General features: G+C 45.5%; 2 protein-coding genes across 2 annotated transcripts; one reads left to right on the plus strand and one right to left on the minus strand.

The window, feature by feature from the left end:
- Window positions 1-1,871: 1,871 nt before the first annotated feature.
- LOC147001173 (arf-GAP with SH3 domain, ANK repeat and PH domain-containing protein 2-like) lies at window positions 1,872-55,082 on the plus strand. The gene is made up of 4 exons (XM_085830240.1): window positions 1,872-2,097; window positions 19,669-19,795; window positions 19,998-20,058; window positions 54,539-55,082. The coding sequence occupies exons 1-4, from the start codon at window positions 1,972-1,974 to the stop codon at window positions 54,690-54,692; spliced, it is 468 nt and encodes a 155-aa protein (XP_085686366.1). The 5' UTR covers window positions 1,872-1,971; the 3' UTR covers window positions 54,693-55,082.
- Window positions 34,417-40,466, minus strand: LOC147001174 (uncharacterized). The gene is made up of 3 exons (XM_085830385.1): window positions 39,572-40,466; window positions 38,232-38,318; window positions 34,417-34,583 (listed from the first exon to the last, which is right to left on the minus strand). Exons 1-3 carry the CDS (start codon window positions 40,425-40,427, stop codon window positions 34,417-34,419), a joined length of 1,110 nt encoding a protein of 369 aa, XP_085686511.1. The 5' UTR covers window positions 40,428-40,466.
- Window positions 55,083-60,948: the final 5,866 nt, after the last annotated feature.

The following is a 60,948-nucleotide window of genomic DNA, read 5'->3' on the forward strand; positions in this document are numbered from 1 at the left end:
TGTGTTAGACACATTGATTAGTTTGACTGGTACTATATTATGTCAAGGAAAAACACTACTTTCTTTTAACTTCCCAAGGCATCACAGAGACCAGGTCTCCAAAAACAAAACCTTGAAAAGTCACAGGGAATATCCTTCAATTTCAGAGAAAAACAAAAGGACTTATAGGTGGGAAAAGAGGCAGAGGGATCAGAAAATTGCTTCGTGCAGGAGAGCCTGTACTATAACACAATACCCTCGAGTTATACATGCTGAGATAGGTGTGTCCCTGAGACACTAAATGGAAGGATGTTCACAATGGTGGAAAGTGGCAGAGAGTGGCAGAGTTTTGGGATTTCAGTTTATTGCCTTGTGCTGGAATAAAAGCTACCCACTGGCACAGCTATTTTTGAAGGCTGAACTTATTCACAGGCAGTGCTGGTAAAATACCAGAAGCCATACATAATGTCTAACCTCAGCTGCTACCTCATACAGCAGATTTGTACATGGGAGCCTTAAAAAGATTGATTGGTCTACTGTCCTATGGCAGCAGGAGACCACTTTTATTTCCCATGTTGGGTTTACAATGTCCCTCACATTCCCTCCTTTTCAGACACACAAAAGTTTTTTGTAAAGTTTCTCTAGGCTGTGTTGTTGGCAGCAGCAGTAACTGCCTCTTGCCTCGGGGAGTTAGATGGTGTGATTTTTGACTAGTGTCTTCAGAACCTCTGGGTTTTTAAAATACAGCTGAGAATTTCTGAATGAGATATAGACGAAAATGTCCTAATTCAGATGATTTTTATTGGCCCAGTTTTGTCTGTGATCAGTCAGCTGTGGGTTGGAGTACTCTCTGAGAACCATCAGGCATAATATGCGCCCCCCCCCCACCATGCTCTACCTCTGGTTCTCTTGGGTATTCCCCACTTCCCACCCCACATCAGTACATTCTATGATGTTCTCAGGGTGAAGCCTGGCCTAGCACCCTAAAACTGTCATCAAGTAACTGGGAGTGTCCCTAATTGTACAAGCTTAGGGAACAGGATGCTTACTAGGGGTTGGAGTATTCTTCCAAGTCGAAGGTCATGGGTTTGAATTCCCATTCGGCTTGTACCATGGTCAACTCCCTATGCAAAATACCTGCCTTTACCCCTGGCTTCTTAAGGCTGTGAGAAGGCACACAGACAGAACATGGTCCCCATCATTGCATCCCAAACTGTCCCTACATCTTGTCCCGCTAAAGTGCCCTGGAGGATTTCACTGTCCTGTAGGGGGCGAGCTACCCACACTGTCTCACTGGCCCTTCCCTGAGGTTCTGGTGGGGAATTCAGGGGGTCCTGAGCCCAAGGGTGGGATTGGGGAGTAAAAGGGTGGGCTCCCTTCCAGCCCGGAAGCCAGTATCCCCGGTTCCACTCCACGCCCTCTGGGCAATGTTGCTAGAGGTCATGGCAGGTGCGGGGTGGGAGGCGGGCACCGCAGCTCAGGAGAGGGCGCGCCCTCGAACGCCAGCACTACCCGAAGGCAGATGCAACCCAGCAGCCCACAGCCACTGACAGGCCCTGAGCGCACATAGCCCTCCTTGCTGAGGCCTCAGCTTCCTGGCGGCTCGGTAGCGGCGGGCGCCCCGATTGGCGGCCAGGTCTGGGCCCCGCCCCGCCGGGCGGGCCTCCGCGCCCTCCCCAGCCGGGCCCTCCCCTTTCCGCTGGAGGCGTCACGGACAGAGGCTTGGTGGCGCGTGGTTCCCGCTAACGGTGCGCGCCAGCTGCTGGGCTCCTTTGCAGAGGACTCGGTAGCTGCAGCTCCTGGAGCACAGCGGGCAGAGCGGCGGGCTGCGCGCGCCCCTGCTGCCACCGGGCGTCCCGCGGAGGCTCCCGCGCCCCGCGGCGACTTCCGCGCCCGCGCTTCCCTTTGTTCAAGTCCCCAAGCGGCGGCGGGGTCGGAGCCCGCGCCCTGGGCGACTGAGGCTGCCGCAGTCCACGCCCCGGCGCCCTGGCGATGCCGGACCAGATCTCTGTGTCGGAATTCGTGGCCGAGACCCTTGAGGACTACAAGGCGCCCACGGCCTCTAGCTTCACCACGCGCACGGCCCAGTGCAGGAACACCGTGGTGGCCATCGAGGAGGTGAGCGGTAGCGTAGCCCGCGCCGGGCGGGAGGCTAGGGTCGCGGGGATCGCGCTGCGTCCTGGGCACCCGGTAGGCTTCCGCGCCTGGTGACCGATACCCAGTGCCCTCCGCCTGCGCCCACACCCGGGAAAAGTTTCTGGTCCCCCAAAGCCGGACGCAGCCGGGCCAGCAGTGCCCGACACAGAAGCCCTTTGTTCCCTGCTCTAGGGAGAGGCTGCTTGACCACCTTGGGCCTTTTTTTGGGAACGCTCCTGTCTGTTCCCATTTCCAGCGCAGGGTTTCAGGTCCTTTGCTCCCATCCTCGGAAAGGTCAACTTTGGCTGCATACTGCGTGGCGGCTGCGAGCCGGGGACCCCTGCGAGCTCTGCGGCCCCGGAGTGATAGGTCTCTCTGCGCGGACCTCTCCAACTTGTTCCGGAAGTAGCCCGGCGGGAGCAGCTGTGGCTTCTGAGCCAACATGTAGAGCAGTTCCAGGGACCCCAAGCTGCTTAGGCACGGGTGCCCATCCCATCTTGGGAGGCCTGGCAGTGCCCACTACTTGCCACAGAGCAGCGCTGTAGAGGGATGTGGAGAATGGTTTCTTTGAGGTCCAAAAGTTTTTTGGTGGCCGCTTCTGGGCTACCTGTGTGGTGCCTGTTGACAGTATGATCAGCTCCTGTGCCCTTAACCTGGAAAGGGCCTGCATAGTCATTGTATTGAGTGGCTAAGCCGCGAGCTCTCCAGATCCTGGGGAAGAGGGACTGCGAGAAGGAAGCAATTTGGTTTGAAAATTGAAGCAGGATTAGAAGAGGCTGTGTGAGTCCAGAGACCACGGCTGTCCACAGCTTGGGAAAGCCTCACTTACATCATTTTCTTTACCTCCCCAACAGAATTTAGAGTTTCGTGTTTTCGGTTCTGTAGGCTTTGTTCGTCCAGCTAGACTCACAAAAGGTAGCTGGAGAACGAGACACACATGTGTAGCAGTAGTGAACCGATGACTACATTTCTTTTGCTCAGAATTTTAAGATCAAGGTACATATTTTAAAATACTCTTGCCAGAGGTTGGTGTTCGGAGAGCTTTTAAATTAAGCTATGTCATTACATCCTTTCCTGTTGGTTGAACAAAGCATTCACTATTAGGCTTTGGCTGGGCGGGGAGTTGGGTGGGGGACTAGACTATTATTCTTTCGTGTAAAATATTTGTCTTTGTAGACCTACACAGTCAGGACTAGACTCAATGAAAAATACTAGGTTCAGCATCCTGCTCTTGGAAGTGAGCTAGGGTATCCGTTCTTCTCCTTCATCCTCCCCCCCCCCTTTCTTTTCTCTCACCTCTCTTCCAAAGGATCTGCTTGTAAATCTTTTGTAGCAAATTCAGTGAGAGCAGATTGCTTTAGTCCACTTTTGTCAGCCTGGCCTTTAGGTGCCACTGATGCCTTTAATGAGGCAGGTGGGGGATGAGGGGGATGTGAGCCCCTCCCCCACGAGGGCCTTGAAAAGCACTAGGAAGATAGTCACAGTGTTTTGAAAATACATCATTAATGCTTATGAAAATGATTACATCCAAAAAAGGTAGGATTCCCTCTGTGGAAAGGACACTTGTGTGTGATGTCCTTAAAAGACAGCCCATGTTTATAAAGTCAGGACGCTTCTCTCATTGTATTGAATCAGTTAGGTATCAGTAATACTGGCAGATGTTGGAAAGCCTGGCAAATAGGAGTTGCAATTAAAGTTGGCATGGCCTCTCTCTGATTAATTTTAGTTTATTTTGGATGAACCCAAAGCTGCTTTTCCATGCAGTGCAGGAGATTACCCAAGAGCTCAGTTACTGAGTAGATTAAAGAGAGACTGGATTTGGTCTTTCTATCAAATAGCAGGCTGGCTTCACTCAGCCTCCAAAGCAGAAAATGGATTTGAGTTGGAAACAGGGAAAAACTGAACTCCTTGCAGGCTCATCTCATTTTAAGTGAGGCCAGCATCCACTCTAAGATAATAGTGTGTATGAACTGATTCGAAGGGTGAAAGGACTCAGTGTGGATTACTTAAAATAATGCTTTCTTTCTCCTCCTACATTATTTAATGTTTACTTCCAAAACAAAAAGTTGTTCTCTGTCTAGTGTAATAACACACCATGTTTACAATACTTAGACTTTAAGCAAATGTCTTTTTATGGTCGGATGAGACATTAGGGTAGGTTTTGTGACATACAAAAAGCTACGCATTTCATAGAAATACAACTAAAAAAATAAGTCCCTGGCCTTCTACTTAAATGAGTTATGGAATTAGTAAACTTATCTGATTAAGTTTGGCAAACCTGATTGCTCCCAATGGAGAATATGTCTAGCTGTTGTCATTTTCTGATTGAAATAGGCTTTCTTTCTTTTTTATTTTAAAGATTTATTTATTTTTATTATATGTAAGTATACTGTAGTTGTCCTCAGACACTCCAAAAGAGGGAGTCAGATCTCATTAAGGATGGTTGTGAGCCACCATGTGGTTGCTGGGATTTGAACTTCAAACCTTCAGAAGAGCAGTTGGGTGCTCTTACCCACTGAGCCATCTCACCAGCCCCTGAAATAGGCTTTCTTGACTTACACACCTTTAGCTAGAATATCAGTAATTCAGTCAGTGCCTGACCTGTATTACAGGTATCAAACTGTTGTGTTTAATCTCTATCCGTGATGTGCAGATGAGGAATTTGAGGCTAGGAGATCAGTTCAGGTTATAGACACAGCAAGTGGAGTTTAAACTTGACTGGATGCTGCTTTCTCAAACTGCATGGCTTTTTCTAATGCTTAGTGATGGTGCATTCTCAAAACTGCCCATAGCTAGATCAGCCACCTCCAAGTCAGGCTCCATCACTTTCCAGTTGTATGAATTGGGATGAGACCCTCCCCACCCACACACTCTTTTACAGTTTTCAGTCCAGTTCACAGTCTAGATAATCATGTCTATTTCTGAAGGTTCTGGTACAGTACCCAGTAGACTTAGTAAATGGTAGCTGCTTTACCAGATTTCACTGTAGTTACTGTATAGACCCTGGAATGAGAATGGAGCAGGGGAGAAGAAAATGGATGAATGGATGAAGGTGTGCATATAAATGGAAATTGTTGTCCCTCCCCCTAGGTGTGCCTGTGTGTGACTGTGAGAGAGAGTGTGTGTGTGTGTGTGTGTGTGTGTGTGTGTGTGTGTGTGTGTGTTGGCTCCTGTGCTGACCTAGCACAGAGGCTGACCTTGCAATGCTTTGCTGAGTAAGTTCCCCACAGCCTGTCTCTGCTTCCCATGAATCCTGGGGATCCCCATGCAGGTTCACAAGCTTGTGTAGCAAGCACCTGACCCCCTAAGCTCTCGTCCCAGCCCCCATGCATTCTCTCTAAGGAGCTTATTGTCTTGGTAACAAGTGAGAGTGTAACTGGTTTGAAACTTTTTACTTTGTGTTGACTTTCTCTGGGTGACTTACTTTGCACAGTCTGCAAAGTGCAGAGCGCAACTGGTGTCAGCTTTGTGCTTTGGAAATAAGGGAGAAAATAAGTAGTTGTGGCATAAATCTGAAAACTGAGCTGCGCCACCCCCACCCTCTTCCCAGCTTTGATTTTCTTCCCAGCTTTGATTTTTGTTTCTTAGTTTATTTGAGCCTCTGGTTACTACAAAATACTCTGGAAATAGAGAAACATTGTGTGCATTCTTGGGACACTCCTGTTGTTTGTTAGGGCTTCTTCATAGCTCCATTCATTCCTACTCTGCTTATTTGGTGTTGATGTAGTTTTAAAAATAAATTTGATATTGACTCTTAAGTATTAAAATTTAATCTCCTTCCTTCCAGGACTATGACTCTCTTATTCTATTGTCCTTGGTTACCTTGGAAATCGCTTTGCTGTTCTAACTGCAAAAGGAGAATGAACATTTGGACTGTACAGACTCTCAGGGGATGCTGTTCATGGGCCCAGGCTCCGCCCAGTAGTTCCACTGGTACTTGAAGCCTGGGTCTCCTATCATCCCCAAGGTAAAAGTGGCACTGTCCAGCATGCCTTAGTGGTAGAGACCAGGTCTACTGTGAAGATTGGCTGGCTGGAGGACTTGTATTGAAAACAGTCTTTTTTCTTTTTGTTTTTGTTTTTTGTTTGTTTGTTTGTTTTTGGTTTTGGGGTTTTTTTGGGGGGTGGGTTTCGAGACAGGTTTTCTCTGTATAGCCCTGGGTGTCCTGGAACTCACTTAATAGACCAGTCTGGCCCCGAACCCAGGAATCCAGCTGCCTCTGCCTCCTGAGTGCTGGGATTAAAGGCATGCACCACCACACCTGGCTATAACTAGCATTTTTATGAGCTTTAATTCTATGTTAAGAAAATGTGCTTTTGCCAGTTAGTTGCCTAATACCAAATGGTCAGCACCGAAGCCAGACATATAAATAATATTATACAGATTGTGCAGGCTGTGTTTACATGTTTAGGGAATATACATATATGTATAAAATAACAAAGGAAAAGAGAGGTTATGAATTTTAAAGAGGAAGCAGGGATATGCGGGTTGGTTTTGAGAATAGAAACGATGAGATTATATTACAATTTCAAAAAATAAAGAAAAGTAATTGTAAAGTAAGAAAGCATTAAATGGGCTTATTTAAGATTATTCCTTTTTGAGAGAGGTCATATAGGCACCATGGAGTCATGTGACTCTGGGTTTCAGCAGTTGACAAAACAGGAGTTCTGACCACTCTGGTTGGTTCTTCAATTCCTTTCACTGTACTGGGGTGCGTTTCCTTAGTGCAAGCTGGTGTCCATTGAGTCTCTGCAGGCCAGCTTCCATTGTTGTCGACTTAGAGGAGCCAAGACTGACAACTCCAGAGATATCAAGTGCTAACCCCTGGGGAGGCATTAGAGGCCCTTTTTTAGAGGCTTTTCTTTTCTTGTTTTACTTTTTAGTCAGGGCTTCAGGGTTGCCTTGAACTCTATGTACCAAATATAACTTTGGATTTCAGATCCTCCTGCCTCTGCCTCCACCTTCGAAGGCTGCAATTACAGCATGTGTTATCATGTTTGTTTTATGTGGTGCCAGGGATCAAACCCTGGGCCTCTTGAATGCCAGGCAAACATTCTACCAACTGAGCTGCCTCCATAGCCTCTAGAGGCATTTACTGAGGAGAGGCCTTCACTGCCACGGAGTGAGTTGTCTAATAATACACCTGGTCCCTTAGGGCTGTGGGTTCCAGAAAACCATCTGGGTTGTGTACATAAAGGCCACATAGTGAATGGACTGAGGCTGGGTCTTCCAGGCCAGGAGATCTGTGTGTGGTGGCTGCTGCTTCTTAGAGGGGCACAAGCTAAACCATGCCAATTAAGGTAACTGTTAGGGACAGACCTTCCACCTAGGGCTGTCCTAATCATCAGGATCCATTCTTCTCAGATCAAAGAAAAAGTCTCCAAAACTAATGCCCACAGGAACATGGCAGAAGAGGGGGTACAAAGAGCATCAGAGGACACATTTGGTAAAACACTTGCTTTCTGGATATAATGTGACCATTGCACCCTGGGCAGTGCCATTCCATTTATATGCACAAGATCCAGCCTAACAGATATTGAGTAATATTCCATCAGGCAGCACTAAGTGACCTTAGTAACGATGGTGATGGTGATGAAGAAGGAGAAGGAGGAGGAGGATGAAGAAGAGAAGAAGAAGAAGAGGAGGAGGAGGAGGGGATGGAGAGGGAGGAGAAATGGGGGAACTAGGAGGAAAAAGAAGACACAATGGAGACATGAAGGTGCAAGTGTCAGAGAGGATGTAGGTAGAGGTAGGAATGAGAGATAGAAACAATCAAGATATACTGTGTGCACATATGAAATTGTCAAAGAATAAATTACTAACAAATAAATAATAAACCTTCCAGTCCAGCTCACCCCTGCTTCCTGACCATTGCCTTGCCTCTAAAAACCCTAACACTAAGAACCCTAATCCTTACCCTAACCCTCTAATAGGCTAGCCCTAAGTCTAACCCTGCTTACTATGAGGGAAATGTCTTCAGTATACCTTTTGAAGTGAGAAACCATTTCTTAATCTTGATCTTTTGAGATCATCAGATCCACCTTTAATCTAGGCAATAGATTCTTTTGGCATCCTACATACATAAAAGACAATGAACAGGGTTGTTCTTTCATTTTTTATACTTGCCCTATTTTTGTATTTTAGAAAAGGTGATTTGCTAGTTTGATTTTTAAAATTGGCATTGGAAAGTACTTATTTCTTCAGAATTCTGGTACATAGTGAATATCAGCTGTAATAACCTGCAACATGAGATAACCCGCCCTTGATTTTTCTAAGTTCCCTTGGCCAAGAACCTTTCTATATTAGACATTAGAGAGACATTCTATTACATTTCCTTTCTATATCCACAGAGAAATTCATTCTGACTTGAGATATGTTTATCTAGAGAACCTGTCCTAATACAACTGTGGCTTTTCTCTACTTTGCCACTGATGGCGATGTGCTGGCTACCAAGAAGGCTCAACAGTGTTTCCCTTACATTTCTGGCTTTCCTCCCAGGGTTGGTTGGTACCTATCATCTGGGAAAGGGAGCTGCAGTCTCCCTGAGCCCAGAACTGAGCCACAAACAAAACTCTTGTTTCCTAAAATCCCTCTTTAATGTTCATTGCCTGGGTACCTTCCCACTCAGATTGATAACCCCACTGCACCTTGGGTAATGGGCTATGCATGCTCTTCCCCTGGATTTCAGGAAGAAGAAGGCAAGTGATGTGAGGCAAGCTCAGGCAAGGTCTGAAGTCAGGTCCTGGTAATGCAGGATCATTGCTCACAGAGAACAGGAGCAGGCAGCTGACTAGCCTGAGCTGGAATGTGTTGGGAACTAAAAGGGGGCCCTGGGCAAGAAAGGAAAGGGTGGGAAGGCCCACTCCCTGCCAGAGTTCCACCTATGCTCTGGACAGAGATGTGGGAGAGCTGCCATACACTCTCTGCTCAGCCCCGGGTGGGCATCTAAGCCTTTGGCCCCCCTCTTTGGGTCTGAACAAGGGGCAGTCCAACCTGGGAGCCCCGGGACTACTTTCCTAAAGCCCTGGGGTTATGAGAGAGAGGGATGAGGGATGAGAGGTTCCCACACCTGTGAGAGTGAGCACAGTGGATCTTGACTGGAGCACATGAAGGCCTTCCATCTGGAGAGTAGAAACGGCTCATTATGAGAAAGCCTATCCCATCCTCCAAGCGCAGTGGGCCTTGATGAATGGAGACATTCTCTGGTTTTAGAGCTTTATTATAGAAAGGCAGGGAGAAAGAGAGAAGGTAGAAGAGAGAGAGAGAGTCCCCCCTAGAAGGCTAGAAGTGGGAAGGCTAGATAGAAAGAGAGTAAGAGGGAGAGAGGAGAGGAGAGGAGAAGACAAAGAGAAAGGAAAGAGGAGAGAGGAGTGCAAGAAGTGAGAGGTAAGAGATAGAAGGAGTGAGAGCAAGAGAGATAGGAGGGGCTGAACAGCCCTTTTTATGGGTTTTACTGTTGCTAGGTAACTGGGGAGAGTTTAGCCTGAAGGTCAGAAGCTTGGGATATTGCCTACCTGACTTTTAGCCAGGCTTCTCCTGTGGTGGCTGGGGTGGGGGTGGGGGACGGTAACTTAGGCAGGAGCCTGAGTTCCAGAAGCATGAGGGAATTGATGCCTTCCTTGTCAAGTAAGTGAATTATCACCCTCCCGGATTCAGACCTCTGGTCAACTGGAGACCAACCTGTCTGTGCATAGCCCAATGTCCCACATGAATGTTGAGTTCTCCCTCAGGGGCTGGGAGGGGTGAGAGTCCTCTTGGGGACTGGCTCAAATGCTAATGTAGTGCAAACCACACCTGAGATCTGGAAAAGGTGTGGCCCTGGACATGAAGCACACTTTAACCATGAGGAAGGGTGAGGCCCACTGGCCAATCAAGATCTCCACAAGCAGACCTGCCAGTCAGACAAGGAGGCGGGATCTTCCAGGTGCCTTTCCCCAAGTTCACTGTGGCTGTGCAGGCTTGAATGGTTCTCTGTGTCCTGCTCTGAGCTCTGCTGTTGGGTGCTGTGAGAGGACCTCAGGGAAGCTCTGAATTCCAGGCATGGTGAGCACAGGGTTACTGCTCACAGAGGGTAGGGGCAGGGTGGTGCTGAGCAGTGGAAGCTGGGGTGGTGAGTCCTCTCTGAGGCTGGATGGGAAGTATAAGCCATATGTGAGCACCTGTGAGGTCTCTCGTGTTGCTTCTCACTTGCTCCATCAGGGGTGACCTCTAATAACTTCCCTATCATTTCCCAAATCCTTTGGACCTTAGTTAGGCTGGCTTGTGAAAACAAGGGTGGTTTCTTTGAGTCTGTAGCACACATGTCCAAACCCCTTTGTCTTTATTTATACATTACGAAAACAGGTAAAATTCTAATAGGTCTGATTTCATACATTATACTTGTTTTTGTTTTGTTTAGGTTTTGTTAATTTTTGTTCTGTTGCAGTTTTTCATATTTTTTGCATCACATGTTTAGTGAGTTTATTATTATTTGGGAAAGGGACTTTAATAATTTCAGAATTTTTTTGTGGTTTTATTGGAAAATGATAGACCTCTGAGCTGATATTCTTCTATTCCAATCGTTTGTAATTTTCGCCTTCACATACTTTGCAGAAGTCCCAGTTGTTTATTGCCACGAAACTTTTAGAATCCACATTTTTTTAACTGAAATATCAATTTTTTCTCTTCGTTTTGAATCCATGAGATTCTGTCTTCCTTTCCTGTTCTGTGGGTGAACCTTGCCTCTGTAGTTGTCAGGTAATCTCATGTCCTGCTCTTAGGGACTTAGCAACTCCTTATGTCATTTCCTGCCTCCATCCCCTGTGTCAGTTGTCAGGCGTGCTTTATATACATCAGCCACCAGCTATAGCAGCTCTCTATTTTTGTTCCCTGTCTCTGTTCTCTGCACATGCACACTCTCTGTCATCTCTCCCCTCATGGCTCTCTTTCTCCTCCCTGTCTGTGTGTCTGTCTGCAGGTCCTCTTGTGTACTTCTATCCCTTCCCCAGGTTCTCACTCCTCTCCCTTCCCCCAAACAACCTCTTTTGCACTTTATCTGTTGCATGCTTTAATTTCTCAGACCTGCTGTGATGGGATAGCTTGGATTTCTTGGTTGCAATTGTTCCTGGCTGTTACTCTCTATGTTGCTATGCTGGTGTGTAGCCATCTCTGTTTGGGTGATTATTGACCTAGGTACTGGCCTCTGGGTTTGTCTTTTTGGGTGGGAGTTTTGTTCCTGGGTTACTGTTTGATACATGGATTTGAAGAGAGTGTTCACTGACAGTTTCCTATTTTACTGACCTATTTTGTAGGTATGGTCAACAGGGGATGCTTTGTGATATTAAAATCTGGGAGAAGCGACAGGCAGGAACAGAAGATCTTAGTAATCCACAAGGAGCCGTAGTCAGAAGAGAGGTCAAGCAGCCCATGGTGTTTAATACAATGTTGGAACAACTGGGAAAATTGAACCTGTGGTAAATCAATCAATCATGAGGTTGATCTATGGAAGCTTACCTTGTGTCCTTTCAGTCATGGAATGTGGTTGAATAGGGAGTATCTGCCCAAGTGGGGGCTGAGACACAGGGATGAGGCAGGAATGGATAGGCAGGTGGGGATTGTCTATGGTATCTATAGGAGGCTTGCACAGGAGGAGAGGATATTTCCACTGCTACTCTTTACCAGTGTTAAGGGCAGCTGATATTAGGGTCTGCAGTAACAGAGAGTGAGGTAGGTCTTTGGACAAAGTCTAGTCTACAGACAGGCATGGTTGTGGTTAACCAGGAGTTTCTGTCTATAATCAGGGGCTCAGCAACAGAGATGAGTTTGTAAATCCCAAACAGTTTGCTTTTTGAGAATGTACATTTGTACATTCCAGCAAAAATCCCATGACAAAATCCCCTTATCAACAGCCAGTTAAGGTACATCAGCAGGGTTAAGCTACATAGAGATAACTAAGACCTCCTATAGAAACCAAAAACAGAAACAGCTTACCCATCATGGTTGTCAGATTTTTTTGCCCCCCTTGCTTGGTTCCTGCACATTATGCCAGACATACAATTTTCAAAATATTACAATGCTGATTTGTATGCAAACTCCCCACTCTTGTTGTAACTACAATAAATACTCAAAACCTCTAGACTTGATCTCTCAGTTTGTACCTAATGGGAGTTTGACTGCTGAGAGTCCTTGTTACTGAGGTCATAAAAAAGGCCTCTGTGTGTTTGCATTGCAATAGGCTCTGTGCTGTTCATTACAGTTTCTGTAAGTTAGGCATAAAACCTTCATGCTTTGACTGGAACCCCAAGACCCTCAGGACTCCCATCGGAACGCTTGAAAGACCGCTGTTAGGATGTGTCATTGTTGTTCTTTGCATCAGTGACCTGTCTGTCAGAAATGTGTCTGTGTACCTTGGTTTTTTTATTTTTCTTGAGTACTTGTGGAGTGAGATGAACATAGTGAATGTGGAACTCCAGTGAAGTGGAAATGCTGGCGAGTCGTAGCTACAAAGGGCTAGGAAGATGTTCCAGACTCTGGAACAGGGGTTGTGTGCCCCTGGCCTTAATTTCTGGGAAGTTACAGTAGTCTTGGAACCCTGCTCCATGGCTCACAGCTGCCAATCCTGTCTTCATTTTCTCCTCTGTACAAGTGGTGGAATCTGCTGCTTAGCCTTCACCGCCCCCTCGTGGCCCTCTATTATGTGTGTGCCACTTTAGTATTCTCTAACCGAGAGAGGAAATGAGACTGTTTCCATCCCAATTGATATAGTTACTCACCTTCCACCTTGGGTTAAATCCCTCTTATCAAGAGGACCTGTACCCATTAAATTGCCCCTGACAGAGAGCTCTTTATGACCACATTCAGGGTAAAATCAGACCCTGCAAAACAGGGTGGAAAGGACAAAGAACTCATTTTGCCCCCTTCTAAACAACCCTGTTCTCAGTCTATATGTGACTCTGTAGTTTTGAACTTGGAGCTGTTAGTATATAGGAGGTTGTTTTTCATCCCTTCCAGCAAAGTTAGCATATCTTCCTTAGACCAGCAGTCTTATTTCCAGGTCTGTGGGGCAATCTACTCCTCTATTCACCTTCCAGCTGTTTGGCCACCTCTTTGGTCTCCCTGGCCTGGGAATCCAGGGTTAAGGACACCACACCACAGGGCAGTGCAGCTTCCCTTCTCCCCATTCCACCATATCCTTCCATGCTCTGAGCCAGGAGCCCTTCCCATTTTATCCTGGCTCAGACACTACTCCCACTCCCTGATGTGGTGGCAGGGGTCCTGTAATGATATGGTTAGATCATTGGTTTTGGAATTTTACAACTCTCTCATTTATTATTGTCTCTGTGTCATAGTTGTTTTAACTCAACATTTCAGGCTACAGTCATCTGAAGGAGCCTCAGTTGCAGGTGTGCCCTCATCAGAATGGCTGGTTTCTATGTCTCTGAGAGATAGTGTTGATAATTGATATAGGAAGACTCTTCCATGAAGGGTGGCAATATTGGGAAGCAAGTGGACATGGGTTGGATGAGAGAGCTAGGTGAGCATTGTAGCCGCCTCTGGCCATGTGAACTGGGTTCCCCTGAAAGGCAGCCCGGGGCTGAAAGAGATCAGAGGGCAACAAAAGAATGAGGCCAAGACAAACCTTTCTGTTCAAAGCCTCTGAAGTTTACTGAGAGTCCCTGCTTATAAAGAGGGTAGGCCCATCATCTGCCAGCCCATTCTTTGTGCCTGGAGCCAGCCCATAGGCGATCTATAGGGCTTGTCTCCAGATAGTCTCCAGGACCTTTCAGCACGAAGCAGAGTATTGGAAAAGAGCAAATAGGGCCATCAAGGTCAGAAGTCTCTACCCTAGGTGTACTGTCTGGTTTTATGTGTCAACTTGACCAGCTGGAGTTATCACAGAGAAAGGAGCTTCAGTTGAGGAAATGCCTCCATGAGATCCAACTGTAAGGCATTTTCTCCATTAGTGATCAAGGGGGAAAGGCCCCTTTGTGGGTGGGACCATCTCTGGGCTGGTAGTCTTGGTTCTATAAGAGAGCAAGCTGAGCAAGCCAGGGGAGGCAAGCCAGTAATGAACATCCCTCCATGGTCTCTGTATCAGCTCCTGCTTTCTGACCTGCTTGAGTTCCAGTCCTGACTTCCTTGGTGATGAACAGCAGTATTGAAGTGTAAGGCGAATAAACCCTTTCCTCCCCAACTTGCTTCTTGGTCATGATGTTTGTTTAGGAATAGAAACCCTGACTAAGACACTAGGTAATCTCCTTCTTAATGGCAGCAAGGTGAAAGTCTGGCTCAGCCTGCTTCAAGGCTGAGGGAGGCTACAGAGCATGAGAGAGTGACCAAGCAAGAAAGCAAGGCAGGAAGTAGTGTTTGTCAAATATTTTTGCCTTCATTTTCTTTTTTTTTTTTTTTTTTTTTTTTTAACCTTGACATTTAGGATTTATTTAAACTGTCCATATTAGCTCTTTGTGACTAGAAAAACAGAAACATCTGGTAATCTGGTGATATATTGTGGGCATGAGACAGAGCAAAATACATTTTCTGACTTTTAGTTATTAACTTTGCTGAGTAAGTGTGTTTGGGGTTTTGGTTTGAGCTTTATAGTTTTTTTTTTTTTTTTTATATTTTTATTACATATTTTCCTCAATTACATTTCCAATACTATCCCAAAAGTCCCCCATAGCGCCCCCCCACTTCCCTACCCACCCATTCCCATTCTTTTGGCCCTGGCATTCCCCTATATTGGGGCATATAAAGTTTGCAAGTCCAATGGGCCTCTCTTTCCAGTGATGGCCGACTAGGCCATTTTCGATACATATGCAGCTAGAGACAAGAGCTCCAGGGTTCTGGTTAGTACATCATGTTGTTCCAACAATAGGGTTGCAGATCCCTTTAGCTCCTTGGGTACTTTCTCTAGCTTCTCCATTGGGAGCCCTGTGATACATCCAATAGCTGACTGTGAACATCCACTCCTGTGTTTGCTAGGCCCCGGCATCGTCTCACAAGAGACAGCTATATTTGGGTCCTTTCAGCAAAATCTTGCTAGTGTATGCAATGGTGTCAGCGTTTAGAAGCTGATTATGGGACGGATCCCTGGATACAGCAGTCTCTAAATGGTCCATTCTTTCATCACAGCTACGAACTTTGTCTCTGTAACTCCTTCCCTAGGTGTTTTGTTCCCAATTCTAAGAAGGTGCACAGTGTCCACACTTTGGTCTTCATTCTTCTTGAGTTTCATGCGTTTATCAAATTGTATCTTATATCTTGGGTATCCTAAGTTTTGGGCTAATATCCACTTATCAATGAATACATATTGTGTGAGTTCTTTTGTGATTGTGTTACTTCACTCAAGATGATGCCCTCCAGGTCCATCCATTTGGCTAGGAATTTCATAAATTCATTCTTTTTAATAGCTGAGTAGTACTCCATTTTGCCTTCATTTTCTAGCTTCAGTTTCTAGTCTGAGCTCGCAGTAGGATGTGCTGTGATCTGACAGAACCATGTAAAACAAACATTTATTACCTGAGATGCTTCTGCTCAGAGGAAACCATCACAGCAGCAGAGTTGCAAGGCAGAACAATAACAACAAAAGCAACAACAACAGCAACAACAACAATTGTTTCAAAAGCTGATTTTGCTGCTGGACAGAATCTCTGTTCTCTATTGAAGGAATATGGAAAATATCAGAAATTGAGATGGCAAAAGTCATAGAAAGCTGTATATGGAGCTTAATCGGTTGTTCCCATAGGATCTGGAAGATTGGAGCGTTTACAGTAATGCAGCCACAGGAAGTTGAGGTCATACTATTTCAGTGGAAAATAGACTGAAAACTTTAGGAAGAGGTCATTTCTGTGATATTTTGGCCAAAAAAAAAAAAAAAAAAAGAAAAGAAAACTAGAAAACTTTTGTACTTGGCTTATGCCCTGAGATGTTGAGTAGGTCAAACAAACAAAAATATTGCCTGATTTGTATATTTTTATGCAACTGATAATTATTTGTTCAATCTTCCTATTTCTTTTTTTTTTTTTTTTTTCCTCTGAGACAGAGTTTCTCTGTGTCTCCCTGGCTGTTCAGGAACTTACTTTGTAGACCAGGCTGTCCTCGAACTCAGAAATCCCCCTGCCTCTGCCTCCTGAGTGCTGGGATTAAAGTCCTGCTCCACCAAGACCTGACTTCCCCTATTTCTTTATTCAATTTACATTCTAATTGTTACACACATCCCATTCCACCTTCCACAGTCCCTCATTACTGACTCCCTTTTATCTCCCCAGGGATGGTGGGAACCACTTTAGTATCCCTGAACTATGGCATGTCAAGTCTCTGCAGGGTTAGACACATCCTTTCCCACTGAGGTCAGACAAAGCATCCCAGTTAGGGAAACAGTTTGCACAGTCAGGAACAGCTTAAGGGACATGCCCTGCTCTGGATGTTGGGGACCCCATGAAGACTGACCAGCACATCCACTACATATATGGTGGGGGCCTCCATCCCAGTCTGTGTGTGCTCGTTGGTTGGTGGCTCCATCTCTGAGAGTCTCCTAGGTTCTGGGTTATTTGACTCTGAGGGTCTTCTCATGGACTTCCTATTCCTACAGAGGCCGTCAATTCTTTTCCCAACTCTTTTAAAATACTCCCTGAGCCCTGTCCAATGTTAGGTTGTGGGTCTCTGCATATGTTTCAGTCAGATGCTGGATGGAGACGCTCAGAGGGCAATGATGCTAAGCTACTATCTACAAGTATAACAAATTATCCTCAGTAATGCCAGCCTTGGTGCTTGCCCATGTGATGGGTTACCAGTAGGGTAGGGTATAGTTTGGCCATTCCCTCAGTCTCTGTTTCAACTTTGTGCCTGCCTTACTTGCAGACAGAACAAATTTTGGGAGTAAAGGTATTTGGTTTTCTTGGTGTAGTGAACACTTCACTGGTGGTTCTGCCTGACTGCAAGATGTCACCTCTTCATGGCCCATAATTCAATGCTTTATATCTAAGCAAAGATCACCTCCCTAGCCGCATTTGTGCCCTCCCATTCATAGTCTCAGGCACATTATACAGATGCCCCCACCCTAACCCCCCTCTCTCCCAGCATCTGCTGATTTCATTTCATTTTCCTGGCTCTCTGGCCCTTGTCTCTTACCACACTTGTTCCTAACACTCCCCTTCTTATTTCTTAACTACTGTCTCATCCAGTTTCTCCCTTCCATCTACCTCTTCTGTCTCTTTCATACCCCATTCAGTGAGATTCAACCATGCTCTTTTGTGCCATGTCTTGTTTACTGTCTTTCCGTCTATGAAGTGCATTGTGTGTATCCTGTACTTATGGTTATTATTCACTTGGAAGTGAGTATGTACATTCATGTCCTTTTGGGCCTGAGTTACCTCATTCCAGATATTAGTTTCTAATTGTACCCATTTCTCTGCAAAATTCATGATGTCCTTGTTTTTCATACCTGAGAAGCACTCCATTTTGTAAATGAAACATGGTTTTTGTGTCCACATTTTAGTTGAGGAACATCTGCATTCTTTCCTGTTTCTAACTGTTATAAATAAAGTGGCTGTGAACTTATTGGAGCAAATGCCCTTTTGGGTATGTGCCTATGAAGGTACCCTGAGTGTAGTACTTCCTTTGGCTTGCTATGTTTTAAATTAATGGAAGGAGTATTCAACGTGTTTCCTCATCCCAGGATGGAACCTTAAACAAAACCTGCTGCAAATGTGGTCCAAGTGAGGCAGGGTCCGTTAATTTAGAAGCAAAACTTCACAGGATCATCCATATCATGCTGCTTCTGGAAACTGAAAGATGAAAATACCATGGTCATAGATTCTTTCTCTATGGTTTCAGTTTAGCACCACTCCAGCCATCTTTTGACAGAGTCAGGATCCCAGGGAAGACTCTGTGAGAGTTCCTTGCTTGTAAGTGGTGAGGTTGATGCTTGAGTTGCATTTTGTGACCACAGGTTGTGGAGAAAACTAACGCATTGAGAATTCTGCCATGGAGAGGTGCTTACAGGGAGATGAAGTACCCAAACTGAGAGATGTATGAGAAGTTACAGGAAGAGCACCATCTATGCCTTTAGGAATTGAAGTCCAATGTGTTTGAGACAAAGCTATAGGATTTGGTGTTTGCCCTTCTGTTTCTCTTGCCTTTGTCCAATCTTCTCTCCCTGTGTGCACATTCCTATTGATTGGAATGGGAAGGGGTATTCAGTGCCATTTTAAGTTGGAAAGATATAGCTTGCTGTTTGATTTTGCAATTTTGCTTTCTGATGTGGCTGTCAAGATATTGTTTTGAGTGTCAGCAGAGACTTTAGACGTTTAAACAGTGCAGGAGTCTTTCTAGATTCATCTTGGGGAGATGAAAGTGTATATACACTCAAAATTTTCCTTTTTCTTTCTTTCCTTTTTTTTAAATCCTATAATTTAGATATTCATTATCACCCTGATCACTGTCCTTACTCTAGGTCCCTGCCCTCACAGACTCCCTCCTCCCAATCTCCTCTGTTTCTCCTTTGAGTGGGGTTGGGGCCCCCTATGTACGCCGTGGGCACATAGATTATAGTCTATTTCTTAGGATGGCATATGCTCATGACATCAATACTGCCTGAGGTTTCAGAGTCATTATATTCTGGGTGTTGATGTTTTCCCAAACTCTTGTGTTTGTTTTGAAATTTTTAAATAAATAGGAGTGTTTTGCCTGTGTGCGTGAATATGAATATCATGTGTGCCTCATCCTTAGTGTTGTTGGAAGGTGGACTCAGAACTCCTGTTCATAAAGCCATGGGTCACGTGAATGCTAGTAATTGAACACTGTTATCTGGAAGACCAGCAAGAGCTTTCCTCGGCTGAGTTATCGCTCTCTCCTGCCTTATGCTGCTTTTTATGTTCAACACTTATATTAATAATATTTTCATCTGTCCATTGGTCCATTAAATGTGCCTTGATTGCTAGTAAAGTTTTACTAATGTTGCAGTTTAAAGCGGTACACTTCCTGTTTCTGCTTGATGAGTACATAAGTGCAGGGAATGTATACTTCTTTGTAGGAACTGTAGTAAACAACTGAGTTCTTTCTATCATTTTTGTCTCCGTGGTTGTTTTTTGCAGTGGAGTAAGGATCTTAATATGTAACCTTTGCTGTCCTGGAATGTGTTACATAGAACAGACAGGGATCCACCTCAATGACGTATACCTGCCCGTGATTCTGGGATTAAAGACATGAACAAATACACCCTGCTTGTCCATGATTTTTCTCGTTAGTGATTCTTCTTACAATTTCGGGGATATGTGCTCAGTACTGTTGATCTGTTTCACCCTACATCTCCCTCACAATTGAAATTCCTCTCGAAAGTCTTTACCCTATTTATTTAAAATGATCATAAGCAACACAGGTGAACCTTCAACTCAATTTCCTTTAAAATGTTATAGTACTTAGGTTATAACTTCTGTGTCAGGAAGTCAGTGGAGGAAGCACCAGAATTACATGAATATGTAATATGAATATGAATATGGTCAAGGAAGCATACATTTGATTTACAATGATGTCAGTACCATGCTTTGTGATGTACACATGTATGGGATATTTTAGGATGCAGTGACTTATGATGATGTGCATGTGAACTTCACTGGGGAAGAGTGGAATTTGCTGGATCCTTCCCAGAAGAGTCTCTACAAAGATGTGATGCTGGAGACCTACTGGAACCTCACTGTTATAGGTATGACTGTGAATTTTCTTTTGCTTTTCAAAATAGTGGGAAGACATGTCTCTTGGTGAGTGATGGTGCTCTGCTATTACAATTGAGAACAAGGAAGACTGAGCTGAATAAATAGTGTCCAGTGATGTGAAAATTCACAGTACCTTGAATTTTGCCTTATTTCCAATACTGTATCATTCATTATTCTGGTATTGTCTTTTAGGCTACACTTGGGAAAACCATCATATTGAAAGACATTGTCAAAGTTCAAGAAGAAATGAAAGGTAATTTTCACGTGAAAGCTTATGCAATTATGCCTCTAAGGAAATTTTACTATGATATGGAAGCTCTAAATCAAAGCAGGAGTGTAAAATGTCAATACTTGAGGTGTAACTATAATTACAATATTTTTTCAATATTTATTTATTTATTATATATAAGTACACTGTAGCTGTCCGCAGATACTCCAGAAGAGGGCATCAAATTTTGTTACAGATGGTTATGAGCCACCATGTGGTTGCTGGGATTTGAACTCAGGACCCTCGTAAGGGCAGTCTGTGCTCTTTACCACTGAGCCATCTCTCCAGCCCTAATAATACTATTCTTAAAAAAAAATGTACTGCCTAGATGTAGTTATGTGATTTATTTATCAAAGCATTCCTTTAAAAAAAAAAAGGCGAGAAAACATTGCCTTAAGGGATACCTTTATTCAATTTGTACCTCTATTAGAGCTATACTGATCTGACAATGTGTATAGACTTACAAGACTTAGATATTGCACATCGAATAGTGATAAATATATATGCAAAACCTTCCGATAAGCAAAATATCCATGGGAAAGTTGGTGATGCTCATATTCTTATAGTGAAATTGATCATTTGTTTAGGGTACAGTTTATGAGAATCAAGAGTGTTGTCATAGGAGAAACCTTAATTCATATATTACACGTCTATGATTAACAAAAAGTCAAACAGTGTGAATGCAGTGTGGAAACCTTTCATCTATTACTCTTCTATTAATATATATATCATGTGTCCCAATGGATAAAAGCTATTTGAGCATAGGGATATTGAAAGAAGTAATGTACCGCTTTCTATCCCAGAACTTTGAGAAAATTGTCATATTCTATCTTTGGTAGACATTCTGAATATGATAAAACTTTGCTATGAATTGGTTTTCTAATTTTACTGGGAACTTCCCAAAGCTCACACTGTAGAAAATCTTTATGGGTTGTAGGAATTTGTAAATTCTTTTGTTTGTCCTGGTTCACATTCAAATGTGGTACAATTCACGCTACAGGAAAAATTATGAAAGCAATTCCTGTTACAAAGCTATGAGTTGTTCTATTTTCCTCATATAGATGAAATACACCATATAAATATCCCATATAAAAAGGATGTTATAAATGTTAGCCATGTAATAACCATCACAGATATCTCGAAAGATGCAAAACAACCCATAATGAGGGAGAACACCATGAACATATATAAAGTGACAAAACCAGATGATCCGGTCCATCTTTATCATTAGACCAATTTGTAAAGTTTATTCATCTTGATGGAATGATTGAATAGGGAAATTAATGTAGTAAACATATCACATGTACCAATTTTCATTGCAGGTATGTAAGTAATCATAGTGGAGAGAAACTCTATGAATGTAATGAACGTTCTAAAGCCTTTTCATGTCCCAGTCATCTCCAATGTCCTATAAGAAGACAAATTGTAGAGAAAACACATGAACATAACCAATGTGGTAAAGCCTTTCCAACACCCAGTCATCTTCAATATCATAAAAGAACCCATACTGGAGAGAAGCCTTATGAATGTCATCAATGTGGTCAAGCCTTTAAAAAATGCAATCATCTCCAATGTCATAAAAGAACACATACTAGAAAGAAACCCTATGAATGTAATCGATGTGGGAAAGCATTTGCACGTCACAGTCATCTCCAATGTCATAAAAGAACACATACTGGAGAGAAACCCTATGAATGTAATCAATGTGGTAAAGCCTTTGCACAACTCAGTAGTCTCCAATGTCATAAAAGAACACATACTGGAGAGAAACCCTATGAATGTAATCAATGTGGTAAAGCTTTTACAACTCATGGTGGTCTCCAATGTCATAAAAGAACACATACTGGAGAGAAACCCTATGAATGTAATCAATGTGGTAAAGCATTTGCACGTCACAGTCATCTCCAATGTCATAAAAGAACACATACTGGAGAGAAACCCTATGAATGTAATCAATGTGGTAAAGCCTTTGCACGACTCAGTAGTCTCCAATGTCATAAAAGAACACATACTGGAGAGAAACCCTATGAATGTAATCAATGTGGTAAAGCTTTTACAAGTCACAGTGATCTCCAATGTCATAAAAGAACACATACTGGAGAGAAACCCTATGAATGTAATCAGTGTGGTAAAGCTTTTACAAGACACAGTGGTCTCCAATATCATAAAAGAACACATACTGAAGAGAAACCCTATGAATGTTATCAATGTGGTAAAGCCTTTGCACACCTCAGTAATCTCCAATCTCATAAAAGAACACATACTGGAGAGAAACCCTATGAATGTAATCAATGTGGTAAAGCCTTTGCACTACGCAGTAGTTTCCAATGTCATAAAAGAACACATACTGGAGAGAAACCCTATGCATGTAATCAATGTGGTAAAGCCTTTGCACAACTCAGTAATTTCCAATCTCATAAAAGAACACATACTGGAGAGAAACCCTATGAATGTATTCAATGTGGTAAAGCCTTTGCACTACGCAGTAGTTTCCAATGTCATAAAAGAACACACACTGGAGAGAAACCCTATGAATGTAATCAATGTGGTAAAGGATTTGCAAGTCACAGTCATCTCCAATGTCATAAAAGAACACATACTGGAGAGAAACCCTATGAATGTAATCAATGTGGTAAAGCCTTTGCACGACTCAGTACTCTCCAACGTCATAAAAGAACACATACTGGAGAGAAACCCTATGAATGTAATCAATGTGGTAAAACCTTTGCACGTCACAGTTATCTCCAATGTCATAAAAGAACACATACTGGAGAGAAACCCTATGAATGTAATCAATGTGGTAAAGCCTTTTCACAATACAGTCATCTCCAATGTCATAAAAGAACACATACTGGAGAGAAACCCTATGAATGTAATCAATGTGGTAAAGCCTTTACAAGTCACAGTGGTCTCCACCGTCATGAAAGAACACATACTGGAGAGAAACCCTATGAATGTAATCAATGTGGTAAAGCCTTTGCATGACCCAGTTATCTCCAATGTCATAAGAGAACACATACTGGAGAGAAACCCTAAGAACGTAATTGGTAAAGCCTTTGCACCTCACAGTCATCTCCAACGTCAGAAAACTAAACGTACTGGAGAGAAGCCCTATGAATGTTATCAATGTGGTAAAGCCTTTACAGGTCACAGTCATCTCCAATATCATAAAAGAACACATACTTTCCTGATAAAGCTGTTTCCTGTGATGCTATTCCAATACCTGGCAAACACAGAAGTGGATGCTCACAGTCATCTATTGGATGGAACACAGGGCCGTCATTGGAGGAGCTAGAGAAAGTCCCCAATGAGCTGAAGGGGTATACATCCCTGTAGGCAGAACAACAATAGAAACTAACCAATACCCCCAGAGCTCATGTCTCTAGCTGCATAAGTAGCAGAAGATGGCCTAGTCTGCCATCATTGGGAATAGAGGCCCCTTGGTCTTGCAAACTTTTTAAGCCCCAGTACAGGGGAATGCCACGGCCCAGAAGTGGGAGTAGGTGGGTAGGGCAGTGTATAGGGGGACTTTCAGGATAGCTTTTTAAATGTAAATGAAGAAAATATCTAATAAAAGATTGAAATGTAAAAAAAAAAAAAACAAACCATACTGGAGAGAATCTCTATGAATGTAATCAATGTGGTAAAGCCTTTGCAGGTCACAGTTGTCTCCATTATCATGAAAGAACCCATAATGGAGAGAAACCTTAGAAATGTAATCAATGTGATAAAGCCTATTCTCAAAGTTATTGTCTCTATAATCAATGTGGTAAAGACTTTTTACAACTCTATAGTCTCCATTATTTTCAAAGAACACATAGAAGACAGAAACCTTAGGAAGGTAATTGGTGTTGTAAAGCATATGATTTCACGGTCATCTACAATGACATAAAAGGTCACATACAAGTGAGAACCCATGTCAATGTTATGAATGTAGTAAAACCTTTGCATGTCATAGTTGTTTAGGCATACACAAGACAAACTGCATGTCAGAGAAACCCCAATTTAAATGTTTGCTTTTCTGAGAGTTGGTTTGGTCATGAGATCTGTTCCTACCAATGAAAGGCTGAGGGAGAAACCCTCTGAGTATATTTAATATGGGAAAGCCTTTGCACAATTTTCTAGTCATCTTCATCATGGAAGAATTTGAACTAGGTAGAAACATTGTGAATCTATTTAGTATGGTGAACTTTTTCATTGAGCTTCTTTTTATGTATATTCTTCTTTTTATGAGACTATTCATACTGGAGACGGATGCTATGAATGTCAGCAGTGTGGTAAAGCCTTTACATTGTTGGGTCCAGTCAGGTTCAACACAACTCACACCCCAGGACAATGCAAAGGATAAGAATTTATTGGGCTGGGTGGTGGTGGTGCACTCCTTTAATCCTAGCACTTGGGAGGCAGATGCAGGCAGATTTTTTAATTTGAGGCCCAACAAGTCTAGAGTGCTTTCCAGGACAGCCAGGGCTACACAGAGAAACCCTGTCTGGGAAAACAAAAAAAGGAAAAAAAAATTTATTGGAATTAAGTCACTACTGATCAGTGAGAGACACAAAAGTATACTCAGAAGTTTATCTTCAAAACCTCACTGCCCACACCCAACCTGAGACAGAAAGTTGTATAGCTTTCAAACACAAACACCTTAAAGTCCTGGGCCAACTTACAGCTACATTTTCTCCCAAATCAAAACATTTCTATTGAATGAGTCAATAAATGGTGATTGCTAACTCCTTGTATTTTGTTGCTGTTGTTGTTGCAGCTGTGGGTGGTGTTGGTGTTGGACTGTGTGTGTACTTTCCCTTCTTTTGTAGACAGTAAGAGATTATTTACTACGCGTGTTTTCCTTTGTATCCTTAACTTCCTCGGGTTAGATTCTATCTCTATCTCTTTGTGTTGGTCAGTATATTTAGTGAGAGGTTGTTTAAATTTGAGTTTATCGTGGACTATCTTAATTTTTTCCATTTACAGTATAGTCATTTTTTTACATATTAAAATCCAGGCACCTGTTGTTTCTGCAGCACATGTGTGCAAACCCTTCTGGTGTCTACAGACTCCAAGAAGACATCTGCGATCTTAATAGATCTTCCTTTATGCTTTTTCTGGCTTTTTGCCTTTGCAGCTTTTAGTATTCTTTCCTTGAACTGTGTGTTTTGATTATTACACAGGGAAGAGACTTTATTTTATGATCCCTTTCGTTTGGTGTTTTGATGATTCTTGTGTTTTCTTTATGTTAGGAAGTTTTTCTTCTAGGATTTGGTTGTCAATACTTTCTGAGACTTTGAGTGAGGATTCTCCTTCCTCTCTTCCTAAGTATTCTTATGTTTAGTCCTTTTACAGTGTCCTGGATTTCCATGATATTTTATATCAGGAAGATTTAGACTTAACATTTTCATTGTCTGATTTACCCATTCCTTCTATTGCTTATTCAATGATTGAGATTTTTCTTCCATGTCTGTGTTCTGTGGGTGAACCTTGCCTCTGTAGTTCCTTTTTGCAGTCCTAATTTTTTTTTTTTTTTTTTTTTTTTGGTTTTTTCGAGGCAGGGTTTCTCTGTATAGTCCTGACTGTCCTGGAACTCACTTTGTAGACCAGGCTGGCCTCGAACTCAGAAATCCACCTACCTCTGCCTCCCAAGTGCTGGGATTAAAGGTGTGCGCCACCACACCCGGCCTAGTCCTAAATTTTTATTTCCACTATTTCCTAAGATTTAGTTTTCTTTTTTGTTTCTATTTCAACTTTTCTGTATTGAATAGTTTGTTTACCTCACCCTTTGGTGTGTTCTTTCTTGGCTTTATTTATAGGAATTTTGGCTTCCTCTACTTTTTGGTTTGTGTTGTCCTGGAATTCTTTGTGGAATTTATTGATTTCCTCCAATTTTTTTTGTTTTCCTGGATTTCTCTAAGTGATTTGGTCATTTCCTCTTTAAGGAACTCTGTCATCTCCATACATTTGGGGTTATAGTGTTTTTCTTGTAATGTAGCTTTGTTGGAATATTTAAGACCTTCTTTGACAATATAAATGAGCTCAGAGTCATTAGCCAGAGAGTGATAAATGCTGGTCCTTATTACATTATCGAGTACCATTGTCATGGAATGGAATGGCGCTATCTAAGCTAAGTATTCAGCTTCGATTTAATCAGATGTGTGATTTATCCCAAGGTGTTCTTTCTCCTTACACTGGACAGGTAGCCAAGTGAGGCACTTTTTGAAAGAGTTACTTTTTGTGAGACACCTGTTTTTATCACTAACCTTGGAGTCACCATTAAAAAAAAAAAAGCTGATGGTGACAGGGTGAGCAACTTTGTAATTTTCCAGCGTGTATTTATTCATGTCAGGTGAATGAAGACAGACCAGATTGATAGATATGCAAATTGGGGACTTTAGCTTGATCCAAGCAATATTGAATTTCTGATTTTGGAGATATGTCCAATGCACCTTCAAGGTTTAGTTATCTCAGATGATTATGACACAGGCCATTGGCTGTAGTTGTGTGTCATGTGACAGATCACAGTAACTGATATTGCACACAGGAGCCAGGTCAAAGAGTATTGATTTAATGCCATTTTTTTCTGCCAGATAACACACACACACACACACACACACACACACACACACACATATATATATATATATATATATATATATATATATATTCAATTATGTTTCAATTTTTCCTTTTTTAATTAATTTTTTTTATTTATTTAAGTACATCCTGTTCCTGTCCCGTTGTGCACAGAGAGACAAGGCAGTCCTCTGCTACACATGTGCCTGGGGCAATGACCCAGACCCTGGATGCTCCTTGGTTTTTGGCTGGGAGGTCTGAAGAGTCCAGGTTAGGTCACAGATTTGTTTCTCCTATCTGATTGCCATCCTCTTCACCCCCTGAAGTCAGTACACTGACCTGTCCTTGTGTGACATTTCCCCCTACAACAATATATCAATATATAGATATATATCGATCTATATATTTCTATATCTATTCATCTCTTTATCTTTATATCATCAATAGATCTTCAATCTATACATCTATATATCACCTATAAATCTATATATCTACTTATCTATACATCTATATGTATATATCTATATATGTATACCCCTATCTATACACTATACACTATACATCTATAGATCTATACCTATATCACTAAATCTATACATATATCATCTATATATTCATATATATATAAATCTATATATAAAGGTCTATATATCTTTAAATTTATATATATATATATTTATCTATCTATCCATCTATCTATCGATAAGTCTGTCTATATGTTTAGCTTGATGTAGCCTTGCCTAAAAGAACTGTTACGTTCTAGGTTTTAGACGTTCTGTCTGAGAGGAAATAGTATGAGTAACATTTGATCTAATACCAGATCCCCGACTCTGGACCCATATTTTACGATAATTTGGGGATTATGATTACATCATTTTTACCTTCTGTGGTCAATCAGTAAACACATCTAATGCCTGCAGCTGGCAAGAAGAAAGGTTGATGGCCTTTCAGTTCCGGGCCTTGCTGTCTTTGGAAGAGACCATGAAGGAGAGGGAAGAAGAAGGAGCAAAAAGGTCCCATGGGTGGATGGATTGGGAGAGCATGGCCAGGAGGGCTAGCCTAGGAGCATGAGCAGCCTGGGCAGAATATGGCAAGTGAGCGGGGCATGATGCCACTCGCCTTTAATCCCAACACTTGAGAAGAAGAGGCAGGCGGATTTCTGAGTTCTAGGCCAGCTTTGTCTACAAAGTGAGTTCCAGGACAGCCAGGGCTATACAGAGAAACCCTTTCTCGAAAAAAAAAAAAAAAAAAGAATATGGCGAGTGATATCTCACAGTTCTTAGTTAAGAAGTAGAGAAATTAGCATAGAGGAATGGTATGTGCCCCATGATGGTGCTTTCATGCTTATAATCATTATTATTACTAATCATAATTATTATTTCTTATTTTATTATTTGATATTATTTCACATTATTATTGTTTAATATATTATTACATCATATTAATATTATTTCTTATTTTATTATTTCATATTATTTATTATTACTATTTCTTATTTATTATTCTCTTCTTTGATTATTATTATTATTATTATTTAATACCTCTATAATTTATGTGGTGGTAAGAAATCCACAAGTAATATTTACCACAACAACTTGGCTGTAAAAACCGCTTGTGCCCAATGACTGAAATGCAATTGAAAGTAAGATGTGATTTTGCCCACTTTTAACCTCAGAACCCAACAGACAAAACAGAAACATGGCCAACACTTATTTTCTTGTAATAAGAAACAGTTGGGCCCAGGGAATGTCTCTGTGCCTGTCTCTCAATGTTTCTATTAATCTAAAACTGCCCTAAAATAAAGTCAGTTAAAAATACATATGGGACCCAAGGAGCTGAAGGGGTTTGCTGCCCCATAGGACAAACAATATGAACCAACCAGTACCCCCAGAGCTCCCTGGGACTAAACCACCAACCAAAAAGAATCCCATGGCTCCAGCTGCATATGTAGCAGAGGATGGCCTAGTCAGTCATCAATGGGAGGAGAGGCCCTTGGTCCTGTGATGGTGCAATGCCCTAGTATAGGGGATTGCCTGGGCCAGGAAGCAGGAGTGTGTGGGTTGGGGAGCATAGAAAGGAGGGCAAGTGATAGGTGATTTTCAAAGGAGAAACAGGAAAGGGGATATTTGAAATATAAAATAATGAAAATATCTAATAAAAAAATACATATGTGGACTGGTGGGGTGGCTCCATGCTTAAGAGTTCTTACTGTTCTTTGAGCAGATGCTAGTTCATTTCCTCCCGTGTTGAGAGGCTCGCAATCACTAGTAACTCCAGCTCTGGGGAATGGTGTGCCGTCTTCAGGCCTCAATGGGCACCTGCATTAACGTGCACATTTCCACACTAATGTGCACATATCTGTTAGGGAAGTGCATGGATTTTCTAGTCCAGATCTTGGATTTTTGGTCTTTGTCTGAATTCAGGGGTAATCCTTTGTAAAGCACTGAGTATTGAGTGCCTGCTTTGTTTATAGCTCCTGGTTAGGCACTGATGCAAGGTGATGAATGAAGTGATGCCCTCTTGACTTCATGGTGTCCAGTCTACCTGGCTGGGTGGGAGGAGGGCAGACACACAGACTCCACCACTATCCCGAGTCTGCAGAGCAAGGAGAGTCCTAGGTCCTCCTGCTCTTTAGAACAGACTCTGGGCCAAACCAGTGCTTGTTCAGTAAGAACATTGCAAGTATGATCATTGCTGGGAATGGAGAGATTGCACCATAAGGGGAAACTGAGACAGTGCTGTAGCCTAGGAAGAGAAGTTGTGCTCGGGTGACAGGACTTTCCTATCCCATTCTGACTGCCACTTAGCTCTTGAGTCAATTACTAGCCTCCCTGTGAGCCCCATCTTCCCTCTCAAGAAAATGGAGGTAACACTGGGCCTCCCTCCTTGGTCTGTCCCGAGGATCTCAGGGTACAATGACAGCTTTGAGTGAGGTACAAGACTATTTAGGAACAGTCCCATAATACTGTTCACTGGGAAGAGGCCTCCAGTCCCCATATGGGGAACAGACAGGGAGGAAAGAGATGGCCTTCTGAGCTGGCTGTACAAGGGTGGCTAAGTTATATTCATGATGCCGACTGTGTGTATCTTTGACCAGATTGGTGACAGTAGTGTGCTGTCTGAGTTGGGACATATTTTTACTCCATGTGTATATTTTCTATGTGCCATTTTCTGAGCCAGCAAAGCACGTCTGGGCAATATGGGTTTTGAGGAAAAGGCCTGGCTCGGGTCACTCCTAATAAGTTCCACAGCAGGACCTTGGGTGCTCCTTTGAGCCTTCCCAAGCCCAGCCAGGATACTCTATCAAGCATCCTAATGACCAGAAAAGAAAAAGGTCTAGGAGCCACACACAGCTGCATCTGGATAGCCCAGTCACCTGAATCCATAGAGCAATGGCCATGACCATCACCCACATTGGCTTTGTGACAATGTTATTACAGCTGAGGGTGACCAGTATCTCACCAGGCTTCTGTTAATGGGGGATCATAGGAATTACACACACACAGAGAACATGCATACACAAATGCACACATAGTACACACGTGCATACTCACGTAAACACACACACAATCAGCTTTACTTGGGTACTTGGGGTACGTGAAGGGATGTTGTGAGCTCACCCAGGTGCCAGTGCCCTATATGACCTGTGGTCTTCTTTTCCATGGGCATGGTCTAGCAGCTTGTCGAGCCTGTGCATCATCCCCCAGTGGGTCTGATCCCTGCTCTGCCTTGGCCTCCACTTGGTCCTAGATAAGTCACCCCGAGGCCAATAGGCCTGCAGAGCATTAGAGCTGAGGATGAAAGGGTTGCCATTTGCAGAGACTGTGGGGACAGTCTCTTCAGAGATCTCAGAGGACAGGTCATGAAATGGAGGCTGAGAGGTAAGAAGAACCCTGTAAGTACCAGGATGAGCCAGGCCTACTTAACCATGAGGCCAGCAGCACCACCATTGTTTCTGAGATTATGCATGTGTCGTGGTTCGTTCTAATCCCAATGGCTGCTACCTCAAGAGGTCTGCAACATGCAGAGGCAAATGTCAAGCAGTACTTCTGTCCCTGGCTCTGGTAAATGCAGCTAGTTCCCTAGAGACTTAGACCAGCAGTTCCCAGCAAACCTAGGAGTGGCTGGGTCTCCCTCACCCCTACACCCAGCCCCAGACACCGAAGCTCCTATAGCATTCATAGAGGGATTTTAATGGCACCTGGTGTCCTCAGGACTTCCTCTGGGTGGAGTTCCTTTCTGGCCTTCATCTCCTGGAGGGAGAGGATATCTCCTGCTGCCTTTTTCTTCACTCCCCCACATTCCATAGACATTCTGTCCAGGTTGTAAGTAAGTCTGAAGGAGATAACCTGAAAGAGGCCCTTGTCTTCGGAAAGAGGGTCTTTGAGTCCCTTCAATCGAAAATAGACACAATGGAATATGGTGTGCACTGCTGGGGCTAAAGAGAGCAGTTCTTGAGTCTATATGACTGAATGTCAACTGCATATGTACCTCCAGGCCCCAGGGTCCTCGACTCCAGATGCCATCCATGCACAAGTGTATGGTAGGGTCCAGTCAAGCCTGGAAACTGATGTCTGGAAGCTGGAGCAGACAAAGAGGTCAGAGGAGTACAAGTTCTAGCCTATAGTGCCTCTTCTCATCCTGAGGCCCTTGGATGCTTTGGTGTACACCCAGTGACTCCTCTGTAGCCACACACACCTCGGCACTGAATGAGGAGAGTCTGGGTCAGATAGTTCTTAATCTTATGTCAGAACTTTGCTATGGGGTCAGAAGTCAGAGGATGATCAGTAGAAAGATCCCTCTGATGATTGGCACCTCCACCATTCCCACCCACCTGCCTGTGGATGAAAGCATGTACAAGTCTGGGGCACAGCCTTCCTGCTAGCTGTCTACCTTGGCAGACAGTATGGCTATGCTCAGCATGTATTAAGAATATACACTGTCCCAAGTGATCTTGAGCGCTCTGGTTTCTAATGGCAAAGAAAAGCAAAGTAAAGCCTGGGCCTTGAACTCATTATAATATTGGAAAAAGTAAAGCTGGAAAGATGTTAGGCATAGAAGGTTGTATGTAGAGTCTTCCCTTTTCGTCAAAGTATTCCAGGAAGGCTAAGAGATGTGAGCTCGGAGAGAGCCTGAAGAAGGTGTGGGAGCAAAGAAAGGCCCAGTGGCAGCCATATGGATGGATACAGAAGCAGTGGAGATATTCGTGGCCAGAGAGGATGGGAAGAAGGGTCATGCTGATGGGGTGCAGTGAATCTTTGCAGCTCAGAGCTGAACGTGTACTGAGTGACAGCTCTGCGGTAGTAGATAATGACCCACTCCCTTCCTCCCTAATTTCTCCACATATTCCTGCTCTCTCTGGGCCATAGTTACTCACCTCTGAGCACAGTGAGGCTTCCTCTCAGCATCCATCTTTCCCGTCCACCAGTCAGCATATTCTCCATCTGCCGAAGTTTAGGGTCATTCGCTCAGCACATCTTCAGGCCAAGTCCATGCGTACTTGGTAAAGGTGGCTGGATGAATGAATGAGCAAAGGACTCATATTCCTGTGTGTAAGAATAGCGAGCTCCCAGGACAAATATCTTCCGGAGTCTTATGTAGTGCTCTGAGGAGTCCTCCTTCTAACAGCTCTTCCTCCTGGGCTATCACAGGAGCCAGGAGGGATGGGAGCCTCTGAGTAGTCAGTGAGGTAACACATCTCTGTGTTGGTGAAGGGGTGTTCGGGTGTGTGTGTGTCTGTAAACTTTACAACATGTATGGTATGAAGTGTGAGCCACTGCCTGAGGGTCCCTAACCGTCACACTCCTATTCCCAAGCAGTAGGCATGGACCTCCCAGGATACCTGCCGCCATGAGAGAAGGGGCCTTCCTCCTGAAACCCCAACCCTGTGTCTAGCAAGCCCTTGGTGCTTGGGCCCCTGTACTAGACCTGCCCCTCAGCAACAGGAGCCTCTGTGGTCCCTGGGCTGATGTTTGCCTGGCTACATCGTTCCTTCCCTCCCCTCATTTCCTGTTTGAAGTACAGGAGTTAGGACGTCACTGACCCTACCCAGGGATGCTTCCAAATCACAGTGACCCCGGGCTCTTTACCAGCACAGAACACGGTTTTTAATGGCACTACACTAGGTGTGACCTGCAAGAGAAGATTTTCAGTTCGGTGGCTTCCCTCCTCACAGGGTGCTGTACTCAGATGGAGCTCATTGAGGAAGCCTGTGGTCTTTCACAGTAAAAGTCCTCTAATGTCCCCACCGAGCATTTGCCTGTGGTTCAGTTTGTCTGTCTCCTCATAGCTTCTGTTTCCTTTCATAGAAATAGGCTGTAAACTCCACACACAGGGACCTTCACTCTTGGTTTACAGCTAAGGAGACAGGACTCAGAGAAATCAAGGTAGCAAGAACATATGGCTAGAAGGGAAGGCTGTAGGCAGGGATTGACCCAGGGACTACCAAATCTGCATGTCCCATTGCAGCCTGACGAAGTAAACTGCAGTTCCTTTTAGAGAGGGACACACATAGGCTCATTCACAAGCAATGAGAGATATTCTACCATGCTCTATGCTAGGCCTGGCTCAGCACCCTTGGGTTACTGCTGGACCGTCCCAGGAGTGTTGGGTGCTGGCCACTGGCTAGGGCAGCCTCAGTCATTGACCATGCAGAACCAGTCTTAGAGGCCCCGTGCCATTCCCCTGGCTACTGGGGGAAGGCCATTGCTGGCTTCTTGGCCTGCAGCATCAGAACACTGTTGATATGACCTGTCATCCCAGCCAATCAGGAACCCATGTGTGAGTCATTACATAGCTGGCTCAGGGATCCAAAAGAACCTGCTGCATCAAGCCTGGTTCCAACATTCCAACCTGATCCTGGATGCTGAGCAGCAAGACAGAGAAGCCTATTCTGACTCCATCCCACAAGACATCCATCTGTAGAGGGACTGGGGGAACGAATTGGAGGCCTCTGCCCTTTCCTGCTTGCAGCAATGTCTTACATCTCCTTCAAAAGAGCACTTAAGGCATGCTGTGCTCCAGTAATTTCAGCAGACTGAAGAGTGTCTTGAGTTCAAGGCTGGACTGGGCTGTTTAGAAAGACTCTATCATAGCCAGATGGTGGTGAGGCTCTTCTTTAATCCCAGTACTCATGAGGCAGAGGTAGATGGATCTGTGTGAGTTCCAAGTGAGCCTGGTCTCAGAGGGAGTTTCAGGACAGCCAGGGCTACACAGAGAAAAGACTGTGTCACATGAAAATGTGAGGGGGAGGGAGAGGAGGGAGGGTAGGCTGGAGTTGGCTACGACTGTTGGTAGAATGCTTGCCTAAGATTCCCCGAAGTCTAAAGTCTATCCCTAAGTTCACCACAAAATGCATTCCTCCATGAGTCTCTCTAAAAAAGCTGAGGGGGGCTCAGTTGGCCCCTGGATAACTTGTCTTACCTTAGCCAAATTTGTGGGCCTATGAGCGGCCCCTCTGAGACCCGTAACTAGTGTCTGTTGGTAATTGGACAGCCGTTCTCTACCTTGTGCTGTGTTATAATCCCACTGAGGATGAGTCAAAGGAAATCCTTTGTCTATCTTGACCGGGGTCTGGACTGGCCAACCGGCCCCATCTCGGACGTTCTTCCGTGCCTCGAGGAGAATTCTTTCTCTCTCCTAGGTGGTGTACAGGGTTTGTAGGAGCTGTTGGCAACCATCCTAGGTGGGCTGGTGTGAGTACATCAGAGACTCTATCAACCCTTTAAGCCCTGTAGGATTTTCTGAGAAAGGGGGTGGTTTACTTTCCAGTTATAGAGATCACAGGAAGAAAAAGGCCAGTTTTGCAGAAGCTGTAGATCGTTCTGGCTGGCAGGGGGGAGCTCCAACAGCCCTAAGGGGAAGTGCCACCATAGAATCGGCTGGCCCCTCGCTGGGGGCTCCCCGCTGGCTTCTTGTTCCTGCTGAGGGACCTCCCTCCCCGATCCCTAGAACAGAAGGTGGAGTCATGGGAGCTGAGGGTTGGGGTACAGGTTGGAGAATCAGGGGATAAGGTGGTGGTAGAGAGTTGGGCCATTCAGGGGGCCACTCTATTTCTGGGTAGATTTTAGAAATGGCCGCTGGCTGCAGCGGAGTAGATTTTTCGCTGGCTTCTACAGGTAGTAGTTTCGATTTCCCCTTCTCAGCATTCTCTCAGACCATCAAAACCTTGGTACGTGGACGTACTGGTGGGAGAATTGGACGAACCCATGCAGGCAGAAATCACGCTCAATATTCCCACACTGTGATGTACAGTTGCTGGTCCGGGTGCGATCTTGGTCCTTCCTGAAAAACAACGGCCTTTACGGCCCTAATGGTGGGGAGATCAAACGTTCCTTTGGGAGGCCAACCCACCCCAAAAATGGGCCATTCCGAGGTACAGTAAGTCTGCCAAGGTTTCTTCTTAACTCTTGCTGATAGATTTCGTCCTCTTGCCCTAACGTGTGTCCAATGGTCCTCAGTCAAAGATAATGGGGTTGAGACAGTCTGTCCCATGACAAAAATCAGAAACAAAGACAAAATGAAGACAGAGACAAGGGACACCAGAACGTCCAAGCACACTCTTCACTGCCTGGAACTATACAACCAGCCAAACGCTACCTCTGATGGGGTGGGTTTCCGTGTCCACTCTTGCTCTGGCAGAAAGAGCACCTGATCTTCCTCACTCTGCCAGAGGACAGCCAGGTCATCCCGGCTGTCCTTAACCCTGAGCACTTGCTCCAGGGTCACCCTTGGAATGTCTTCCCAGGATTGTAGCTTGTGGACTCAGGACATCTCCTTCCACAGCCACTGGACTTGAAAGACTCCAAAACTCCCAAAGGGAGGCACTCACTCAAGCCCCGGGTCAGCCGCGCACCCAAGAAGACACTGAGACCGAACTCAGGGTGTAGAGAGTAAGATTTTATGAAGCAGCAACAAGCAAGCACATGGACCGGAGGCCTCTGGGGTCGAAACTCATGCACTCAGCAAGATGCAGAGGAGCTTCGACCATTTGCCCAGATTTGTCACAGGCTTTTATAGGAGAAGGGTAAGGGGGAACAGGGTAGGGAAAGTACAAATGTGCGTCACTAAGGTGTTCTGCCAAGGGGCTTTACATAACCAAGGGGTCGTGTCCTATATTTTGGCAATGTACTTGATCTATTGGAACATTCTGAGGTAGTGCCAAGAGGCCCCTATCTCAAAAATGTTCTTGGCATAGTCTTCAGTTAGGAGGGGTAGGACTAGGTTTTTTTTTTCAGGAGACCCCTTATCTAAAAAATGTTCCTGGAGCTGTTTCCAATTGGGAGGGGGTACCTTGGGGTAAAAAGTTCAAGAGTGTTCCGGGAACAGTCTCTGGATGGGAGGGGTAAGAGAGTTCAGGAAAAGTTCAGGTGTTCAGTAATTTTACTCTTTCATTCCCCCCTTCTTTTAGTGACAAGCTCTAATCTTAGAGCTGGGTACCGGGTTCCTGAAGGACCCGATATTGTTGCCTTAATACCATAACTTGCACTGCATTTATTCTTTCTCTAATAAAAGCTACTAACCTATTGAATATGCAAGGGCCAAAAATGAGCAAAAGCATAAGTATAATTAAGGGTCCTGCTATGGTGGAGAGGAGGGTGGTGAGCCAAGGGGACTTATTAAACCAGCTTTCGAACCATCCTTGTTGGCTTTCTCTCTCTCTCTTACGCATATCTAGGCGTTCTCTAAGTCTGGCCATAGAGTCTTTGATTACTCCTGAATGATCAACATAAAAACAACATTCTTCTTTTAGGGCAGCACAAAGTCCTCCTTCTTTAAGGAATAATAAGTCTAATCCTCTCCTGTTTTGCAGCACTACTTCAGACAGGGAAGTTAAAGATTCTTCAAATTTAGTTATAGACTGTTCTATAGTTCTAAGATCAATATCCATAGCTGTACGTAATTCTTCATAGTATTGGGGGGTCTGAATTAAGGCAGCGGTCCCTGTACCTACTCCCGCTGCTACTCCCAATCCCAAAAGTACTGCCAGAGTTAAGGTAATGGGCTCTCTTTTCCAGCGGACCCGATGATCAAACTTATCTAAAAAGGAGCTATCATCATGATACAGGAGTCTAGGAATAAGCTGAACTAAAATGCAGAAGTCTTTGGAACTATTAAAAACAGATATAGATACACAAGGAGTGAGACCGGTATTGCAAGCCCATACTGTGTCTATGGGGGGCACCAGATACTGACCACTTTTGCTAGGCTGGATGTTCTGGGTCTGATTACAAAGGTGCCGTTTATCCTGAGGCGCCTGGCCTAAACAGAGTCCACTTCCTGAAACTGCTTCCAGAGTCAGCTTTCTGTTTTCTCCCCAAAGGCATTGGGAATGATCTGAAGTAGTATTATAAGTCCTGATCTGAGCAATTCCTTCGTAATAAGGGGGCCTAGAGGCATAGCATAACCAACATGATTGAGTCATATTAGGATTGGTCCTATTCAACACCAAAAAAGCTCCTTGGACTAGACTGACCAGACGGCTTTCTGTGTCTAAGGACGATGGGGAAGCTAAGGTCGTCCTCATGAGGGAAGGTCTTGCTGTTCTGGGTCGTGGAGTTGGTGGAACTGGTACAGCCGGGACTTGTGGGGGAGCAGGTACTATTGGGGGACCCTGTTCTGTAATGACTTTATTGGGCCCTATGGGGGTTACTGCCAATTCTTTTACTGTCAACCTGATTGTAAAAATGAACCCAGGGTCTCTTGGTGGAATGTATATGCGCAAACCCCACCTATTTCCTTTAAACCAACTTAACCGATTTTGTTTCCCTTTTTCGGTGAATTTTATAAGTAAGGGGTTGCAGTATTTACCCTTGCATGGTCCTGGGGGGCTGTTTTTAAGAGCACATCCACTCTCTGGGTATTTATAGGAGTTCCTTTCTCCCTGGGCCGGCCCATCATAACCACTGCCTCGTTTTACCGTGATCAGGTCCCAGTTAGAGGAAGGCTTCCAGTAGGCATCCCCTGTCGTTTCACATGTCCATTTACCACAAAAATAATCTGATGCCCCTCCACATTCTTGTTGAAGCCTTCCGTTTCGACCCTGACCAGGGCAAACATAAAAATGTGCAGCTCTAAGATTAGCTCGATAGAACTGCCCTGAACATCCATAGTTGCTCCCTATCCCACTCGGAACGCACTGCTGTTCAGGGGGTGGTTTAACAAGATCAGTATGATCGGGGAGGTCCCAATTGGGAGATCCTGCTGCTAATCTACAGATGTCAGGAGTGAGATCAGGCCACCAAGTCCAAGGGGGAAGGACTGCAGTGATTGCCCATACAATGTTTCCCTCCCCATTAAGCACTTCCCAAGACTGCTGAACTGGGGCATGAGGGTTGTGGTTCCCTAGGCTTAGGGTGGCGCCCGCGACACAAGCGAAGTTTAAGAGGATTGTCAGTAGTTGCCACCGTCCAATTGTCTTCATGGTTGCCTCTTTCCTGGCTAGGAGCCTTCTTGACATGGGAGGCGTGGATCCAGGCGGCGATTCCGTCTACCTTTACTGCTGTGGGGGTTGTTAACAGCACCAGGTATGGTCCTTTCCACCGAGGCTCGAGAGTGCCAGCTCGATGTCGTCTGACGAGGACCGAATCTCCAACCTGGAACCCGTGGGGCACTGTTGTAGTCCCCGGTGCATAAGCTTCTTTGATCTGATCCCAGATCTGTGTTCTGACAACCTCCAAGGCCTTTAAATGGGTAAACAGAGCAGAGGGTGAGGAAGAGTCAACACAGGGATCCAATGTCCCGCCAGACTCAGTTAAGGGGGGTGGTCCCCCATGTAGAATTTCATAAGGAGTAAGACCGAAACGTCCAGGGGTGTTTCGGACCCTAAGGAGCGCAAAGGGAAGGAGGGTCACCCAGTCCTTACCACCGGTCTCAATAGCTAATTTAGTTAGGGTCTCTTTTAGGGTTCTATTCATTCTTTCTACCTGTCCTGAGCTTTGGGGTCTATAAGCACAGTGTAATTTCCAATCAGTCCCCAATTGTGTGGCCAATCCCTGACTTACCTGGGCAACAAATGCAGGCCCGTTGTCTGAGCCAATTACCTTAGGGATCCCAAACCGGGGTAGGATTTCTTCAAGGATCTTCTTAGTCACTACCTTGGCAGTTTCAGACTTGGTGGGAAAGGCCTCTACCCACCCTGAAAAAGTGTCTACAAATACCAGCAGGTACTTGTTACCATACATTCCTGGTTTAATTTCAGTAAAATCTACTTCCCAGTAAACTCCTGGGCGATCCCCCCGTTGTCTCCTTCCTTGTTCTTTATAAGGCCGGGCAGCATTAGTGAGTGCACAAGCTCGACAGGACTCCACTACCTGTTGCACCACCTTATTTAATTCTTGGATCTGATATCTGGAATTTTTAATAAGTCTCAAGAGTTTGTCAACCCCTAAATGGGTGAATTGATGCAGTTTCTGGACAAATTCTCTTCCCTCTCTGGCAGGTAGCTTGATACGTGCTTGGGAAAAATAGGGAAGCTGGTCCGCAGTCCAGATGAGCTCCCTGATATCATATTCTTCTTTTTGGTCCTGGCGTGCCTCTTGACGAGGTCCTCCCTCCACCAAGACTGCTGTTTCTAGAGCAGCTTGCTTCTGACAGAATATACAATTGTAATTAGGATGAGTCACTGGTGAGGGTCCTGATGAAGGCCCACTCCTTCCTGTCAAAGCCATCACCCCCTGGGCTGCCTGCTTTGCTGCTACATCAGCCATCTGGTTTCCTTGGGCCACAGGATCCTGACCTTTTTGGTGTCCCGGACAATGGATAATGGCCACTTTCTTTGGCATATGTATAGCCTCTAAGAGGGCTAGAATCTCTTCTTTGTTTTTAATGTCTTTTCCTGCTGAGGTAAGTAGCCCCCTCTGTTGGTAGATGGCCCCATGGATATGAGCTGTAGCAAAAGCATATCGGCTGTCAGTGTAAATGTTAATTGCCTTACCTTCAGCCAACCGCAGGGCTTGGGTTAGTGCCATAAGTTCAGCCTTCTGAGCCGAAGTTCCTTCTGGAAGACTACTCGCCCAAATTACCTGTTTTCCATCTACTATCGCCGCTCCTGCTTTCCTTTTTCCCTCCACCACAAAGCTGCTGCCATCTGTGTACCAGGCAGGCACACCCGGCCAAGGCTGATCAGTTAGATCTCTCCTCGTTCCAGTTTCCTCAGCCAGGATATCAGCACATTGATGTACAGGAGTGGAGTCATCCGCCAAGGGGAGGAGGGTAGCAGGATTGAGGATAGCAGGTGGAGCAAAAGTTACTCGATCATTTAGCAACAAACTCTGGTAATGGGTCATCCGAGCATTAGTCATCCACCGGTCAGGGGGCTGACGTACAATACTCTCCAGAGCATGGGGGGCGATCACAGTCACATGCTGACCCAGAGTAAGTTTGTCAGCGTCTTTAACAAGCAGAGCCACTGCAGCAATGGCCTTCAGGCAAGAAGGCCAGCCGCTGGCAACTGGGTCGAGCTTTTTAGATAAATAGGCCACTGGCCGCTTCCAGGGCCCCAGAGTCTGAGCCAAAACCCCACGAGCTATTCCAGCCCGCTCATCAACATATAGGGTGAAAGGCTTAGTCAGATCTGGCAAAGCCAGAGCGGGGGCTGCAAGCAGGGCTGCCTTTATGCTGTCAAAGGCTTTTTGGTGTTCCTCAGTCCAAGTGAATGGGACTTTTTCTTTAGTAAGTGGATATAGAGGGGCTGCCAGTGTTGCGAACCCTGGTATCCAGAGTCTGCAGAAGCCCGCTGTCCCCAGAAACTCACGTACTTGGCGCGGGGTGGTAGGGGTTGGGATCAGCATCACAGTTTGTTTTCTGGCCTCAGTGAGCCACCGCTTTCCTTCCCGGAGAGTGTACCCTAGGTAGGTCACCTCAGTACGGCATAGCTGGGCTTTCTTTGCTGATACCCGATACCCCAACTCACCCAGTTCATTCAGGAGCCTCTTGGTTCCTTCAAGGCACAGTTCCTGAGTTGAGGCTGCAACCAGCAAGTCATCTACATACTGTAAGTGAGAAATCTGAGGATTCTGTGCCCTGAAAGGTGCAAGGTCACGGTGAAGTGCTTCATCAAAAAGAGTGGGGGAGTTCTTGAATCCTTGGGGCAACCTTGTCCAGGTTAGCTGACCTGTATATCCTCCTTCTGGGTCCCTCCACTCAAAAGCGAACAGTGGCTGGCTATTAGGGTGTAATCGGAGGCAGAAAAAGGCATCTTTTAAGTCCAGAACAGTGTACCAAGTCCGCTCTGGTGGGAGGGAACTTAATAAGTTGTAAGGATTTGGAACAGTAGGGTGAATGTCCTGCACTCTCTTATTAACCTCTCTTAAATCTTGCACTTGTCGATAATCATTAGTCCCAGGCTTCCGCACTGGCAGGAGAGGAGTGTTCCAAGGAGATTGGCAAGGCACCAAAATTCCTTGCTCTATCAGTCTCTGAATATGCGGCCGGATGCCTTCTTTAGCTTCCTTACTCATAGGGTACTGCTTGATTGAGACGGGGGAGGCATCGGCTTTTAACTCTACCACAACCGGAGGCACTTGTTTAGCTAATCCCAATCCTGCCTGCTCAGCCCATACTTCAGAAAAAGCGGACAGCCATTCAGGGTCTGGTAACTGTTTAGGACCCTGCTCATGGAGGCGATACTCTTCTTCTAAATTTAAAACCAGGCATGCTATAGGGGTCTCTCCCCAGGTGACTTCTGGTCCCTTTGAGGTGAACTGGACTTGTGCTTTAAGTTTAGTCAACAGGTCTCGTCCCAGAAGGGGCGCAGGGCATTCAGGTATTACAAGAAAAGAGTGAGTTACTTGATTTTTTCCTACTTCCAAAACTCTCTTAGTAGTCCAGGGGTAAAATTTACTGCCAGTAGCTCCTATTACCATAGTCTTTTTGCTTCCTAATTGTCCTAACGGTTTAGTCAAAACTGAGTGTTCTGCTCCTGTGTCTATTAAAAAATTAACAGGAGTCCCCTCCACAGAAAGTGTTACCCTAGGCTCAGGGAGGGGATCTGAGCCCCGACTTCCCTAGTCTTCTTTCATAGTCAACACCTTGGGTTCTTTTGGCTTCCTTTTGGGGCAATCTCTGGCCCAATGTCCTTTCTCTTTACAACATGCACACTGGTCTCTTTCAAGTTGGAGTTTCTGTTCCCGTGGAAGTCTTCTTGCCTTGTTGCCCAGGTACCCTGACTGTCCTCTTTCTGCCCCTTTTGCACCTGCTACTATGGCCAAAATCTTGGTTAAGTTTCTCTCTTGTCGGCGATCACGCCGATTCTCCCTCTCTTCAAGCTCCCTTTTTTCTCTCTCTCGCTTTTCTTCCTCTGTCTCCCTCTTATGATACACTTTTTCAGCTTCTTTTACTAAATCCTGCAAAGTATAATCTTGGAGCCCCTCTAATCTCTGTAACCTTCTCTTAATATCAGAAGCAGACTGACCAATGAAAGCCATAGCCACAGCTGCTTTCTGACCCTCTGAAGAAGGATCAAACGGTGTATATCTCCTGTAAGCCTCCATTAGTCGTTCTAAGAAAACAGAGGGCGGCTCCGCTAGTCCCTGAAGGACCTCTCTTACCTTGGCCAAATTAGTGGGTCGCCTTGCAGCCCCTTTGAGCCCCGCCACTAGAGTCCGGCGGTAGACCGTGAGACGCTCCCTACCTTCCGCAGTGTTATAGTCCCAATTAGGACGAGTCAAAGGAAAGGATTCATCTATGAGATTGGGGAGGTTAGTGGGGGTCCCGTCTTGTCCCAGGACATTCTTCCTGGCTTCCAGCAGAATTCTTTCTCTCTCTTCCGTGGTGAAAAGGACCTGCAAAAGCTGCTGACAATCGTCCCAAGTGGGTTGATGGGAGAACATAAGTGATTCAAGGAGCCCAATAAGCCCAGAGGGGTTTTCTGAGAAAGGAGAGTGGTTAGTTTTCCAATTGTATAAATCTGCAGAGGAAAAAGGCCAGTATTGCAAAGGAATGAGATCATTAGGTCCTGGCGCTGGCCCCCCCACATGTGCTCTAAGTGGCAAGGCGACTGTTGAGTCCGGTCCCCCCTCCTCCCCGGGACTCCGGCCTCGGCGGCTCCTAGTTCCCCCCGCCGGTCCCTGAGCCCCTCTCACTATTGGTCCCTGCGGCGGGGCAGCCGCAGGCGGCTGCTGGGGAGGAGGGTAAGGGGGAGGTTGGGAATCCATCCAGAGGAGGTCGTCAACCTCTGGATAAATCTTGGGGGGTGCTGAGGGACTGGATTTTTCGGCTGCGTCAGACTGGGCAACCGCGACCGTCAGTTTCGAAGAATTTGGAATCCAAGGCTTGACCCACGGAGGTGGAAACTGAACAAGACTCTGCCAAGTCACAATGTAAGGGATCTGATCAGGGTGACCTCCTTCTTCCTGAAAAACAATTTGCCTGACGGCGGCGATTAGTGACAAGTCAAAAGCACCCTCTGGTGGCCAGCCCACTCCAAATGTCGGCCACTCGGAAGTGCAGAAGGTCTGCCAAGGACCCTTCTTAACCTCCACCGACTGGTTGTGAGCCCTTTCCCTCACCTCTCCCCAATGCACCAAAGTTAGAGACAGGGGAGAGGAGGTAGATTGTCCCATTTCTAAAATAATGGCAGACAAGACAAGAGCAGACACGAGACTGGACAGACAAAGAAAGAACCAAAGCACGAGGTGGGACTCGAACCCACGATCTCGCAACCTGAAGCACGAGGTGGGACTCGAACCCACGATCTCGCAACCTGAAGCACGAGGTGGGACTCGAACCCACGATCTCGCAACCTGAAGCACGAGGTGGGACTCGAACCCACGATCTCGCACGGGGTCCACTAAGCGTCCTTAGTCCTCCCCTTGTCCTCCTGGGACGTCTCCCAGGGCGCACAGACGGTGGACACCTGGACACGTCTGTCTATCCACACCCTGCGCTCCTACCCGGAGCGCGGTCTCACTGTGCACATTGCACACTGAGCGTCTGCAAAACTGAAACCGCGATTGCACCAGATACAGAATGGCCTTCCTGGCCTCTCAGAAACTAACAGAACACAGACACCAGACCAAAGCAGAACAGTAAATCTTACTTCTGAGTGGGTCCAGGACTTCTGGGTAGTCGCGCTGATTCCCGGCCAACGCACCAAATGAAAGACTCCAAAACTCCCAAAGGGAGGCACTCACTCAAGCCCCGGGTCAGCCGCGCACCCAAGAAGACACTGAGACCGAACTCAGGGTGTAGAGAGTAAGATTTTATGAAGCAGCAACAAGCAAGCACATGGACCGGAGGCCTCTGGGGTCGAAACTCATGCACTCAGCAAGATGCAGAGGAGCTTCGACCATTTGCCCAGATTTGTCACAGGCTTTTATAGGAGAAGGGTAAGGGGGAACAGGGTAGGGAAAGTACAAATGTGCGTCACTAAGGTGTTCTGCCAAGGGGCTTTACATAACCAAGGGGTCGTGTCCTATATTTTGGCAATGTACTTGATCTATTGGAACATTCTGAGGTAGTGCCAAGAGGCCCCTATCTCAAAAATGTTCTTGGCATAGTCTTCAGTTAGGAGGGGTAGGACTAGGTTTTTTTTTTCAGGAGACCCCTTATCTAAAAAATGTTCCTGGAGCTGTTTCCAATTGGGAGGGGGTACCTTGGGGTAAAAAGTTCAAGAGTGTTCCGGGAACAGTCTCTGGATGGGAGGGGTAAGAGAGTTCAGGAAAAGTTCAGGTGTTCAGTAATTTTACTCTTTCAGACTCACACGGACCTCAGCGGTAGTTGCCAGAATACTAAAACTGGAAAACCGAGACACAAATTCAGCAGCACCGCACTCAGACACACCAAACTCACACAGACATACCTCCAAGGGATATTCTTGGGGTTCTGGGCGCTTCCAAATCCCGGACAAGCCCCTAAATGTAGGACACCCCCATATGGCGACCCCCACTCTAATCCAGGGATAGGGTGCACCCACGAACACGCAAGAATCCTTCTTGTTGCAATACACATGAGACTTTATTGGAATATCTCTGGGCCGACATGTACCTTACACAGACGGCAGGGGAGTCGACTCAGAGTCTCCAGAACTAGGGGGGTTCTTATGAAAGAAAACGGGATAGGAGTGCAAGGAATTTCAACAAAGGTATGGGATTGGCTCATTCAAACATTAACAGTAAGAATACATGTCAGCCAAAGGGCATCATGACCTTGTTCCTGTGGGCTGGGGCCTTATCTTTGTTCACATAGCAACCAGTTTATGTATGACATTACCCCGGCGCCAAAGGGCAGTAGCCAGAGGGGAGGTTCTGGCCAGATGGTGTCAACTCAGACAAGATAGCCTTGCCTGTGTCCTTGCATTCTTTTTCATCTTTACAGAAGAGCCCTGCCCTGGCATCTGGGCTCCTAGACAACTCTTTACATGAATCACAAGTTACAAAATCTCATTTTCCTTCACTAGCTGAAGCATGTGAGACGGCTTACCACTCACTGGAGGCTCTGTCATCTTCCAAAATCCCCTCTTGGCCTTCAGTTTTGACTCTAAATTCCATCTTCTTGGCCAGAGCACCTAGTTGTCCTGCCTAGGAATGTGCATTTGTAGTGCAGAGCACTCGAGAATAGGGACCAAAATCCAGCATGACTCAAGCATCTATACTTCAAGAACCCAAGAGACTGGAAAACACTGAAGCAGGTCCTAACTGTCTGCTCAAGTATGGGCTTCTCTGGTGATACACTCTCCCAGGTGAAGGGGTGTATCTGTCAAGAAAGAGGCTATGGTGGGTGTAGGGGGCTTTCTGCTTCTGGGAGCCTGCTTTCTTGTCCTTCTTGGAGGGTTATTTGGCTAGCTTGCTATATGATTGTTGGTCCTTTGTCCCAAGTGTCTGTACTGAATCCTTGTCCCCTTTGGAGGGGAATAGGGGTCACTGTCACTGACTGCAGTGGCTGAGAGTTCCTATGGCTCAGGGCTAGCTGCTGGATATTGAAGAGTCTCAGCAGCACTTAGCATTGTAAAGGTGTGTTTTCCCATCTGGGTGTAGTGGAACATGGCAGGGCAGGAGGACTATGCTCCATGGAGTCCCTCCAGGACTGAGGCTTCTTTACATGGAGCCCTTCTTTACTGGAGTTTTAGAAAAGGGTCAATCCTACCCTCCCTTCCTCCTTATCTCATACTGTTTATGCCATTGGTCCCAGGTGCTTAAGATGGCCAGACACATTCCCATTGTCACAACCCATTCTTTGAATGACATTGCATGCAGGAGCAGATCTTCAAGCCATTGCTCCTCAGAACCAGGTCCTAAGGATCAGACCCTTCCTTTTCCCTTTTCTACATCCCATGAACCCTCAACACCTCAGGGATAGCCCTGAAACATGGATTGAAGTTTCCCGGGTGATCTCCATCCTCCTGATGCTTACGCCTTGTTCTTTGATCCACAGAGGGTCACTTGGGATCTGCTTGGATGTGAGCTATGTCAAAATTCTTCCTGCCTCCAAATTAGTATTAGTACATCCTGAGAACAAGGCCATCTGTCTCTGTGTGTGTGTATGTGTGTTTGTTTGTGTGTGTGTGTGTGTGTGTGTGTGTGTGTGTGTGTACTATAACCACAACAGCAAGAATGTCCAAAACCAATGCAAAGCATGAATTCTAATTAGCAGCCTGATAACAGGGAGGATGCAAAGGCTGGGCAGAGGCACAGCCCTGTGTTCTGGAGCTCCTACCTCCGAAATATTTGGTAAGGAGCAGATCTTCAAGCCATTGGGAAGGGAATGAGAAATAAGGGAAATGAAGCCTCTCCTCCAACACCTCCAAGGCTGTCTGCACTGCAGCCTCCTCCTGGCAGGTTTTTGCAGAGAGGGTACAAGGAGTTTGGCATTCTAGTAGCATCTGTTAGATGATAGATCACAGACACAGCAGTGATGTGTGTTCAATGAGGTGGGTGGATGCTGCGTTCATGAGCTGGAAACCAAGGGTCTGAGGCAAGGCAGTGGGGTCCAGGGCTGTTGATCATGAAGAGGAGCCACAAGCACAGGGCTAGCTATGGTGGCAATGCAGCTGTTTCCACATTGCCCTCTCTGGGACTGTCATACCAGCACAATCCCATACCTGGGTATCCTGGAGTCAGGTCCTGGCTCACTTAGGAGAGGTTCTGCAGCTCTCTGATGGTCAGTTCTCTGGTTAGCAAGATGTATCTGATGGGTGACATTTCTAAGTGAACTCCAGGCCAGAGACACATTGTAGGTTTCCCTGTGTGAATGGCTCAGTGGTGAGGGCCTTGGAGCTACATGGCTTCACCGGGTCTAGATCTTTTCTCTTTAATACTAGTATTTGAGCAGAGGACCCCACACCTCCCATCTTGAACCAACCTGGCTTCTCTACCTTTTACCTGCTACCACCCCAAACTCTGCCCTCTTTTCTGGGGTCTCCTGTTCACATTGTTTCACAGTTTTGTCTCCTGCCTGAGGGTCTCCTGAGGGCCTGCCTCTGACAGTAACATCCTAGTAGTCACCTCCTGGGCTCAGCTCATTGTTCCTTCCTCTAGGTACTCCAGTTCCCTTCTCCCTCTCATGCCCTCCTTTTCCCTCTCCCTCATTTCTTCCTTCCTTCCCTCCCTTTTTCCTTCCTTCCTCCTCCCCTCCTTCCTCCCTTTCTTCTGTATCAGTATTCCTGGATTGTCCCCAGACATCTCTTTTTGTACCTCTTTTCCTGCTCCACTAAGGGATTCTTTGGACCAACCATCACCAGGTGTACCACCCTCCAACTGTTGGCTGCCCTATTCTTACCTACACCTCCGTGTTCCCAGGGTGGCTTCAACTTTACATGTGTTTTCTTAATTGAGTTTCCAAAATGAATTACCTACAATAAAGCCAGGACATTTCTATCCCTTCCCAAAGAGTCATGATATGGTCTTACTCTATGTTGGGGTGTGGATTAGAGCCCTGGGTAGTGGGATCCATGGAGAGCAGCTCATCTGTATGCTTATACTAGGCCTGTGGTGACCCCTCAGCCAACAGCAGTCGCATTTGTCCTCTTAGTGCAGACTCTCTGTGGCTGGGGAAATTGGTATTGTGTGCTCCTCTTCAGAGATGGATGTAGCTAGCTTCTGACTATACTTCCAGCTAGCACTGGCCACCCTGTCAAGCTCAATGTCCAGTGAGCAAGGGAGAGGTTGGCTGACCCATGGTTGAAGCCCAGGCTGTAGGTGATTAGGAAAGAGGACAATAAACCGTGGTAGAAGCAAGGCTGTGAGATAGGAAGTGCATGTAGCAAGAAAAGAGAGGATCTGACAGTAAGCCATCACCAGGGGACTCAAGAGAGCCTTCACCCCTGTATGCAGGTCCTCTAGGACCCTAGTTCTGCGTTTCGGTTGTTTTTTGTTTTCGAGACAGGGTCCTCTCTCTGTAATCCAGGCTGGCATGGAGCTCAAAGTTATCTGGCTGCCTCTGCTTTCTGACTGCTGGGATTAGAGCTGTGTGCCAGCGCGAAGGCTCTGTCTCTATTTCTTGTTCCTGAAGCCCCTCCCAGACAGGCCTTAGCTTATAGTGTCCTATCAACTCAGAGGTTCTTAGACATGCCACCAGTCAAGAGTTAGAGGCTGGGCGACTATGATTTGGGGATTCTTCTTCTTTGAGTAGAAAATGAAATCTAAGGGGAATGGAATCCTGGAGAGAGGGCTCTTGCTGTTCTGGCAGAGGACCCCAGTTCAGTCCTGTTCCCTACACCCACATGGTGGCTCAAAACTTCTGTAACTCCAGTTCCAGGGATCCGACATACTACTCAGGCCTTTGCAGGTACCAGGCAACCTCAGAATGTATTATATAAAAAGAAAATCATTTGTAACATACTATATAGATAAATATTTTTAAAGCTTTGAAAGAGAAAAAAGGAAAAGAACACATGTACACATTTTGACATCTTAAAACTGTAAATGACGTTTTATCACAGCACTAGGGAGGCAGAGTCAGGGGCATTTCTGAGTTCGAGACCAGCCTCATCTACAAAGTGAGTTTCAGGACAGCCAGGGCTATACAGATAAACCCTGTCTCAAAAAACAAAACAACAAAAAAACCAAAGAAACAAAACAAAACAAAAAAATCTACAAAAGAGCCAGGCTTTGTGGCTCACACCTGTGACTGCTAGACAGGCGAGGCAGGAAGGTAAGGGTGCAGGTTGTCCTCAGCTACGTAGTAAGTTTGAAGTCAGAGTGAGCTACTGTGGGGAGCAGATGTGGCAGCAGTCCCAAGATGGTGCCTAGGACTGCAGCCAAATCTTATGACTTGCCCCTGACTTCCTCATACACCTGAAAATAAGCCATGACCATTGTGAGAACTGCGCAGGCGCACCATGATGCAAGATCAAACCATATGACGAGTGATGATTCTAGCCAATGGACTGCTGTTATGTGGACTGTGCTGATGGGGTGTGGATGAGATGTTATATAAGGGATTGCGATTGGGGGCAAGGAGATACATAAGAGACTATTCCTGGAGGGAGATTCATGCATGCATGTTGAAAGGTTCCTGAATAAACTGCTTTGAGAAGAACGTAGTGTCATCACTTCTTTCTGCTGATCGGAATCGGAGGCGACCAATGGTGGCCCATACGGGGACATTCAGAACTCATCACAGTCTGGGCAGCTAGCTGGTAAGGTTCCCGGGTAAGTGGGACAATTTAAGTTCTTGGATTGAGACTATAAGTTTCCCGGTTTGGGTACAAGTTAAGGTTCCCGTTTTTGGGACAAGTTAAGGTTCCTGGTTTTGTGACAAGTTGCACCAAGCACCATGGGGAATTCAACCTCAGGTCAAACAGTTAGCCAAGCCCTTAAGGACTTGCTGAAAGTGAAAGGAATCAGGCTGAAAAAGGAGACCCTGTAGAACTTTTTAAAAGTAGTGGATCAGGTCGCTCCTTGGTTCTCTGTATCAGGACTTCTTACAGGGCTCAGGTGGGAGAAGTTAGGGAAGGACTTGAAGTTTGCAGAAGAACAGGGAGTTCTTGCTAAAGGGGTGCTGCCAGTGTGGAGTAGAACTCCAAAAGGGCAATGAGGCACTGAATCAGGTGAGAGAGGCTCGATCCCAAAAGTCAGAGGCAGAAGGAAGTTCTAGTGATGGGGATATGTCTGAGGACAATCTGGAGAGCATAGCTGACAGTCTAGAGAAACTAAAAATGAAGGTAGAACCTTCAGGGCCAGGGCCGCTGTGGCAGCCTCCGTGAGCCCCTGACAGAGGATCTGGGCATAGTCTGCATTCAGAAACCTGGAGGGAACTGGGAGCCCAGTGCTTTCCTGTATTTAAGGATGCACAGGGAGGTCATTATCATGAGCCACTTGATTGGAAGATTGTTCAAAGATTAGCGTAAGGAGTTCGTACTTATGGTGTCAGTGCTGCTTTTGTAAGAGTGCAGTTATTGAACCTGCACCGCTACTGCATGACTCCAAGCAATTGGCAGAATCTGGCTCATGCCTGATTGTCACCAGGCCAATATTTAGACTGGACGGCATTTTTCATTGAGGTTGCTGCTGAGCATGCAGCAATAAATGCTGGCAATGGCCAGGCAGCCTGGGATCAAGACATGCTGCTGGGACAAGGGAGATTTATAGCGGCTCAAACTAATTATCCCATCCAAGTGTACTTCTTGACTGGTTGTTGGAAGGGCCCTGACCCAGTGTTGGTTTGGGAGAGAGGGTCTGTTTGTGTGTTTCCCCAGGATCACCAACTACTGCTGTGGATCCCAGAGAGGCTGACCAGAGCAATTCAGGGCAATCAGAGCAATGAGGACGTGGATATTCCTGTGGCTGGGAATGGTCCCGCTAGTGAGAACTGAAGAGCTACATTGGGGAATTATTTCTGTGTTCCTGAAAACCATGCCGTTGACGCATTTGGCACAGGTGTTTCCTCAATTCTTTACATCTAATGCTTTGCTACAATTGCCTTTTTTTTATCATGGGATGGAGAGATAGCTCCAGTGCCGGAATCTATGCTGCTTCAGCTAAGGGGATTGTTGTGTTTTCAGATGATTCAAAATATTTCATAGATGAGTGATTGTGTTCAGCTGTATCTACTAAAGCTGTTGCTACCTGGATTTGAGGGTTGTGGCCTGCCAGAATATCCAAGGGCAATAGCACCTATCTAACCTAGATGGGCCCCTTTTTTGTAGGAGCGTTCGTGATTCCCTTCCACCTTGGACCGGCTGTCGATCTAGAAAAGTACCTTGGGCAGTGAAGAATTATTTTTCATTTTCCCCTTATATAGGTACAGTCCATAATAGTTCCTTTTCAGGGTATAATTGGACATATCAAAATCCAGCTCAAGTAGGAGCTAGTAATCCTTTTAATATATGGTGTTAGGTGGGGTGAATGGTAGTTGCACTGATCTTCCCCCCTTAAGCATGGTGGCGAGAGGGGCCTGGGGCAATGCAAGTTTTAATTGGAATGGACTAATGTGTTTAAAACTTCTGTATTTCAATTTGCTGGAGGGAGGAATGCTTCTTTTCAGGCTATGCCTGTTTGTATGTGGCCTCCTTTTGTGTTTATTGTTTATAATGGTAGTTATGAGAATAATGTTGTTAATTGTAGTCGTGATATTTGTTATTATAGTATGTGCTGGAATGCATCTAAATATCATTTAGCTGTTGTGACTAGGATGCCTCGCTTTGAACCTTTGCCTGTTCAGGCTCCTTCTGCTATGACTTTGTTTGGACCTAAGAGGGATTTTTGGCGTTGCTGCAGCCATTGTCACTGCTGTAGCAATCTCTGCCACTGCAGCCACCAGTGCGGCCATATCCCTTACAAACTGCCGTGGCTGTGAATAATTTAACCGTTGGAGTTGCAGAAGCTTTGGATTGCTGACCGCTGTCTCCCGCTTGAAAGAGTGAGCCAGAATTGATGGACTTGCCCTGTGTTTGATATTAATCAGCATCCTGGCCTTCTGGTGCACCTGCCGCATGCAGAGTCATCAGTGCAGAGCCCAAGCCTTTATGATACAGGCTTTTGCGCCAGCCAAAACAGGACAATCTCCTCATGTGTGGCTTGGCATGCTAGAGAAGTAGTCAATGACGGGTAAGACTCCCTGGGCATGTCACCAACCTAAGACAGGGATCAAACCAATGCTTTTTGTCTCCCGATGATGGGTAAGGGGCATTGCCACAGGGTGCGACATAAGACAGACATTCTCTCTGCCAATAAGTACAGAAGGGGGAGATGTGGGGAGTGGGTGTCACAGCAGTCCCAAGATGGCGCCCGGGACTGTAGCCAAGTCTTACGACTTGCACCCGACTTCCTCATACACCTGAAAATAAGCCATGACCATCATGAGAACTGCGTAGGTGCACCATCATTCAAGATCAGACCATATGACGAGTGATGATTCTGGCCAATGGACTGCTCTTATGTGGACTGGGCTGATGGCGCATGGTTGAGGGGCTATATAAGGGATTGCGATTGGGGGCAAGGAGATACACAAGAGACTATTCGTGAAGAGAGATTCATGCATTCATGCTGAAAGGTTCCTGAATAAACTGCTTTGAGAAGAATGTAGTGTCATCGCTCCTTTCTAGCTACATGAGACCCTATCTCATAAAACAAACAAACAAAATTACAAAGGAAAACACGACAGAAAGTCCTACAAGGTACCTGTCCATTCAGCCAATTCCCCACTTAAACTTTACCTTTCCAGTAAGTTCTTCCACAGGAGGCCTCCACTCACAAACCCATCGGACTTGTTCTCATAGATGGCATCAATCACCACATGCCCTTGTGCATAATCTTCCATTTGAAGATCTCTCTCTGTCTCTCGGTCTCTCGGTCTCTCTCTCTCTCTCCTCCCCCCCCCCCGGTCTATGTTTGTGTGTATGTCTTTCAGAGAGAGACAATGTTTCTCTGTGTAGTCCTGGCTATCCTAGAACTTGCTCTGTAGCCCAGGGTAGCCTTCATTGAACTCCTATCTGTCTGCACTGTCACTGAGTGATGGGGTTAAAGGCATGCACCACTATTGGACTTCCTGTTCTCTTTCTTTTAATATAACTTTGTTAGACAGGGTCTCATGTAGCTCAGGCTGGCCATGAACTTGTTATATAGTCATAGATGACCTTGAACTCCTGATAATCCTGCCTCTACCCTCCAGTTCTGGAGTTACAGATGTGTGGCACCTGACTACATGAGTTGATGATTATTTCTGATCAAGATACTGTGGACATTTGAGTTGGTTGTTTGTACAGGGGAGGGCATGTTTAGGTAAGTAAATGTGTTCTTTGAAAGGCAATATCAAGGTGCCATATGTCTGTGTTGGACAAGGAACTTTAAATATCTCCTAGTCCTGTGAATAAGTAAATAAAATATGTACATAGAATGCTAACATCCTGGGAAAGAGGTGATGAAGACGGGCGGTGGCAGGTAATATTGAGTGCATGTCTCATCTTCCTTAATAGGACCTAGCACGTAGTGCTTAGAATTCATAAGCCTCTGAGCACTTCAGAGTGGTTTCCTTTGGGACTTGGGTAGAGGAGACTCACCCACACTAGTTCTTCTACACATTTCAAAAATACCTGAGCTATACAGGTGTGTTACTGTGAAAGAAAGAAATCAAAATTGAGGTAGGGAAGTGAACGAGTATTAATGGCCAATGGCCAATCACTGCAGGATCTCACACATGGACCTTGTAGAAGACTGCAGTGTGGTGTGCTGGCCAATGAAGCACAGTCCTGAATTTCCATGGGGGCTGTTTCAGCTGTTAACATTCACATGGACATTCACCAACTGATTGATACTAATTCTAGATCTCCCTGGCAGAACAATATCTCAAAGGCATAATAAAGAGTGGGGACTCCCATAAGGTTCCAGGTGTCTCTTCTAGGGTTAAAAATAGCATGGCATGTGCTGATAACTTCTCCCAGTATTGTATGGAGGGGGATAAGGAGGTCTTGGGGGGTCTAGAAACCCCCTATCAACATGCTTCAAAGCTTTAATACCTGGGTCCCCATGAAACCCTACATACCCAGATTAACCCAGAAATCTGGGTAAGAATGGGGTTTTTAAATGTCATTTATAAAATTAAGGTTGCTGATAAATGAAGTTGAACTTTGAAGGGCCAAAGCCATGTTCCTGTTCTCTGGTATCATCCCTGAGTCCACTCAGGATGGGTGTCAACCTAGTTCTAAATTTACCCTAGCTGTGTTAGGTAGGAGTGTGAACCACTAACATCTGCCTATGCAGGCAGGATTTATTTACTATGCAGCATCAGCAAATGTATCTGTGACAAGGAAACAAACACACCGGGTCCCCCACGAGAAAAAGAAAGAGCTGTTCAAAGCGAAGAGTCAGGATTGGGTCCATGAGACCCCTTTACCCCAAGCTGATGAGCTGAGGGGTTTGTCTCAATCCTGCCTCTTGTGTAACCCTTACAGGACATTTGACAAAGCTTCATTCCACTGATTTTGGCTTGCCTCTCCCTGTCTCCTTATACCATGATTCTGCTCCAAGTAGACTGTATTTAGCTATAAAAAGATATTCTTTCTGTCTTTCCTAGAGTGTTCTGGGTTTTGCCATGTTATATACAGCCATTTTGTACCTCCTGAGGAGAGCCATCCTGGAAATACTAAAAGCCAGAGCTTGCACTATCATGGTCTTGAGTTCTTCTGGCCCAGAAGATCTCAACCTGTGTTATCATAACCCCTTTGACAATGGAATGACCCTTTCAAAGGGAGTCACCTAAGACCCTTCTGCATATCACATATTTACATTATGATTCATAACCATAGCAAAATTACAGTTATGATGTAGCAACGAAAATGACTTTATAGCTGGGAGTTCACCACAACATGAGGAACTGTATTAAGGAAGGCTGAGAACCACTGCTGTGATGGATGGCACTGGACATACAGCAGATATTGCTTAGCCAGCATGGTGGTAGAATGTGATAGGAAGCCAGACATGGAGTTTCAGTTATCCACAGCTTACCTTGTGTCTTGGCCTTGCAGGTTTAGTCTCCACTGCCAGCTGCCATGGGAAAGCAGAACAGCAAGCTGGGTCCTGAGGTGCTGCAGGACCTGCGGAAACACAGGGAGTTCACCAACCATGAGCTTCAGGAGTGGTAGAAGGGCTTCCTCAATGGGTGTTCCACTGGCCACCTGACCGTGGACAATTTCAAGATCTAGGCCAAATTCTACCCCTACAGAGACACCTCCAAGTTCGCTGAACATGTCTTCCACACGTTTGACACCAACAGTGATAGCACCATCAACTTCCGAGTGTTCATCATTGCTCTGAGCATGACCTCTTGGGACAAGCTGAAACAGAAGGTCAAGTGGGCCTTCAGCATGTACGACCTAGACAGCAATGGCTACATCAGCTGCAGTGAAATGCTGGAGATAGTGCAGGTACCTGCACTTGACAGGGCCTGGCGCATGGGGAGTCAGGGATCCAGGACCCCCATCCCCGGCCCCATACACCAGGTCATTCCTCTGCCCACTTGCTACCTGGTATACTAAAGGACTGCATGTCTGCAGAGAATAATGATAAAAGCTAAGCATCTATCGATTGCTTGCTGGAAATCAGGCCCCAGCTGAGCTCATCCATCAGGTTTATTCACACAATTCTATAAAACGGGTCTTTTTTTTTTTTAACCTCTAATAAGATCTGAGGCTCAGATAGGTGATTAAGAATTGTCAAAGCAAGAACTGGGAAAATGGCTCAGTGGGGAAGAACACTTGATACTCAGCATGAGGACCTGAGTTCTGAATCCCAACACCCACGGAAAAGGCAGGAGTGGCTGAGCATGCCCGAAACCCTAGAACTAGGGGACAAGTGAGTCCCAGAAGCTTGCTGAGCAGGCAACCTAGCTAAAATGATAAGCCCCGGCCAGGTTCAGTGATAGAGAATGGGAATCTTGTGAACACCGGTATTCCTGTTTGGCCTCTGCATGGGTGGGTGATCATCTACACACATATGTATAACATACACACACACTAGCTGTCTATAGGGCTTCTTATAGAAATCAGAAAGACACAGTAAAGGATGAGTCAGCAGTCAGTCCTTCACAGGAGCAATGCTTATGTGCACCCTGCATCCTTCCTACTCCATGCTCTAAACCATCTCTGTATTTGGTCCAGTGAGCTGACTCTGTGGGTAAAGGTGCTTGCTACCAAGCCTGGCAGCCTGGCTTTGATCCCTAAGACCCACATGGTAGGAAAAGAGAACCAGCTTCCACAAGTTGTCCTCTGAATTGGTCGTGAGGTCATCTCCCTCAAATAAATAATTACATACATCCATAAAATAAGTAAAGTAATTATATACAGTGCCTAATACAATGGCTATAGATGTTAATAATAATGTGTATTATTTGGGAAATAACAAGAAACTGTGTACCTCCAGTTTCGTTTTCTAGACTATTTTCCACCTGTATTTTGTTGAATCTGCAGATTCAGGACCCATGGGTGGGCAGGGATCAATGGATTTCCCCTTTGACCTTCCCTCAAGGATTTCCCAGCTCCCCACCAAAGGCCTTCCTTTCAGACAGATGCTTTCCCCCACAACCTCCCCTCTACTCAGAACCAAGGAGCCCTACATTCTTCCATGCCCCAGCTGTATCCTGTGCTCTTGAACATCACTTAAACTTTCCTGGCTCCCTTTACCCAGCACCTTGTTTGTGAGACTTGTTCTGATGAGAGAAGGGTCCTGACTCTGCCCTGTCATTGCTCCTTGGTTAGCTGAGCAAGGACCGTAACTCACCCTCCGTCCTCCAGAGCACACTCACAGATGCCCCTTTGCAGGCCATCTACAAGATGGTGTCCTCCGTGATGAAGATGCCTGAGGACAAGTCCATGCCCGAGAATCAAACAGACAAGATCTTCAGGCAGATGGAAACAAACAATGAAGGTAGGAAACATGGTAGGAGTGAGCAGGTGGAGTGGGAAGAGGGGATTTGAAGAGGGGGTGAGGGTATGGAGAGGGGAGTAGGTGAGCCTGTGAAACTGTTGATGGCACAGAGGTTTTTGGTATACACTCTCTGCCCTATGCAGGCCTGCCCTTTTCCAGCCCACTTGATTCAGCTCTGATAGAGGTTGGAGGAAGTTTGGAAGCAAGATGGACTCCTGAGCCTTCCTGGAGGTTCTAGCCAAAATCACCTGTTCTATTTCACTCAGTGGATTTTTAAGAGTTATTTTATTATTTCAATTGTGGGCATGTGTGTGAGAGAGAAAGACTACATGCATTTGCATATATGCATGCAGGTGCCTGTGGAGGCCCAGAGCAAGATATTGGATCTCCTGAAGCTGGAGTTACTGGCAGTTGTAAGCCCTGGTACTTGGATGCTGTGAACCAAACTCTGATCCCAGCAGAAGTGGTAAGTGCTCTAACCATTGAGTTTCTTCCAGCCACACCTCATCCACTTTGAGCTTAGACCAGGCCAAACTCAATGAAATGCACTCAGCACGTGGGACAATTATTACTAAAATGCCTTTGTACACACAGTTCCTGCATCTGGACTCCTCTTCCCCGTTTGAATGGAAAACTCCTACTGACGCTGTGAAACCTTGTCTCTCGGTCTCATTTGTGTAGCCTTCCCTGTCCCCCATATCTCCTTCTTAGTCTTACTAGCTACCAGTCAGTAAGAAATATATATGCCTTCCATTTGGAGGCTCTATTATGTTCTTTGTGGTTCACATATTTTTAATGGCCATGCTGGCCTAATTAGGGTCAGCTCACTAGTCCTGTTTCCCACTAGGTATTAAAACCACTAGTCTCCAAAAGTTTAAGTGGCCCAGTCATGATGGTTCAACTTTCCAATCCCAGCACTAGAGGAGCTAAGGCAGAAGAATCTCAAATTTTAGGCCACCTTTGGCTCCCCAGGAACACCCTGTCTCATAGAATGAATGAAGAGGCCTAAGTAGCTTGTTCTAGGTCCAGTAACTGACAAGGGACAGACTCAGGACTCAAACCCTGTGCTGCCTGACACAGAGCCCCTAGATACTGTCACCACTGCTTAGCTCTGTCCTCATCCAAATGGTGTGGGAAGCCTTGTCAGCTTCATCTCAGGGTCCCCTTGACTCCCAGGTTCTCTACACTAGACTTCTTTTTTCTGGGGGCCATTGAAGTTGACTGAATTGTTCCCATTGAAAGGCCCAGGAACAGTCTAACAAGTCTCGATTCCAAGATATTCAAGAGCCACCCTATGGTGCAACACTGAATGTGAGCTGAAAGAACCTAGTGGGGAAACCCCCACTCAATTCCTGATTCGACATGCACCCAAGAATCACGAACAGACGACCAACTTGATGTAAGAACAGGAGGTAGTTTAATGGCGGAGCTCTGGGTCGAAATGTATCTCAGGGAGGAGACAGTGGATTTGACCATGAGGCTTGGAAGCTAGGGGTTTTTAAAGAAAAGGGGTGGTGCTGGGGGAGGAATTGGCGAGGTTTCACATGATTGGTTGATTTAAACATCAGCAGACTGTCAGAAGTGCAGGAGATAGGGAGGCAACAGGCCAGTCAGGACATGTAACAATGGGCCTGCCCGGGCATGTCCCGGCCTATTCTGCTCTTTTCTCAGCCCCAGGTTTCAAAGCTCACAAACAACTCTTTGGGCTATTTGACATACATTACATGAATCACAGATCTCAATTTTTTTAATTTTCTTTCATGAGACTTAGATGGCAGTGGTGCACTACTCAATTGCTGCTTCTGCAGCCTGAAGGACTATTTTTCCACTGGGTGAGTCTGTGGCTTCTGTTACGGACCTCCAATATCAGAATTCATGGATGGAAGAATTAATATGCTAGTGAGTGACCGAAAATACGTGGATCCAAAAATTGATATCAAGAAGATAGGGTGTTTCCCTCCCCATTGTTTCTGTGGGAGTTCACTTACTAGGTTTCTCAGAGATTGTCTCATTTAGGAAAGACCCCTCAAAGTGTAGAATTTAGCCAAAAAACAGAAGCACCCCCAATGGTGTCACTAGTGCACGGAGCTATGCTTTAACCTCTTGACACGGACTTCAGGGTCACTCCAGCGTCAGCTGCAGCTGTTAAATGTAATCGACAAATCATGAAAGTGTATTTTCTTTGATTCAAGCTAAAATTAGCACAAGGCCCTGCAAAGCCTTCTAGACATGTAGCCTTTTCTGGCAAATGCAGCTTAGAAACTAGTCCATTGTCCTTTCTAAGCTGGTTATTTACCACAGGATGGACCACAGGGGGAGGGTACTCAGAAGTGAGCCTGAGCAGAAAGTCGCCTGCACAAAGGGTACAGAGAGGAGGATGGGGCAGAAAGGAAGGGTGCAGAGCCGAGGATGGGGCAGGAAGGTTCATTATTAAGAGACCCTACGGTCACCTCCCCACAGAAACTTCTCTGCAATTTTCTAACCATAGGAAGAGCCATCAGTGACAGTGACAAGGCAGATCTACACATGCTCTGAAACTGCACCAGATACCATGCACACAGCATGCATGTGTATGTGTGCGCACACAATCATGATATGAAAAAGCTGTGTGGATGGTAGCAGTGTCCCTATCCCTGACTTCAACATCACTGTAGCTGTGCAGGACAGGACCAGGGGTGAATTTGAAGGACAGATGCATGGACCCAGCTGCAGCTTCCCTTGGGTCTGTCATTACTCAAACATCAAAACTTTTATTTAATTTTTTAAAACAGGGCTGTGGGGAGACAATGGCTTAGTGACTAAAACATGTTCGATGTAAGCATGAAGACCAGAAATCAGATCTCTAGAACCATGTAATAGCTGGGCAGGTATGGCAGTTACCTGTAATCCCAGCATCTGAGAGGCAGACTGGACATCCACAGGGTCAGCTGCCTGGCTAGCTTAGCTGGAATCAGCAAGCTACAGTTCAGGAGACCTGGCCTCAATAAATACAGTGGAGAGTGGGGTAGGGAGACACCCAATGTCTACCTTGAGCTGCCCACACATGCACATGTGCCTACAATATGGAAATACACATGCACAGTGCATATGCATACACATGCAAAAACATTAAATCAGAAATGTAAAAAAAATCTGTAGGCCCGGGTGTCTGTGACCAGTCCATTCTTCTGACCTCCAGCTGAGGTTTGTAAATCTGGCCCTTTCCTCTCTACATATCTCCCAGCTTTCTCAAACTAGCTTGACCTGAAGGAAACCCATCACTGCCTTGGTACTGAATTCCAGGGCCACTCCAGGATAGAAACTGGGGTCCTCCTTAGCATCTCCTTCTATGTCCACTTAAACAATGATTCTCAACCTTCCTAATACTGCGATCCTTTAATACAGTTCCTCATGTTGTGGTGACCTCCAGTCAAAAAAATTATTTCCCTTGCTACTTCATAACTGTAACTTTGCTGCTATTATGAATCCTAATATAAATATTTTTGGAGATAGAAGTGTACCGAAAAAGTTAACCCTTAGGTTGAGAACTGATAAATCTGCCTTGCTGCGGTTGGGGCTAGTTTCTCCATCTTTAGACCTGTCAAGAGTTCAGGCTCTTGACAATTGTCATCTTGAGCAATGACACTGAGAATAGACCCAAAGTCCAGACCCATAATCCTGGCCAGGAGCCTTTCCCGGCAGAAAAATCACCTGGCATTGCCCCCTGTGGACTGGGTACCTGCCTTACAGGGTAGCCCTATGGTGGACACAGGGTTTGTCTTCGTAGGTAATGTCCTCCTCTTTTGTGGAAATTTTAGATAAACTCAGTGTCTGAAGCAAAAGACATGAAGATTTAAGGAGAGTTTCAGACTGAAAGACAAGGAATCTCTAGAGAGACCAGGTTCTGTCTGGTCAGAACCAACTAGCCAAATCTGATCCTCTGGTTCCAGAGCCAGGGCTGGCTCCAAAAGTCCACTCAGCACCTCTCAGGCATTAGGCACCAGATAAAAGGCCTGGAGCAACTTCCAAGGGAGAAGTTGGCCATGTGATAGGGGAGTTTGGAGTTTAAGGACATTTTGTACCTCAGCTGCTTTTCTCACCCACAACTAGGACCCGTGTGACATATGTGTGAGCCCACAAGTCACACAACTTCCTAAACCTCTGCTCCTTCCTTTGTGAAGTGAGACTAACTAAACACATGCAGTACTAAAATCCCTCCTCTGGGGAGACAAAATGGTACAGTTTCCCCTAAGGTCTCCATGTCAAACGGAAACAAGATTTGCCGAAGTTCATTCTGTAAAGCCAATGAGTTTATTGAGCTTCCTTAGAGAACATAAGGGGGAGGTGTTTGCAGTAGTGTGGGTGCTCCTCACCCAAAAGGCTGCACATAGAAAGCCTTTATCCTGCAGGGACCAGTTCTTCTCCATAGCCATATGGATGACGGAGTCCCGCCCCTAGTCTTCCCGATGTCCTGGCCAACTTGGAGGGTGTTTGTTTAAGCCAGGATGGGGCAGTCTTCCTCAAACCCACAGAT

Source organism: Mus caroli, unplaced genomic scaffold (genome assembly GCF_978045245.1).
Source record: "Mus caroli unplaced genomic scaffold, Mus_caroli_1 scaffold_14, whole genome shotgun sequence".
Classification (NCBI taxonomy): Eukaryota; Metazoa; Chordata; class Mammalia; order Rodentia; family Muridae; genus Mus; species Mus caroli.

What these genes read in the sequence shown, in the direction of transcription:
- LOC147001173 (XM_085830240.1), top strand. Translation starts at nt 1,972, where the DNA reads ATGCCGGACCAGATCTCTGTGTCGGAATTCGTGGCCGAGACCCTTGAG. An exon ending in CCGTGGTGGCCATCGAGGAG is followed by an intron (nt 2,098 to 19,668) that starts GTGAGCGGTAGC and finishes GGGATATTTTAG; the next exon opens with GATGCAGTGACTTATGATGA. An exon ending in CTGGAACCTCACTGTTATAG is followed by an intron (nt 19,796 to 19,997) that starts GTATGACTGTGA and finishes ATTGTCTTTTAG; the next exon opens with GCTACACTTGGGAAAACCAT.
- LOC147001174 (XM_085830385.1), bottom strand. Translation starts at nt 40,427, where the DNA reads ATGCTGATCCCAACCCCTACCACCCCGCGCCAAGTACGTGAGTTTCTG. An exon ending in AGCCCTGCGGTTGGCTGAAG is followed by an intron (nt 38,319 to 39,571) that starts GTAAGGCAATTA and finishes ACCCATTTAAAG; the next exon opens with GCCTTGGAGGTTGTCAGAAC. An exon ending in CAGTGCCCCACGGGTTCCAG is followed by an intron (nt 34,584 to 38,231) that starts GTTGGAGATTCG and finishes CTTCTGTTCTAG; the next exon opens with GGATCGGGGAGGGAGGTCCC.